The sequence below is a fragment of the Pistacia vera genome, unplaced genomic scaffold (genome assembly GCF_008641045.1).
Source record: "Pistacia vera cultivar Batoury unplaced genomic scaffold, PisVer_v2 Contig579, whole genome shotgun sequence".
In the NCBI taxonomy this organism is placed as follows: domain Eukaryota; kingdom Viridiplantae; phylum Streptophyta; class Magnoliopsida; order Sapindales; family Anacardiaceae; genus Pistacia; species Pistacia vera.
In genome coordinates, this window is record NW_022196422.1 from 183241 (window position 1) to 255329 (window position 72089).

General features: G+C 34.2%; 5 protein-coding genes across 5 annotated transcripts in view; 2 read left to right on the top strand and 3 right to left on the bottom strand.

The window, feature by feature from the left end:
• The window catches only part of LOC116109403, a 12022-nt gene extending 2341 nt beyond the window's left edge, over positions 1-9681 (bottom strand). Inside the window, 7 exon segments of the mRNA XM_031395624.1 lie at positions 6152-6197; positions 6200-6226; positions 6229-6331; positions 6334-6447; positions 6988-7189; positions 7467-7968; positions 9204-9681. Of these exon segments, the coding sequence (XP_031251484.1) occupies positions 6152-6197; positions 6200-6226; positions 6229-6331; positions 6334-6447; positions 6988-7189; positions 7467-7968; positions 9204-9591 (1382 nt within the window). The 5' untranslated portion in view covers positions 9592-9681.
• An 18239-nt stretch (positions 9682-27920) lies between these two features.
• Positions 27921-29838, bottom strand: LOC116109379 (probable cysteine desulfurase). Its single transcript, XM_031395604.1, has 4 exons — positions 29576-29838; positions 28735-29236; positions 28472-28648; positions 27921-28044 (listed from the first exon to the last, which is right to left on the bottom strand). The coding sequence occupies exons 1-4, from the start codon at positions 29763-29765 to the stop codon at positions 28020-28022; spliced, it is 894 nt and encodes a 297-aa protein (XP_031251464.1). The 5' UTR covers positions 29766-29838; the 3' UTR covers positions 27921-28019.
• A 6426-nt stretch (positions 29839-36264) lies between these two features.
• LOC116109387 (transcription termination factor MTERF5, chloroplastic-like) lies at positions 36265-39157 on the bottom strand. Its single transcript, XM_031395608.1, has 3 exons — positions 38983-39157; positions 37928-38083; positions 36265-37824 (listed from the first exon to the last, which is right to left on the bottom strand). Exons 1-3 carry the CDS (start codon positions 39155-39157, stop codon positions 36551-36553), a joined length of 1605 nt encoding a protein of 534 aa, XP_031251468.1. The 3' UTR covers positions 36265-36550.
• A 1681-nt stretch (positions 39158-40838) lies between these two features.
• Positions 40839-41879, top strand: LOC116109388 (phosphatidylinositol N-acetylglucosaminyltransferase subunit P-like). Its single transcript, XM_031395610.1, has 4 exons — positions 40839-40875; positions 41184-41256; positions 41455-41570; positions 41755-41879. Exons 1-4 carry the CDS (start codon positions 40839-40841, stop codon positions 41877-41879), a joined length of 351 nt encoding a protein of 116 aa, XP_031251470.1.
• A 9424-nt stretch (positions 41880-51303) lies between these two features.
• On the top strand, positions 51304-52011 carry LOC116109404 (cell wall / vacuolar inhibitor of fructosidase 2-like). The gene has a single exon (XM_031395625.1). It carries the CDS (start codon positions 51442-51444, stop codon positions 51961-51963), a length of 522 nt encoding a protein of 173 aa, XP_031251485.1. The 5' UTR covers positions 51304-51441; the 3' UTR covers positions 51964-52011.
• Positions 52012-72089: the final 20078 nt, after the last annotated feature.

Sequence of the window (72089 nt, forward strand, 5' to 3'; positions counted from 1 at the left end):
AATTTTAATATTACTAAAATATGAATTGAAATCCTAATATTGTACTACTAAAACATGAATTATAAAATAAGAAATAAAAAAAAAATTTGTAACTACATTGTAACGCCCAACATGGAGGTACATAATTTAAATTATGTTTTATAGCCCTTAGTTAATTTTTGCTAGAATTATTTTAAGAGAATATGAAGAAAATGCCTTAAACTTATATTAAGGGTAAAATAGTCTTTTCACTCAAAATTGGTTAAAATTGTGGGGAGTGAAAAGAGATAGAATTTCATAGAGAATACAATAAAAATGAGGGCATTATGGTAATTGACTAAGGGACAAGGATGAAATTTCTAAAAAAGTATAAGGGCAAAATGGGAAAGCATGTTTACAAAATAAGATGATAAGGGTTTGTAACCCTTATTTCCTTCATTCCACTGCCACACTTCAAATTTTCATTCACTTCTCCAAGGAATTTGAGGGCTTTTAAGTAGATTTTCATAGAGTTTTGATTCTAAGCATCAGAAGGTAAGAATTCATGCTCTTTATCTATGATTTATTTATGTAAGAGTTGAGTTCTTATGAAGTTTATGCTTAGGGTTAAGAGAAGATTTGAATCCAACAAGAGTAGAGAGCTTCGGAGAGATTACTCAAGCATAAGGTAAGTAAATTCCACTCAACAACCAACCCATTTACAGTGTTATAGAAAATCAAGTGAGTAGATTTCCTTAAATATATATGTTATGATTATTGAGAAATTGAGATGAGATGGATGTTATTATCTTGTTTTGGATATATTGAATGAGGAGTGTATGTGATGGTTTGATGTGGGTTAAATTGGAAGAATAGAGAAATCTTTTGGAGTGTTTGTGCCGTGTAGGTATGGTGATGATATAAGAGAGTTTTTCTCTCAATTTGGGTGGTTTAAGAAACCAATAGAATGATAATTAAATTAGGGTTTTTTCATGCACAATTATTGTTTGATGAATGCCTAAGTGAAGTATGAGTTGGGTAGAAACCTTAATTTTATGAATATTGCATATGGCATTTCATAAGTGCATTTAGTAAGAAATTTTAAGCATGAGCCATCCATATGCTATAATTGTGTTGTGTAGAAACTTAAGAAAGAATAAAGAATAAAGAATGAAGAATAAAGAATAAGAAGAAAGAATAAAACACTCTAAGATAAGAGAAGAAGAATAAGTCATTAAAGAATTAGAGTGTTAAAAAGAGAAAAGAATGGTTGTTGTGATGGGAACCTGATGTTAAGAAAATTCCCACTACAACCACTTAATTGAGTGACATAAGAAGAAGAAGATTGTCACCGTAAGAGTGTATGTGGATGAGAGTTTACCAAAAAGAATTTATACATGCACGCCACCTTAATTGAGTGCCTAGAGAAAAAAAAAGAAGAATTCGTACGGTCCGCAAGAGTGCATGTAGCTGGACTGTACTCACTCACACGGCCAAGGTTCCAAATCCATACATCACCGAGTTGATCGGCAAAGAATAAGAAAAGAAAGAAGAACAAGAACAAGATAAAAAGAATGAGAAGGCTTGAAAAGCCAAGAAAAAGAAAAAAGAAAAAAAAGAAAGAAGAAAGAAAAGAAAAGAAAGAAGAATAGAACAAGAAATAAAATAAAAAAAAAGCATTTTATGCATTATTGCATATGCATTTTATTCATGCATATTGCCATGAATTTCATCATGGTTAGGAAGAATAGAAAATAGGAAGAAAGAGCAAGAGGAGTAGAAAGAAAGAAAAGAACAGTGAGAGTTGAACAAGAAGAAAGAGAAGGATTAAAAGGAAAGAACCTAGAAGGAAAAGAGTTAAGGGTTTTACTTACTGAGCATTTTTATGCTCACCCCGTTGTTTTTTCATATTTTTGCAGGAAATAGGTGAGCAGGGTCGGAAGGACTCGACAAGCGAGGAGGATTGCCATTACTGTCCACTGTCGCTAAGTTTTTTACTTGTTATTTTGATATATGTAAAGAATTATGTTTTTTAAGTAAAGAAAAATTTGGGCCCAACTATTTTCATATACTAATATGTATGTTTTAATTGTATATGTTCTAAAGTATACTAGTAAAGCAGTTATTACATACACCTCCATTAAGTTATAACCTCTTATAGTAATAAAATTAGTAATCCCAACATTATGACTATAGAGAAGGTTCTCTATATATATATTATGCTTGGTTTGCAACTGGGAGTGTTAAATATAAATAAAAATGGGAAATTGTCAGTTTTGAAATCTTGACTCGCAGTTAGGGAGTTGATTGTAAGGATTTAGAAATACAGAGGTTGACAAAGGTATATATATATATATATATATATTCGTTGGTTTGCAACTGGGGTGTTAAATATAATAAAAATGGGAAAAATTGTCAGTTTTGAAATCCTGACTCGCAGTTAAGGGGGTTGACTGTAAGGATTTAGAAATACAGAGGGTTGACAAAGGATTTGAAAAGACAGGAATTTGACTGTAAGGATTTAAAGAGTTTAGCGGGTTGACTGTAAAAATTTAAAAGTTTAGCATGTTGAGTAAAGATTTAGACTTCAAGAATTCAAACGTTTGGGGGTTGATTAGAACTTTAAAGTCTGGGACTAAATTGAAAAGAATGAAAAATATAAGGATAAACAAGATTTTACATCTATTTATTATGATGTTTCAAGCATTGCACTTTATTTTGCATGCCCGTTTTAACGGAACATGTTTATATGAATTATTATAAATATATGCATGAAGGCATACATAATTCATTATGTGTTTGGATATTAGTCTAATATGTGTGTGGATGCATTTTATCCTTCGAATTGAGACCACTTTTTTATACCTATCCCCCTCAGACATCACTAGAGATTATACTTAGCTTCATGTGTAGATTGAGGGTCGTACTATTGAGCAATTTAGATATCCTATTGGGATAGGACGATGCTACTGACTTCAGGGGGATTTACACCCAGCAGACATTTTGGAATTATGTTTACACTGGCGAGTATTGGCCTAGGTGGGATTGACTTTCAAGCAGGTATTAGCCTGAGATTGATCATTAGGTGAGTATTGGCTTGAGATGGTTTCACTAGGTGGGTATTGGCCTAGATGAGTTCTAGCACTTGTCTGTGTTAGGGACCTTTTATAGAGGTATGACATAGTTCCTGGGGTCTGATGTGGTACAGATTCAGTAGTGGTATTATGATTGTTTGAGCTTTATATAGTTGCTATTACATCCTAAAATGCATTTATGTTTCAAACAAAAATTATTTTTGTATAAATGTATATTCTGCTCACTAAGCTCCCCAGCTCACTGTTTTATGTTTCCCCTCTCTGTAAGACCACAATTGACCTAATCCTCTCTTAAGACCATCCTAAATTTCCTAGACTTTTCTTCTCTCTCCTCGTGATACTTGGAGCAATTTAGAAAGCTCCACAAATTGTTCTATACTCCTCTATAGTCATATTCCCTCAGTCAACATCGAAAATTCTCTCTCTTATTTTTTTATAACCCTGGGCTAGTAACGATTTAGGAACTTTTGTCTAAAATCATATGAGGAGTAACAATCTATACTTCCTTTGGTGGACTGCCACCAACAATCAGTCCCTCTTGTCAAAAGAAACTACACAAACCTCAGTTTTTCCTCTATGAATAATCCATTACCCTAACACTTTCTTGGTATCCCTAACCATCTCTTTGCTACCATGGGGTCACCCTCTCCACTGAACTTCTCTACCCTAATTTCTTGCCCTTTCTAATGTATTTCTGTTCCTCAACTCCCCTATGTTTGGCTACCATGGCGTGGGTAAACAATCGGGTCAATTTCCAATGGCTCTCTCCATCTTAGATTCACTCTCCAGGAATGAATCTCCTACTCAATATCTTGTTCCCCCTCCAACCCTTCCATGTGAGTCCTTGGACGGCTGTAAGCCTCCCCTAATTCTCTCATCTATGTCCCCTTTGACCATGATGCCTATTATTTCTCTTACTGGTCAGTTTCGGTCGGCCTCATTAACGCATGATGATATCTAGTAAAAAAACCCACTTGTACTAGTCTCAAAATATGTTTGCTGCTTATGCTAATGCACTCAAATCAAAACCTAGACTCTGATACCAATTTGTCATGACCCCTTCGTGGTATTCCTATCCCCTCATCTGGGTGCTCCAGGAGACTCAGGATTCCAAGAAGAGGGTGAATATTCGAAACATTTCATAATAATCCTTTATAAATATAATGAAAATTAGTACAATTGCATATTTCAAATGAAAGTTCTAAGGTGGAAATATATAAGTAAAAGTTTGAAACAAAAGTTATAGAAATCTTATCACAAATCATAGTATCAAAGTGCACTCAATTTTAAAAATATGCTGATGATCATGCGTCAATGGCCAACCTAGAGCACAAAGTGTGCTCCAGGAACCCCTCTACAATCCTCCCATAAAACTATGAGTGGGGAAGCCCAACAAACTATACATTTGGTAAGAAATTTTTTTTTTTCTTTGAAACATGAATGCATTTTAGAATGCAATAGCAACTCATTAAAGCTCAAACACATCATGACACTGCCAAAACGAATCCATACTACTATCGAATTGTACCACATCAGTACCCAGACCTATGTCATAACTCTCATAAAAAGGTCCCTGAAATGGACAAGTAGCTAAGTACTCATCAGCCAATACCCGCCTAGTGAAACCATCTCAGCCCAATACCGTCTGATAATCAATCTCAGCCAATACCCATCTGAAAGTCAATCCCATCTAGGCCAATACCTGCCTGTATAACATAATCCCCCCAAGCCAATACCCTTGGGACATGATGGACACTTGACGAGCTCCAACCGGGATTTACACCGAGCGGGTTTGGCTTGGGTGGGATTGACTTTCAATGTATTGGGCTGAGGTTGATTATAAAATAATAATAACATACATTTATACTTATGGTGGTGGTTGTTAATGAAGGAAAAAATTAACCCTTACTATATATATATATATAAAACAAGGTTTAATCGAATGGTCTCATCACTTAACATATTGAGTGGTTAGACCTAAAGAACAAGATAGGATCTATGTCTTCCGTAAACTTTGCGGAGGGGGACTTGGGAAGAAGACTAGCAACTTTTTAGCAGCATCAATAAGATGAATAAGTATAAATCTTCCAAGATGTTTGACATCAGCATATGTAAATACTCTTAGTGCATCCCAATTTCTTGATGGCCTTAGCCAGTGCTTGAAATGAGTTTTGTTTTTGTTTCCCTTGCCAATTATCAAGTTCTTATGTGCCTCATGAAGCACCAGTTACCAGATTTCAAATTGAACGATATAATGGAAGAAATCTTTGACCATATAAGCATAACTCAAATGCAGCTAGAATGAACTCAATTCCTCGTTCGACATGTAGAAAGGGAAGCTAATCTCGTCCATCCTGGTTTGAGTCCGACGTAACCCTGCAATAAGTTGAATTTAAGCATCAAACGGTATCGGAAGTAACTTACTCCATTTAATGTTAACCCTAAATCATGGAAAAACTAAAGGGTCAAGGGGGCAATTGCCCCCCTTCTTAAAAAATATTCATATATATACCAAATTTTTATCCCCTATTATGTTTAAATTAAATTCTTCACATTCAAAATTCACAGCTTCCAACTCCTTTTTCCTATTTCTTTTTCTTATCAATACAAAGTCTTAAAAGTTCTTAGTAAATATAACATTCTCAATTGAATTATTAGCAAAAACAATTATTAGTACCTATTTTAATTTTATAAGTTTGCAACAATGATAATTAATTTTTTGGTATAACGACAAGTTATATATCATATGTTTTTAAATACGAAACTTTATCAAAAACAACCAAAATCATTAATTAGAAATTATATATGTATATAAATTTTTTTTACAGTTCCATAATTGCCCCTCCTAAATCATATATCTGGCTACATCTATGACCTGATTATAAAATATGTTCCCATTTGCGATTTTACTATTGAAAATTAACACATGACAAAATATGCGAAGAATACACATACCTTTTGTATGATGGAATGAATTTTAAGTGATTCGTTTTGTCGAAATTAAGCAGAATATGACCATAAGGACTGGCGCAATCACACCCGCCGCGAGCTTGGATGCCAAACAAGTCATTTAAGGAGTTGCAACAAAAGATCCATGAAGAGGCTTACCTCTCTTGTTTTTCATTTCCTCTTCTTGGGAAGATATGAAGTGGAATATATTAAGAAGGAAATAAAGCTTGTCTTTTGGCACTTGTATTTCCTAAAACCTTTATGTTTTGATTTGGGAGAAGCCTCTCTAGGGCTCTTTGGAGGTAAATGTCTTCTTGTGCCTGATACAACACTCATAGCCAATGTATTCTTTTACCCAAAAGGCTAATGCTGCTCTAACGGTTTGAATAAATGGAGGAGTTCCAGCATTTTCTCTTCCTTCTATATCTTCCAAATATATAGTGTCCTACAATTGATAATAATTAAACTAACATAAGTTAACATAGTGACACAATTAGTAAATGAAATCCAATAAAACTAAATCCTAACCAAGGAACTATATATTCTTGTAGGCATATATTAAAAAGTTGTTTAGTTAAAAATAGGAAAAAATATGATTTTACTTTTAGTCGAGTAGGGTCAGTTTGAAAAACAAATTTTACAAAATTTAGAAAAAAGATACACAAATACATAAAGAAATATGTATATATATCCACTCACCTCTTCTTGGGTCCATCCATGGCCATAATGAGATGAGCGTGAATTATATATGGAAAATGTGTCAATGATACTAAATTTTGTATTTCCATATTGCAAATACTGAAATTTCGCAGGTGTACATGTTCAAATTCACTCAAAGATAAAATATCAACCAAATTTTTATATCATGAATCTGCAAACATTGTTTGTTGATGGATTCCTCGTATTAAGAATAATATTGGTTCGGATTTTAAGAAAATAAGAACGATCGCAAAAGAAAATGAATATTGCAAATAGTATGAGGTACCTTTTCATTGAAGCCATTGACATAATTAACAGTTCCACCTCCACAAGTTGATGGAGGATAAGAACTCAACTGATAAAGGGCTTTGCTCATCAGAAGGATGCCAGGGGATCCTGGACCTCCAAGAAATTTATGGCCACTCAGGAAAACAGCATCATAGCCATCAATCTCCCCTGATCTCATGTCTATCTCCACATAAGGACCACTATATCATCATACAAATTAATTACAATTAATTAGCACCTAATTGATTTTACAATGATCAACACACACAAATATATATATATCTCACTAAGGACCACTTATATATTTATTATATACCCGATCTCATACTTTTTTCTATCTATATTAGTTATTATCCTCTTAAATGCAATTTCCTAATAAATTTGTTTAATTTTAGTCACCCTCGTTCATTAAACATTACATTTTAACCCCCTCATGGCTCAAACATAGTTTTCTGATTCCGTCACTGAAATATGTACCTTGTAGCGAAGTCAAAGCATGCAAAGCCTCCATATTGATGAAGAAGTCTAGCAATCGATCTTGTATCCGAACAAATGCCTGTGACATTACTGCAAGCAGAGAAAGAACATAAAATGGGTCGATTGGAATTTTTATATAACTCAAGTTGTAGCTTCAGCTCTTCCATATTAATCAATCCATCATCATCAACACCAATCTCCACAACTTGAGCCAAACTCTGCCGCCATGAAAGAATATTTGAGTGGTGCTCATGAGGCCCTATAAAAACCACCCATCTTTCTTTATCACTTAGGCATTTTATGAGCCTTTCTCTCATGATCGGTGTCACTGCAATGCCTATAACCTCTTGAAGCTTTTTAATGGCGGCCGTCGCGCCTGACCCGCAAAATAATATTGCATCTTCTCTTCCCCCTCCTAAGCATTTTTTTGTGTAACGAGATGCTTCTTGTAGCATTTTGGTTGTTCGTTGTCCCGCATAGCTGTCCCGGCTGTGAGTGTTGCCTGTTCACAAAAGGGATGTTAATAGTAGCGAAGCCAGGATTTTGTTTCAGTGAAGCCAATTTACAAGAAAAGAATTGGAGTATAAAAAATTTTAGATTAAAAATACAGAATAGTAACCTTATAGATTGAACACAAGAGACATAGATTAATCTTTATTTATTTATTTATTTTTATTTTTTTCTTACTTTGAATGATGAAGACAATGCATTGAAAAGAAAGGGGAAGAAAACAAAACTTGGAATTATTAAAAATATTGGTTGTTTCGTTAATGTATTATATATTCAATATATAAGACACCAAAAAAAGAGCAAGCTTAAAATATATTCAGGGTTTAAGGAAAAAAATAAATAAAAAGATGATGCCAATATTGATTGATACTATTTCCATAAAATAAAATAAAATAAAGGGTGTTTATTGTTGAAATAAAAACATAGAAGGGATTAAATGAATTTTACAGAGTAAGTGGGGCCATGAGCCCCCACTCACTCCTTAGTGGCTCCATCCCTGCCCCTGGGGATGCATGTGTAAAATTTGTAAAGATGACGATGATAAATGAAAAATTGTGACGTTGAACACCTTGAATTAAGTGGAAAGTTGTTTGACACTGTGGAGTTTTCAAAAGAAATTCAAGGCGTATGTGTATGAGTTGATGAGGAATTCGACCAACAATTCGTTAACTTTAATTCTATACTTAATATGAATGTTTAAAATTAAGGTATTCTTATGGAAATAAATCCATACTTTATTTAAGAAATTCAAGTCAAATAAAACTGCTTTTGAGATTATTATATTTGTTTCTCAATAGATAGATTTATATATTTTCTCTCTCATTTTAATTTGATTTGTTTTATATTGATCATTTTTAGCTGTATAAGTACTTATCTAGAGACTGAACCCTTTATATATTCATGTTGACTGATTAAACTAAAAATACTGCAATTTTTGAAGAAGCAAAATATATATTTATGAGGAGGACGACCGACAATTCTTTTAACTTTTTTATACTTAATTTGAATGGTTAAAATTACATTTTTCTTACAAAAATAAATACAGACTTGATTTAAGAATTATATACGTATAAATACATATGTATATTAAATAAAATATCAAGAAATACTCAAAGCGCATCTTATGTTCTTAAATTTATTTTAACAAAAAAATGTACCTAATTTATATGCAAGCATAAGATATTATAACATCAATATATAGTAAAATAAAAAATCAAATTAGCTTACCATTGAATGGAAGAACATTGTTGATGATATAATCTTCAATATATCGAAGAGATCGACCAGACGCAACGTGATCGGCGTTGGTGAGTCTTCGTTTTCCGAAAGGAGAATCAAATTCAGCATCACCTCCAACTATCTGAGACTGCAGCCAAGCTACTCTTTCCTCCAATGACTCATTTCCCTTTGGCACTTCCATTTCATAAAAATCGTTTTTCTTTTGTGAAAAAGATGATGATGACGAAGATGAAGAACTAGCTTTTGTAGAAGTCTTGTTGTGCTTTCTGCTTCTAGCTTTGCCGAGACAACGCAGCCAAGATCGTTTAGCTTTTCCATTTTCATGGCTTTTGGCAACAGGGTTGTCTCCCAAATTTAGTTGCTCAAGTTTCATCATATGCTTAGAGAAGAAACCCTAATAAGTGTAGATAAATTTTCTTCTTTCTTGGCTTGGTGGCTTCTGAATCCATCCTTCGTTCAAGTTGTATATAAGTGTTGGGTAGCGGGCCAATACCGGACCATGACAATGACTAGGGGGCTGAATCATCTCGAGTCAGGGTTGATGGTTTAAGCGAATGCAATTGCTATACTAAAAGTTATAGTGCATGATCATGGCAATGAGTCAGCTAGAATTATTTCTAGTGGGCCTTGCCTAATAGATGAAAGATTAAATTATGTTTTCATATTTTTATATGTTTCTTTCTTATTTAATTTAATTCTTTTCCATTTTGGACGGAAATAAATTCTAATTCTTTAATAATTTGATTAAATTAATAATGTAACATACACAAACTGCATATGAGTAGGTATCAATATCAATTGATCGGATCTTATAAAGATCTTGGAGATCAAATTTTGCTTGCATCCAACATGATGACTACAAAAAATTTTTAGACAGATTCTTTTATATTGCTTGACGTGTTTTAAAATAATTTTGGTGATTTTAAATAAAATATAAAGTAAATTAGTTAAAAGAAGATTACATGTCAAACACATAGATTTGATTCATGCTACATATTTCAATACCGACATTAATTTGTTTTTTTCATCGGGAAAGATCTATTACGATGACCTATATATGACAACTTATCAATGCATCATTTTGCATCATTGTATGAGTAGCATAATGTGATTTGATGACATAATTTTTGCCTTGGAATATAGCAAATTTCTTCTAGTGTTTGTTTGTATGAAATAATTTGTATCAATAGTTTTTATATGTTCGGTGAGGGATTTTGAACTTATTTAATTTTTAATAGTATGAGTATATAATAATACAAGTATTAATAATATATAAACAAATTAAAGCAGAGTATTTCCTTTTTTTCTTTTTTTTTCTTTTTTAAAAGCACAACTTAGAAAAACCTAACCAGAATTCTTTCTCTTCTCTTCTTAATTTAGATTAGAAAAGAAAATATAATTATTTAATAGTTCGACCATAATCCCATATAACTATCTATATTTTATAATAAAAAGAACAGAAAAAATAATATGGGAGTAAATTGAGTGAAATTTAGAAGGAAAAAGTGATCCTAAGTTTTGGCTTTCCATAAATATCTATTTTATTGAAAAGAAAAGCGAAAAGAAGAATAAATTATAAAATATATTGCATTATTTTCAAAGTATCTTTATGATATGAAATTCATATTTGCTTTTTGATATATCATATTCTTATCATTAACCACGTTATTGTCCTTTTTAATGATTTTAATGAATAAAATGTTTTCCATTAACACTGCTTTTAAGCCACACTTTAATATTATCTTATAATAAACTAATAAATTATTTTAATTTCTCAAAATTTTTTGACCTTAATCTAATTTTACTTTAAAGATATATCATATTCTTATCATTAACCACGTTATTGTCCTTTTTAATGATTTGAATGAATAAAATGTTTTTAGTTAACATTATCTTATAATAAACTAACAAATTATTTTAATTTATCAAAATACGAGCTTTCTTGACCTTAATCTAATGTTACTTTAAAGCATAATTAGGACACTATAATCTAAAAGGGACCAAGCTATTACAACAAATATATATATATATATATTGACCAAAACTATTCTTAATAAAATAAAACGAGAAATTGTCATCTTGTCGCACTATTATGATGTTAAATTTTGAATTTTTTGAACTCACATCTATATTCTTACCTTTGTTAGTGCCTACAAAAATTTAAGACGTTTGTATTTAAAATTTATTTTATATATAATAAATTATTTTTAATTAAATTATTTCAAAAAATAAACATTTTTAATGAGAATGTCCTCCTCTTGATTTTTGTTTTTGCATAATTTTGTAGTAATGAATGGGGGTTGCACAATTTACAAGATTCATATATCAAATCATGCATGAGAGAGGATCCAAAAAATTAACTTCATGATTTCATCCAATAACTATTTAGTCTTTCAAAAAATGTAACATTTTAGACTATGTGGATTTGCCTATAATTAGGAAGAAAGCATTTTTGTCAACAAAAATCCCCATGCATTAAAACTGTCTTCATTTTCCACATTTTATTTTAGATTATTGTGTTTGCTCTGTAAAGTGTAAACACGAAACATTATTGATGGGGTTCACAAGAGGACTGCATTAATACACTCAATGATTGTACACTAATGCTTATCTAAAACAGTACTATATGAATAAATAATATCTAAATATTAATAAAAAAAGACTCCAATTTTATTGTTTTTATAAAAGAAATTTGGTCCAAAATAATCGGGGAAAAACTTAGGGGTAGTGGTGTGCAAAATTATCTGAAATCTAATCCTGATCCGATCTGAAAAACTTGGATATCCAAAAATCTGGATCGGATTCAGATAGTAAAAATAGAGAAATATGAATATTCTAATTGGATATAGATCGGCTGTTTCAAACAATCGGATATTTGTATCCAATCCGAATTTCATCAAAATGTTTTTACAAATCCCCCTTAAAACTTAACATTTAACACTTAACAATGAACACTTAAAATTTTTAATTAAAATCTATAAATAAAAATCTAAAACCTAAAACTAAAATCTAAAACTAAAAACTTAATCCTAAAACTAAATTCTCTCAAATCTCAATCTCGCTCTCTCGTCTGAGTCGTCTCTCCATCTCTGATCTCTCAACTCAACACCACCACGCAATACCCTCTTGAGAAAGTGAGCAATCTCTAAATCTCACCCTCTCGTCTCTCTATCTCTGATCTCTCAAGACCCACCACCCAATACCCCTTTGAGAAAGTGAGCAATCTCTCAATCTCACTCTTGATAGAGACCACATATTCAAACTTCGTGTAGCCAACAGTTTGTTAGGCTTGCATTGCATAAGAGAACTTCACGTAATGAAGCAGCCGGTGAGCTTCTTGCTGTAAAAAAACAAAGAGAAATGATGGGTTTGTTGACGGAAACAGGGGAAAAAAAAAAAAACAAAGAGTAGATGAGAAAGAAAGCGAGAAAAATAAGGCAAAAGAAAAAGAAAGGAGACTTGATGAATCAACATCTAATAGGAAAAGAATGAAAGAATAGGAATTGGGGAGGAAAAGAATAAAATTTGGATCAACTTTGGATATCCAGTTATCCAATCCAGATAATCGGATATCTGAAAAACCGAATATCCACATAATTCAGATCGAATCAGATATCCTGATTTGCACAACCCTAGTTAGGGGCATGACAAAATGGGATGTCGTATTAGGATTTGTATCACTTCCTGTAGAGGAGTAACAAAATTTTAGTTAGTCTTCCATGGTCCTAAGGATTAGACAAACTCCAATATAAGTCTGAATACCTCAATTACCTAAAAAATGGAAATTTAGTTAGTTTGAATATTATATTATTATTAGAAGGGTAACATGAATAGTATCCTCTAGAAACGTCTGTAGCCCTAGTATTGTTATGAAGAAAGGGTCAGACAATACGGTAAAGCTATCATAGTGTTGAATGACCTTATCAAAAGGCAGTGACTGATTTCACTTATCAAGGTTGTTTGGTGACAACTTGGTGCAACATATGGGTGCTTGCTGTAGGCAAGTTCACTGGACTGACCTACCAGAGGATTCCATATGGATGTTAACCCCAATGTCTATAGAACAAATCTTTTAATGAATGGTGGTGCGTGTGATCCTTAGACTTGAGATCACTTGAGTGCCTCCGATTGGTGCAGTTTGACACTAGCCCAACACAGTTCTATTCAGAGCTGTCAAGACGATAGTGATTGGCTACATCAAGGAGTGTGTCAAGACTATAGTGGATCGACAAAGGATTCATCACTCCAGAGTATGAGAGAAGTTATCTCACAGCGCCATTCAGTAAATGACAATGACAGTAAAACTGTGGCCATAGTGGGATTGAGTTATTACTCTATCCAGTTTATAATTCAGGTCATTGGTCTAGTAACTGAATACATAATATTGAGAGTAACCGAGGTTGACACTATTTCTATGCCTCGGTCTCGTCGAGATAACGAATGATGAAATGATTGAATTGTACGGTAACCATATCGTCGACAAGTAGCTGCTACGTTGAATCCGAATATATCGGGTGGCCATGATGCCTTGCTAGGACCCAATCTTGGTCTGTGCGTAGTGAAACAATTAATTGGTATTAATCACGATACTACACACTGTCGGTATGATAAGGAGCCTATGGGTCACGCACAGAAGATAATTTAAGAACCAGTTTGTAAGAAGGGCATTTTCGTCCTTTTAGGTGAAATGGTATTTTGGTAATTTCACAATGCAATTAAATTTGCTGAGGTCGTAGCCTTTGTTTAATTTGTTAATTAAATTAAATAAGTGAAATTATATTTAAATATGTGTTCACATATATTTAAATAAATTATTGTTATTGTTAAATGTTAATATATGAAATATATATATTAATTGAAATAACAATAATAATTAAAATTAGAATATCTTAAAGGGCCTGTTTGGATACAAGGGGTGTTTGGGTTGGAGCCCAAGCCTATTTCATGATGGAATAGGGCAAAGTGTGCACTATATATGTGCAACACTTTGTGAGAAATAATTAATTCTTTCTTTCAATCATTTAGACTAAAAGTTCCAGCCCTTTTCTTCTCTCTCACACCAGTTTGCATTTTTGCTTGAAATCAAATTTCATTTGATTTTCTTCTTGGTTCTTAAAGGCTAAAGAGGATCTAACAAATCTCTCTTTAGTTCTTTGAGTTTGTCTTCGTGTGGACAACATTGGTTTGATCTTACACTTGGGTCGGTAGCGAAACCCATTCCGAGATAAATTGGAGGAGCCTCCAAACGTGGGTATGGTTTCTTAAATGTTAAACTGATTTTTCTGCAGTTTGTATTATAATGTATAAGCTGTAATTTTTGTGCCTTGATCTTGGTTCTAAGGAATGATCTATAAGGTTTAAAATTTTTGTTTCCACTGCCATGTATGATCGTTTTATTAACAGTGGTATCAAAGCCTAGGGTACTAGATTTTACAGTTTTTGTGAATGGTTGATTACATGTATTTGATTGATAACATGTTACCTTGATGAATCTGCACAAAATCTGCCATGAAAGCATGTTATTTTGTTAAATCTGCAAAATCTAAAATCTACTGTTGAATGAATGATTCAATTAATAAATTGGTTTAATAATGTGTTGATGAATGTTATATTGGTTGGTTGGTATCCTGGTTGAATGTTTGTGCATTCGATTTGTTTCGGATTCGTATTATTACATGAAAAAACTGCAAAAACGCGAACTATGCATTTTGGGATTTCCAGACTTCTTATTAGAATTTTTAGCCGCAGCAAAATAAAAACTTCGCCGCGGCGATGATGCTGTTGTCCCAATTTTGTGTTTTTCTATGAAGGGACCAAACTACAATTTTTAATAACCTATAAAGCCAATAGTCATTCTGCACATATAAGAGGGTAATTAATAATTAACCCACTCGATTCAACAATGATTGTTTCTGAAATGTATGCTATGCACTTGTTTGTATATTGCATGGTGTCCGGTACATGACCCTTTTGACCTATGGTGAATGTTCTAAATTATTTTTGGGTATGTATGGTTGTAAATTTTAAAATAGGACTGCATGTCCTACCTTTTTCCCTTCTCCATGTACATTCTCTTCTCATCTCAATCCCCTCGAATGTAAATTGAGGTTTCTAAATTTGTTGATGTAAAATTAGTTTGAGATTAATTTTATTGTAAATTCAGTATGATGTTTTTGTAATGTACTTGAGACGGAGCAAGGGACGAGGCAATCGTACTTGAAGACTCAAGATATTTATTACAAAACCCCTAGGTGACCTACCGATTCCTCTAGACTCGAGGAAATCGGTTTTAGTTGGGCCATGTACTGGGACGTTTTAGTATTTTGTATAGAATGCATGCTAAGTTTGAATGTTTAATAACATGCCAAACAATGTCATTATAACAAAGATAATAATCTGGTGAGACATTAAATAATAAATCCTCAATTAAAGGATATTAAGTCACGTAAGCCTTCCATCACCATGGTTTTAATCAAACCACTATTCGTCGAAACCTTGTTCGCCAAAGCGAAAGGGTACACTATTACCAGTGGGAGGTTAAAATGCATTGGAGTTTTCCTTAATGGTGATTGGTCGACTTAAAAATGATGGTTTTGCTTGTTTGCCAAAGCGAATGTTGATAAATGCGTCATAGGCACAGTAGAGAAGTACACATATTGTGTGTATGTGGTGGCATGTAGTGTCCACTCTACTGATACTGAGAATCACACTTGAGGACGATGGTTGGGGCCATTGGATTGTGTGATTGGCTTGTTGGCTTTTTCACATTTGAGGTTGATAATAGGAGCTATCAACTGATGTGGATTAAGTTTGATGGCCTACCTAATCAACTCATTTTGGCTTGTTCGCCAAAGAGAAGGTTTGAAATGGGTCGGATGGGATCTTGGTCCACTAGGAAAGCCAATGAGCTTTCCCGAGTTAATAGTGAGGGCTATTGACTTGAGTAAAATAGTGGGAGGATTGTTTAATAAAAGACCATATTAAATAATAATGAACATGGTAATAACGGTTACTTATTCTATACTTGTAGATTCACTTAAAATTGAGGAAAATGATCCCAACATCACTGCGACAAATCATCGAACTAGGAGAGAAATGGAATGGTGAAAATTTCGTTGACTGGTATAGAAGTATAAACAATACAATAATACTATACTTACAAAGAAATCTTACAAAGATTTCCATACAAAGTGAGGTGGTAAAAATTGAATGGAAGAGTGAAATAAAAAGTCAAACTTATTAAATTCACTCTTCCATTCATTTTTTGACACATCACTTTGTATAGAGATCTTTGTAAAATTTCTTTGTAAGTGTAGTATTACTCTAAACAATATACTTCAGTTAAGCGATATATTATACACCATTGAGCAAGCTCTATCATCAGAGTCTGCTGATAGTTCTATCCATGAGACTGGGTATGTATGTGTGAAGCATACACATGATGCAAAAGCAAAAATAACTGGATACATTGTGCTTGCATCAATGGCACCATTATTGTGATAGTAGTTCCCGAAAATGGATTTAGCTTCTATTCTTCATTTTCTTCATAGAAATGAGAAGCATATGGTGTCTCGTTTGTTATTTAGATGTAGGATGTAAGATGGTACCAAAATTGGCGATCATATACTCAAGTTGACCGAGTATATGAACAAGCTTGAGATTTTGGGATGTGGATTTAATGAAGGCTTAACGATAAACCTAATATTACAGTCTTTGCTAGATTCTTATTCACAATTTGCCTATGACTTCATTGAGGAAGATAAGAAGAACACCCTTTCCGAGCTTCTGGATTTGTTGAAGGCTACTGAGTTAGGCATGAAAATGTCAAAAATATTGACGTTGGTTGAAGCCAGTTCAAGTGAAAAGCAAAGGGCTCAGAAGTCATTGGAAAGAACTATTGCATAAAGGAAAGACGGTTGTCCTCACTGTGCGAATCCCAACCACTGGAGGAAACATTGCAAGGCCTTTCTAGCAAGAGGGAAGAAGAATGTTACTTTTTCGTCAGGTACGTTTTTTAGATCAGCTTATCCCGTTAACATCTTGGATTATTAACACAAGATGTGGTTCTCACATTTGATTGATGTGTAGGGACTACAGCAGAGTAGATTGCTAGCCGAGGGAGAGGTGGACCTACCAGTTGGAAATGAAGCATGTGCTACTGCATTTGTTGTAGGATCTTATCGTCTGATTTAGCCGATGAGCTTATTTCTTAGAACTTGTGGATTATTATGATTTTTCTTCAGTTTCTAGAAATTATATTTCTGTGTCCACATAGGACAAATGAGAATATTAGTTTACTAATGGATTATTATCCTTAAGTGTAAATAATATTCTTTATGGAACTGTTTCATAATAATATGTTCTTAAGGAAGACAATAAGGATAATCTCAAAATGACAGCTATGCCAACTTTGGCAAGTTGAGCTAAACATACCTGAAGGAATGAGGATAGTATCACAACTCACCCCTCTTATACACCTTAACACAATGGAGTGTTTGAAAGGAGGAATAGGATCTTCCTTGATATGGTTAGCTCTATGATGAGTTTTAGTGATTTACCTATATTATTCTGGGGTTATGCCCTAGAGACTGCGACTCATGTTTTGAACCGTGTGCCGTCAAAGTCTATAGCTAAGACTCCATATAAGCTATGGAGTGGGCGAAAGCCTAGCTTGTCTTATATAAAGATTTGTGGTTGCGAAGCTTATGTTAAGAAATTGATTTCGAACAAGCTGGGCCCAAAATCTTGCAAATGTATATTTGTGAGGTATCCAAATGAGACCAAAGGATACTATTTCTACCACCCAGAAGCAAAATTTTTGTTGCTCGTTTTGGTGTCTTCCTTGAAAAAGAATTTTTTCTAAGAAGTACAAGTGGGTGAAAAGTAGAACTCGATGAAATTTTAGAACCACAAAATATACTAGACGAAGGACGGGATGAGGTGCCACAGAAGGTGGTTGAACATCAAGAGGAGGTTACTCCACAACTTGTGGATCAAAGTGAACCACCTCAAGTAGCACAAGAGCTACGTAGATCTAGAAGATTACTCTATGAGCCCGATAGATACGGTTATCTCGTGACTTAACATGGTGATGTACTAGTGTACCAAGACGATGAACCCAAAACCTACGAGGACGCTATATCGAATCCAGATTCCATTAAATGGCTTGAAGTCATGAAATCTGAGATAGACTCCATGTACCAAAACCAAGTATAGTCTCTGATGGAACCACCTGAAGGGGTAAAACCCATAGGGTGTAAATGAGTCTTCAAGAAGAAGACTTATATGGATGGCAAGGTGCATACTTATAAAGCATGACTGGTTACCAAATGTTTCAAACAAATTCATCGTATTGACTATAAATAAACTTTTTTGCCGGTTGCCATGAATAAATCCATCCGGATTATGCTTGCGATTGCTACATATCATGACTATGAGATTTGACAAATGGATATTAAAACAGCTTTCCTGAACGAAAATCTTGAGGAGGATGTGTATACGACACAACCCAATGGTTTCATTCTTGATGGGCAAGCTGATAAGGTATGCAAGTTGCAGAGATCCTTATATGGACTCAAGCAAGCTTCAAGGAGCTGGAGCATTTGTTTTGATGAAGTCGTAAAAGAATTCAATTTTATCAAGAACAAAGATAAGCCATGTGTTTACAAGAAAGTGAGTGGAAGTGCAGTGGCATTCCTAGTGTTGTATGTCGATGACATACTTTTGATAAGGAATGATATACCGAACTTGAAGTCGGTAAAGACTTGGTTATCCAAGTGCTTCTCTATGAAGTACTTAAGGGAAGTAACCTACATCATTGGAATAAAGATCTATCGTGATAAATCGCGTAGGTTGCTTGACCTAAGTCAGAGTGCATATATTGACAAAGTACTGAAAAGATTCAGTATGGAAGAATCCAAGAAGGGATTTCTTCTGATGTCACATGGTGTTTATCTCTCTAAGGAATTGTGTTCTAGAACACAAGATGAGAGAGATAAGATGAAAAGGATCTCATATGCATCAGCAATTGGATCCATCATGTATGTCATGCTATGTACTCGGATTGATGTCTCATGTGTTTTGAGCACTTGTAGTAGATATCAATCGGATCCAGGTAAGCGTCATTGGATGGCTGTCAAGAATATTCTTAAGTACCTGAAGAGGACTATGGATATGTTCTTGGTTTATAGGGGGAAAGATGACTTCACCATAAAAGGATACAGTGATGCTAGTTTCCAAACGGACAAAGATGATTATCGATCGCAATTAGGGATTGAATATTTTGTTTTAATATAGCTGCAGTGAGCTATAAGAGCTCAAATCGATGTGCTGCAGTGAATTCTATAATTGACGCTAAGCATGTTGCATTGTTTAATGCAGCCGTGTAGGCGGTTTGGATTAAGAAGTTCATTACTGAACTTGATGTGGTTCCAAGCATTGCTGATCCAGTATGGTTCTACTGCAATAACAATGGAGTCATAGTTGTGGCTGAGGAATCACAGTCTCACCAGTAATTCAAGCAAATAGTTAGTTGATTCAATCTGATCTAAGAGATCGATCAAAAAGGGAATATGCAGATTTGCAGAATACCTACTAACCCATTATTGAAGTTTCTATTATAGCAGAAGCATGATGGGCACTTGGGTCATTCAATGTTGAGTGCATGAATGATTGGCTATAGTGCAAGTAGGAGATTGTTTAAGTATGTGCCCTAGACCCAATCAATTATTGTAGAATTGAATCTTTGTAATAGTGTTCATTGATCAATAAAAGGCATTTTATTCTATATCGCGTAAATAATCATTGTATGTATTGATATATGTCCTTAGAATGGTAGAACCGTGACAAGGGTATCAAGTGTTTCAAATCTTGATAGTGAGAACCCTATGAGCACATATGGTGGCCATTCTAGAAACGCCTGTAGTCTTAGTATTGTTATGAAGAAAGGGCACAGACAATATAGTAAGGCTATCATAGTGTTGAACGATCCTGTCAAAAGGCAGTGACTGATCTCACTTGTCAAGGTTGTTTGGTGACAACCTGGTACAACACATAGGTGCTTACTGTAGACAAGTTCACTGGACTGACCCACTAGAGGATTCTATATGGATGGTAACCCCAGTGTCTATGGAATAAATTCTCTAACGAATGGTGGTGCGTGTGATTCTTAGACTTGAGATCACCGAAGTGCCTTATGCACCGATTGATGCAGTTTGACACTAGCCCAATGCAGTTCTATTCAGAGTTGTCAATACAGTAGTGATTTGCTGCATCAAGGAGTGTATCAAGACTATGGTAGATCGACAAAGGATTCATCACTCCCGGATACGAGAGGAGTTATCTCACAGCGTAATTCAGTAAATGGCAATAACACTAAAATTGTGGTCACAGTGGGATTGAGTTGTTGCTCTATCCAATTTATAATTCAAGTCATTGGACAGTAACTGAATACATAATATCAAGAGTAACCGAGGTTGACACTATTTCTATGCCTCGGTCTCGTCGAGATAACGAATGATGAAAGGATTGGATTGTACGGTAACCATATCATTGACAGGTAGCTGCTTCGCTGAATCTGAATCTATCGGGTGGCCATGATGCCTTGCTAGGGCCCAATCTTGGTCTGTATGTAGTGAGACGATTAATTGGTGTTAATCGCGATACTACACACTGCCGGTATGATAAGGAACCTACAGGTCACACACATAGAAAATAATTTAAGAACCAGTTTGTAAGAAGGGTATTTTCGTCTTTTTAGGCGAAATGGTATTTTGGTAATTTAACAGTACAATTAAATTTGCTGAGGTTGTAGCCTTTGTTTAATTTGTTAATAAAATTAAATAAGTGAAATTATATTTAAATATGTGTTCGCATATATTTCAATGAATTATTATTATTGTTAAATGTTAATATATGAAATATATATATTAATTGAAATAACAATAATAATTAAAATTAAAATATCTTAAAGGGCTTGTTTGGATACAAGGGGTGTTTGGGTTGGAGCCCAAGCCTATTCCATGATGGAATAGGGCAAATTGTGCACTATATAAGTGCAACACTTTGTGAGAAATAATTAATTCTTTCTTTCAATCATTTAGACTAAAAGTTCCAGCCCCTTTCTTCTCTCTCACGCCAGTTTGCATTTTTGCTTGAAATCAAATTTCATTTTATTTTCTTCTTGGTTCTTAAAGGCTAAAGAGGATCTAGCAAATCCCTCTTTAGTTCCTTGAGGTTGTCTTCGTGTGGAGTACATTGGTTCGATCCTACACTTGGGTCGGTAGCAAAACCTATTTCGAGACAAATTGGAGGAGCCTCCAAATGTGGGTATGGTTTCTTAAATGTTAAACTAATTTTTCTGCAGTTTCTATTAAAACGTATAAGCTGTAATTTTTGTGCCCTGATCTTGGTTCTAAGGAACGATCTATAAGGTTTAAAATTTTTGTTTCCGCTGCTATGTACAATCGTTTTACTAACACTATGGCCTCGAGGCTGATCCCTGTCCATATATACAGAAATATGATCAAGCGAATGCAGAATAGGGGAGTCTTGGTTTCTTTCAGGAAGACTATAAGCTTCTCTCGGATGTTAGGGCTGAGTTGGGCTCCTACTTGGGTCTTTCTATCTGGGTGACAAGATGTTTTGGACTTCATCAACTCCTCCATAACTGGTTGGTCTAGCTTAGCTCCTATATCTGAGTGGGACGATAGTTGCTACATAGTCCCTCGCTTGGTCTTAAAGGCATCTTGATAGCAGTCCCTAAAACCTTTACTGTCTCTACGGATTCTTTAATTCTCCACTTAGTAGGAAATCGAACAGTCTGTAGAAGGTTGAAGGGATGGATCGCATGCCATGGATCCACGACTGACAAGAATCACATTTAGGGAGATGGGGATCCAGTATCATAAAGGTGGTTTGGAGGTTGACTCCCTGGCGAAGATTGGCAGAGCTATCTCCCATATTGTATTTCTATCCAAACTGAAACGACTAGTAAAGTAGACGATGGATGATGTTTGATAATCTATCTCATTACCTTGAGTGCTTCAAGGAACAAGATGTTCACGAAAGAGCCATGGTCACGAGGATGTTGGCTATTTGGAAGGTGATGACTAGAGCATTATAGTGGAGATTAGGAGGTCACTGCTTCATTGTCAATAAACTCGATGGTCAGATCGATTGCCTTGTACGAGGGTTGCCTAGAAGATTGGACCTAGGGGTTTGTTGTGGCTCTGGCGTGACATTTGCGGAGAAGTAGCTTACACCGCTTACTTTGATTTGCCTGAGATGACATTGCAAACCCGTCTACGAGGTGCTGCTGGTGGAGGTGTAATCTAGCGATCCTTGTTTGCCAAGGTGTTTTTCCTTTGTCCGTTAGGAAGTTGCGGGGTAGCCTCTCTTCGTAGCTCTATACCTCGAGACCATGAGCATACAATTGATGGTGACATGGTCGTGGTCCCATGATATTGCACCACTTGGTGGTATCTCGCTTGGCCTCAATGTGTGATAACTTTGTGGGCCATCTCACAACTTTCCCCACTCTCTCACTATAGTCACTACTTTCGCAGGTTCAATTTTTAGGTTGTAGTCAGGCATCTTGTACTAGTGGGTGGGATTTTGTGTCTTTCGTTGTGTCGAGCCGGATGGTGTCCATTAGGCGTGTGTTGCTGGTTAGGGCTCTCCTTGGTTGGTGGTACGGTTCCACAGGGTAGTTTTCTTAGTGTCGTTTGACTTTTGGAACGACGATCTTCGTAGGCAAGTGGTGACACCTTTCACTTCATCCTTTTCCCACCTTATTTCTCCCAAAGCGAGCCAAGCATCATTCATGTAGAGCAGTTGAATTGGTGAGTTCTTTATATAACTCCCTGTCGAGGAGGAGCCCCTTCCTGAAGGCGTTAATGGGTGTCTCTGATTGTAATATGGAATGGAGATTTTTTCCTTGTTGAAGCAACCCATGTAGTCTGCAATGTTTCTCGTAGTGTGATTGTACTCTATAAAGGTCACTAGAGAGCTTATCAAGTCTCTTGCTATGGCGAGACTGCTTGGCGAGGTATCGTGGGGGAGCAAAGGAGTCAATAGAGTGTTGGGTATTTGGTATACCATTGGAGGGCTGGTCCCCTGACGCTAGAGTTGAAGCTCTTGCATGATGCGCGTGGAGATCATGCAGGATGGCGATGGCAAACATCCTTTGTTTGTAGGTGCTATGTCGTCATCAAGGTCGGTGGTCCCGTCGTAGAGGCATCTCTATGGGGCTATGAAATCCATGAAGGGTGAGTTGGCATAGCTTTGGGGTTGGCTTTTCTTAAGAGGTATAGGCATATGGGAATGCATTAGATCATTGCTTCCAGTCAGATAGCCGCTTGGCTAAAGCTTGTTCAAGGGGGTTGCCATGGGGGTGTACAAGCTTGTGTTTTGTAGATGAGGAAACACATGGGTGTTAATATGTATGGCCGAGTGAACGGGAAAGGTTGGGGAGAGTGCCAGCCACCAAATGTGAAGGTTGGTAAGTGTATAGTGGGTACTATTGTAACGGGGTTGTTTAGGTGAGAGCTTTGGCGACCAAAAGGATTATGGGTATGGAGTGGTCTCATTTGGGTCGGCTTAATTGGGAGCATAGTTGTGGTGGAGCCAAATGGAGGTGGGATTGTTTTGTTAGGATTCCATGATCCAGCGTGGTGAATAGCTATCTAGGGTGACCTGGGACTGGGAGACGAGAGGAGGATGCATGTTGGTTCAAAGACCAGTCTAAAGAGTAAAATTGGGTTACCTTATCCTAAAGGCTTGATTCTCCACACAGATGGTCGTGTTTTGTGTTTCAAGAGGTTGTATTGTGGTTGCTCTCTTACACAGGTGTGAGAGCCGCAATTGAGCCTCAACGTCATGAGTGGAGTTTTGGTGTTCCAGTTGTGATGGTTGAATCAGATGAAAAGAGCAAAATAAGGGCGTTTGAGTGAATAGTGTCAAGGTCCCATAGTGGGCACCAAACTATAGACGGTAAAATCTACTATTGATTCAGAAGGGACAGATCTTATGAAAGTAGAGCCACGAAGAACTTGATGGACCTGCACAGAGAAGAGAAGAGAATGTAAAGGCTAAATAAACACCGGTGTAGTGTTTGTCATAGACACTCTGACGGTCAAGTCAACGAGGTTGAGGGTATTTAGTAAGGGCTGACAACGGGAAAGATTACGGAATAATGCGGTGGTTCTCGGGAGCAAGAACTTTGAGAGCTAGGTGCTGTAGGTTATTTCTGAATGAATATTTGAGAGGGTTTGCCTGTGTTTATATAATGAACCCAAAGGGTTAAAATCCTAGGAGGACTCTGAGTCCTACTTGGTAGATGAGTTCCACTTCTTGCCTTTATCGATTCAAGGGTATTAATTCATATAAGATACTGGATCTTGAATGAATTAGGAAGGTGATAGGATTCTTGTTCCTATTTATGGACTACTATGGAGTAATGGGCTGGAATCCAGTTTAGCTTAACTTGTAAGATAGTCCAACTCATAGAATGGACAGTTCATAAGGTGAATCTAAGCATGGGTCCAACCGGAGTTGGGCTGAGGCACTGAGCCATAACGTATTTGTTTCGTTATTGGGCCTCGTCAGGCCCAATACGATTTTGGGTCCATACACGAGTTATAAACGAATAATCGTGTAATAAATAGATTACACAACTCATTATTTAATTAATTGTATCGTTAAATGGATTCACAACTTGAGACCCTTCAACCTAAGCAAAACACGTGTAATAAATAGATTGAGTTTGTCAAGATGAATACAATTAAGATTAAACCTAATCTACTTAAATTGTATCAAATTCATTTTATGTTACTGTATCGTGTCAAAAATTGCAAATCCTAATTTATTATAAGAAGTATTATAATAAAAATGACAATTAAAATAAAAATACTGAGGGAATGTCGAGATTGTTCTAAAAATATGAAGAAAGGAGGTTAGCTGCAGAGCATTTATGAAGAACTTTTATGCCAGAAAGATGCAGAAATGAAGTAATTATAGAACAATCAATGAATGGAGTTATATTGAATACAATGGGATTGAGATGGTGCTATCTTTATGTTTGATTGATATCGAGGAGACAGCGTTAAAGGTCAATTTGTAAATACATCAATAAATCTTCTACAGTAGCATTGTCACAACTGTGAGTGATATTTCAAAGATTTATTATAGATTTGAAATCAACAGTGAACATCTTTAATCAAGATTTTCATGAATTTGAATGAAGAGATTTGATGTTTGGTTGGAGAGAGAATGAATGAAAATTCAGAAAACACAATGAGAGAAAATAACTTCTCCTTCTTCTTTGTCAAAGTATGTTATATATCTCTAAATTTACATGTACCTCAAGGGGTTGGTCAATCAGTCAAAGAAGTTTACTCTTTTTTATTGAGTTCTTGGATTCAAATCTTAAAGTCACCTATCACTTTGTAACTTATCTAATCCTTTAAGCTTGTAGGGTGTTCAATGAACTCGGGTTTTAAGTGTGTATATTACTTGTAGAGTGTTCAATGGACATAGGGTTTGAAGTGGGTATATTGCAAATCTAAAGGGGGGTATTTGACGGTTATTGTAATAGTTGGTGGTAGTTTAGGATTTTCTGAAACCTTTGGGGAATTAGTACATAACAGGTCTATTTTAAATACAAACGTAATTTCTCAAACGTATTAAGTCACTATTTTTTTTTTTTTTTTTTTTTTTTTCTGTGAGACAAGTAAACATTAAAGTTGCTAATTTGACAATTAGAATTAGTTCACAAGTAACTATCATAAACTATGAGCAAAAAACAACTAAGTGTTCAAGTAATTATTTTCCCACAGATTTAATTGATGATAAATATTAAATGATAATGGAGTCACTAAGTAACAAGACGATTTAATTACAATCTTTCAAACTTTATTTAATATTAAACCACATATAAAAAGGTGGAGAATAGTTAAATATGTGCTGATTTTAATGCTAAAAACATGATAATCACTAAAAAATGTGATAATATAATACCTAAGAGAAAGTCAAGAACCACATTGGGTGACCTAATGGTTTAAAAGCAAAATGAGATTTCATTAGTTCTTAAGTTCGAGTCTCCCCAGACACAATAGGAGTACCATTGGGGCTTTTACCGGTCGACAGTTTAGAGTCTAAGACATTAATAGAGATGCGCGGAAACAAACCCGGACACCCCCGGTAATAAAAGAAAAAAGTGATACCTATTGCCAACAAATTTTTAGATTTTTTTTAAAGATACATAGTTTTATCCTTTAAATTTCATATATTTTTACCCTTCACCCCTTATTGATTAAACTTTCCCTGATTCCTTTAAATTAAATGCAATTCCCAATATATACTTTATCTTTTAGTATCCTTAATCATTAAACATTAAATTTGCCCTAAATATAGTTCTATATCCATCACAATTATTTTTAGCGTCTTCTTCAAATTTTAGTAAATTTCAACAAGAAATTTAAATAAACGAAATAATTGAAAATATTTTATGAAATTAATCAAAAACTTTCAACATTAATTAAGATAAAAGTCAAAAAGATATCGACCTTTTTCTATATAATCAATTGAATTAAACAATCTTAACAACATTTAATGTAATTGATTTAGAACATAAAAAATAAAAGAAAACTTACCTAGATCCTGAAGTGCAAGATACTTGGATCAATCTCTCTCGGCAGACTTCTTTCAGGAGGAAACTTGGGAAGAAGACTGGCAACAAGTCTAGCATTCTCCAATAAGAAGTATACTTGAAAATCATTCCCAAATGTTGTGCATCAGCTTTATTATATTGTACCCTTTATCCAAACTTATATTTCCTGAATGGAATTATTGAAGCGGCTTCAAATTAATATTTTGATTGGCTCCTACTGATGAAGTTCTTTAGGGATTATAGCACCAGCTTCCTGTTCTATATTGAAATGGTACAAGCTCAGAAATCTCTGGCCATAAATCGCCAAAAACTCCATGCAGCAAGAATGAACTCGAATCCTCGTTCAACATATAGTACGGGAAGCTAATTCTGTCCCTCCGGTTTGACTGGGTATAGCCCTACAGGTTGAATTTAATCATTAAACCGAACTAGTTTATGAAAATATTTTTGAAAAATTGGGCCTGTTTAGTATAGAATTTAAAGACAATTCAAAAAAAAAAAAAAAAAAAAAAAAAAAAACAAGGGATAAAACAAATCTTATATAAATGTATTTGGTAGAAGTGAGTCAAAATGTTTTTCGAAAACAGTTTTTCAATCCAATCCTAAAATTTTTAACGGTATATAAAACATATTAAGATGCAACTCAAAATTTTGAATTATATTTTAGTTTTTGAAAATTATTTTTAAATCACAAATTAATTGTATGAACAAGTTATAATTTACCTTTTGTATGGCAGAACGAATTTTAAGCGATCGAGTGTCATCGAAATTAAGCAGGCTGTGACCGTAGGGTGCGGCACAGGCGCAGCCTCCGCGAGCTTGGATGCCGAACAAGTCATTGAAGAGTGTTGTTACAAAGGCTCCATTGAGAGGCTTTCCCCTCTCCATTTTGACGTTTCCGAGGGAGGAATTTGTAGTGGAATGTATGAGGAACGATAATATAGCCTGTCTCTTGTTGGTAATGTTTCCTAAAACCTCAATGTTTCGGTTTGGGAGAAGCCTCTCTAGAGCTCTTTCGATGTAGATATCTTCTTGCTTTTCGATCACTTCATAGCCAATGTATTCTTTCACCCAAAAGGCCAATGCAGCTCTGATGGTTTGAATTATTTGAGGAGTTCCACCGTTTTCTCGCTCTTCTATTTCATCCAAATATAATGTGTCCTACAAAAATTGATCATGAAATGTTTTAGTAATACTACTAGAAAACGTGAATACTCCGACGTCGAGAACTACCGTCGGAGTTCTTACACTATGCCCACACGATTGCATGTAGGCGATAAAATGATCAGACCCTGATGCACCGGGGCATGGGTCAAGCTCAAGGCCGGTGTAAGCTCGCGTCAGAGCAAAGATTTGTACACCAACGCGTGGGCTGGCGTCAGGAGTCAGGACACATTGTCTCCGACAATAATACCCTCTCCCGCAACGGAGGTCTGTCTCGACGCACAAGTTTTTTATTTTTTGGATGTCAATTCTGCGTCGAGACAGGCCTTATTTCCAGATGTGTAGGTTAAGTTAAATGTATGAGCATTAGAATAAGCAAAAACAATAAGAGGTACGTACTGCCTCATTGAAGCCATTGACATACTCAACAGTTCCACCTCCACAGGTTGATGGAGGAGAAGATCCAAGCCGGTAAAGAGCCTTGCTCATCAGAAGAATGCCGGGAGATCCCGGACCGCCAAGAAACTTGTGTGGACTCAAGAACACAGCATCATAGCCATCAATCTCCCCTGACCTCATGTCAATCTCCACATAAGGACCACTGCATATCATGATAAAATATATTGAAATTAAGATCTTCTTCGATTCAAGATTTTTTGAATTTTTAAAGATCTCATGACACCTTACCTCGCAGCAAAATCAAAGCATGCAAACCCGCCGTGTTGATGAACAAGTCTAGAAATCGATCTTGTATCAGAATAAATTCCAGTGACATTACTGCAAGCAGAGAAAGAACCCAAAATTGGGCGGCCGGAATCCTTATACAACTCAAGCTGCAGTCTCAGCTCTTCAATATTTATTAAGCCAGTATCGTCAAGACCAATCTCTATTACTTCAGCCAAACTCTGTCGCCATGAAAGGATATTTGAGTGGTGTTCATAAGGCCCTACAAGAACCACCCATCTTTCTTCAGTACTTAGACATTTTATGAGCCTTTCTCTCATGATTGGTGTCACTGCAATCCCCATAACCTCTTGAAGCCTCTTAATGGCAGCTGTTGTGCCTGATCCGCAAAATATTATTGCATCATCTCGCCCGCCGCCTAAGCATCGTTTGATGTAATGGGACGCTTCATGCAGCATTTTCGTCGTCCGGTCGCCCACGAAACTGTCGCCGGTGTGGGTGTTACCTATACACACAAGAGAATTTTCGTAAAATTGTGAAGAAGAGAAATATTTTACGGTGATTGCGCTATTAAAGCTTAGTTTTTTTGACATTTTGAAGTTTGCAGGTAACAGATTTCACAACATTCATCGTATTTAGGGCGTGAAACTACTTAAATATATGAGAATTCTCAAATACGAAGCGTTGACGGTTTTTGTAAACATTCAGAGATAAAGTTTAACGTTTTCAATACGACAAAATTTGAACAGATTTATATTTTTAATGTACGATGACTTAAAATATGGACGTATGCAGGAGAGACGACTAATTAAATATATGCTTATTATGAAAATAATTAACTTACCATAGAAGGGAAGAACATTGTCGATGATATGATCTTCGATATAGTGAAGGCACCGGCCGGAGGCAGTGTGATCTGCATAGGTGAGCCTACGTTTTCCGAAAGGAGAATCGAATTCTACATCGCCTCCAATAATCTGAGAGCGCAGCCAGGACAGTTTCTTCTCCGAAGAGTCGCTTATTGGCACGCCCATCTCTGGAATCCTGAACGATTTAGAGTGATGGCATAGATCATTTTCTGACTGAGAGCTTGTTTTTGTAGAAGAAATGGAGCTTCTACTACTTGTAGCTTTGCCATTTTGATGGCTTATCTTTTGGCCACCAGGAGCCTCTTCTAACATAACAACTTGCTCAGCCTTCATACTTAGAAAAAAAAATGAAATAAAAGAATCGAGAAAACTTGTAAGAATTAATTAATGCTTTGAGATGGACTAATTGGGATTGTTTATATAGAAAGAGAGATTTACAATGGGCAAGAATCAAGGGCAAACATGAAGCTGTTGTTGTTGATATTTTAATTCAGGTAGCTTTAATTCTTTAACTTTGAAGACGTTGATAAGAATGGTGGAATATGACCTGAAAATGAAGACCAAGTGGGAATAAAATACACATTGTGGAGCTTGAATTTATAATCGTTGTTCTTGCATTTGTTGGTTTTGATTTTCTATGTGTTGACTAATTAATTAAGAGTAAATTGAGGTCATATACTATGGCCTCTCAGGAGTCTACTGTATTTTTTTTCTAATGGGCTTTAGTCATTGCCAGCTTTTTGGTTTCTTACTATTTGCGTGTGGTGTTATAAAATAAGAATATAATAGAGAAAGAAATCTGAACCGTTAATTAGTGAAAATACACACGTCATTACATAATTAAACGCAGAGGATCCTAATCTCGTTTGGATCTTTTTGCATCTAATAACTTTCTAGATCTTTAAATTTTTAAATCTTTGGTATTACAAAACATTCAATCCTCTTGGCTGTTGAAGTGTTACTACGGTCTACGAGTTCAAACTCATTACACAAACTAATCCTTATGGATTCTTGTGGTTACCAGGCATGCTTGTCATTCATACCCTTTAGTTTATTTTAATTATATTTAATATTAAATCATCAAATCTTATAATGAGTATACGGGGTTTGCATGAGTTAATTTGCACAAAGAGTTTATATATGTAGAATAATGTTTTAGATCTTAGGCTCTGTTCGGTTATATATATAATTATATATATAGCCAATCTGTTTGCCTTGGAGAATAAGGATCTTATGAGAAATTAATACTGAAATCTATTAACGGTTAAACTTATTATATTTTTAATTCTTTCTAATATTTTTAGGAATAATCTTTGGTAATTGCAAAAATCCATGCCTTTGAAAAGGGTCTGACTTGCCCTTTTGACTAGGCTAATCTTTTACAAAAAGTTTTCATAACCAAACAACGTGGCGGCTGTAATGGGAGTAGAGCTGGCGTGCCAACACAGCCCACCTTAAAAAAAGCATGACACCAGTCACACGACAAGGCACATAATCCTGTGGGCCGTGTCTTGGGCTTTGAAAAGGGCAAGGGACGACACTGTTAGAGGTGGCGGTGGATCGTACCGTATTAAACTAAAATTTTTACGATCGACCGTGTTATGCCGTGCCAGACAACTAAAACTGAAGGCCCACGGCATGGCCCATGGGCTGATGGACTGTGTTGTGTTGTGCCTTCATGGGCCGACATAGGCTTTACTCAAAACATTTAAAATTTTTTATTTTTTTTTAATTTGTGAGTCGTGTCGTGCCGGTCTACATGCTAAATCCTAAGCCAATGGCACAACCCAAGGGCCATGGCATGGCACAAAAATTTGATGTCGTGCCAAAAAAATTGTGGGCTATGCGTACCCACGTGCCAACATGGCCCATTGCCACCTCTAGGCATGGCACGACCTGCTAAAAAAATTTAAAAAAAAAACTAATAGTCGTTACCCCCCTGCAATGGGGGGTATTGACTATTTCACACTTTTTAAATTTTTTTTTATTTTTCTTATAAATACCCCATTATTTCTCTTGTTTTTTCACATCCAATTTCAATCTTCATTCTCTTCTCTCTCATTTTGTATTTGTATTAATTAAAAAAATATATATAATCACCATGAAATATAATAAAAGAATGAGACATTAAAATATTAATTGAATTTCAATACTTTTTATTACTTACAATTATAAATTACAAATACAAACTTAGAAATTAGGATTAAGAATTAAAATTAACAATTACATCTTTATTAGAAATATAAGTATACAAATACAATACAAATATCTCAACTTTGATTTTAGTTTACAAATATTCAAAGAAATTAATGAAATGAAGATATATGATATTTTTTTTAATCAATTATTCACTTTGAATATTTGTAAACTAGAATCAAAGTTGAGATAGTTGTATTGTATTTGTATACTTGTATTTCTAATGGAGATATAATTGTTAGGTTGCGTTCGGTTTCGGGAATGTTGGATTACTAGAAAGTTATATTACCTTAAAGATTACTGGAAATCTTTAGAAAAATGTGTTTGGTTAGTTGAAATAAATTAATAGGTATGTTATATTAATATGTTTGGTTAGAATGAATAAATTGGTTGGTATGTTATTTAAATTACTAAATTGCCTTCTTTTAAATATTAATATAATATTATTTTTATTATTATTTTTCATTAATTCTTTGAACCCCCAACATTTCAAATTTAGCTAAAACAACCCTGCTTATATAAAACTTTAATTTATAACAAAATCACCCCCACCACCCTAAGCCACTGCTTGCCAACACCGTCCGTCATCGAAAGTCACATGGAGTCATCGTGAGTAGCCGAGAGACATTGGGAGGCTCCAATATGGCCGTTTCTGGCCAAAAATGCCATATCATAGTAGATTTTGCCAGAAAGGCCATATCTATTCTGGCCATTTCCGCTCATATCGATGGATCTAGCCTTTTTCGGCCAGATCGATGGCCTTTGATGACCATATCTAAATGAGATATGGCTATTAATGACTATAGATCTAGTCGTTAACGACCATATCTATTCCGGCTAGAATAGATCTAGTCAATAAAGGTCATGGATCTGGTCGGAAATGGCCACCGAAAACAACCATATCTGAGCCTCTCAATGACGGTGGGCTACTCACGGTGATTTCCAGCTTCTTTCGATGACTTTCGATGGCGGCCGATGGTGGTTTGGTTGGCGGCTGGTGGGTGGGAGTGGTGGTTATGATAGGTTGCAATTTGTTTTGAATTCAAGGGTAATTTTGTCCAAANCACGGCATGGCCCATGGGCTGATGGACTGTGTTGTGTTGTGCCTTCATGGGCCGACATAGGCTTTACTCAAAACATTTAAAATTTTTTATTTTTTTTTAATTTGTGAGTCGTGTCGTGCCGGTCTACATGCTAAATCCTAAGCCAATGGCACAACCCAAGGGCCATGGCATGGCAGAAAAATTTGATGTCGTGCCAAAAAAAATTGTGGGCTATGCCTACCCACGTGCCAACATGGCCCATTGCCACCTCTAGGCACGGCACGGCCTACTAAAAAAATTTAAAAAAAAAATTAATAGTCGTTACCCCCCTGCATAGGGGGTATTGAGTATTTCACACTTTTTAAATTTTTTTTTATTTTTCTTATAATACCCCATTATTTCTCTTGTTTTTTCACATCCAATTTCAATCTTCATTCTCTTTTCTCTCTCATTTTGTATTTGTATACTTATATTTCTAATGGAGATATAATTGTTAGGTTGCGTTCGATTTTGGGAATGTTGGATTACTAAAAAGTTATATTACCTTGAAGATTACTGGAAATCTTTAGAAAAATGTGTTTGGTTAGTTGAAATAAATTAATGGGTATGTTATATTAATATGTTTGGTAATGGTTAGAATGAATAAATTGGTTGGTATGTTATTTAAATTACTAAATTGTCTTCTTTTAAATATTAATATAATATTATTTTTATTATTAATTTTTCATTAATTCTTTGAACCCCCAACATTTCAAATTTAGCTAAAACCATGCTTATATAAAACTTTAATTTATAACAAAATCACCCCCACCACCCTAAGCCACTGCTTGCCAACACCATCCGTCGTCGAAAGTCACATGGAGTCGTCGTGAGTAGCCGAGAGACATTGTGAGGCTCCAATATGGCCGTTTCTGGCCAAAAATGCCATATCAGAGTAGATTTTGCCAGAAAGGCCATATCTATTTTGGTCATTTCCGCTCATATCGATGGATCTGGCCTTTTTCGACTAGATCGATGGCCTTTGACGACCATATCTAAGTGAGATATGGCTATTAATTACTATGGATTTGGTCGTTAACGACCATATCTATTCCGGCTAGAATAAATCTAGTCAATAAAGGTTGTGGATCTGGTCAGAAATGGCCACCGAAAACAACCATATCTGAGCCTCTCAATGACGATGGGCTACTCACGGTGATTTTCAGCTTCTTTCGATGACTTTCGATGGCGGCCGATGGTGGTTTGGCTGGCGGTAGGTGGGTGGGAGTGGTGGTTATGATAGGTTGCAATTTGTTTTGAATTCAAGGGTAATTTTGTCCAAAAAGTTAATTAATTGAGATGAAATAGTAAAAGCCAAATTCATGTAAATTAATTTTAAAATAAGAGTATTATTGTTCTAAAATTTTATTAATAAATGATAGAACTGTAATAAAAATAAGGTTACCTTGATAATCATACAATATCTAAGAAAATAGAGGTTATCAGATTACCTCCAATATTACCAATAGTAACTTTGATTGGTATTAGAAAATTACCAGAATTTTATATTACTTAAAAACCAAATGTGATAATCAAGTAATATAAAATGACATAACCTCAGTAATCTTATATAACCTCAACCAAACGCCTCCTTAATATTAATTTTTAATCCTAATTTTTAAGTTTATATTGTAATTTATAATTATAACTTATAAGTAATAAAAAATGTTGAAATTCAATTAATATTTCAATGTCTCATTATTTTATTATATTTTATAGTGATTATATTTTTTTTAATTAATACAAATACAAAATGTCATTAAATATAACATACAAAATATTTTTATAATAATTATTAATAATAAATGAAAGTTATTTTAATTTATGAATATTAAATATAAAATATTAAAAAATTGTAGCCGGCCCATAAAGCATGCAAGCCGGCCCGTGTGCTAGGCCCATGACATGACACGTACAACAAGCAGTGACGTGGGCTTTCAGAGTGGCAGATCACAAAAAGATATGGCACGATTTTGAAAACTTAACATACACGGTCTCACGAGAGATAGACTTTGAATTTTAGGTACAACATGACCACACCAGGAGAAATGGGATTGTGTTGAGATCATTAATATAGGGGAACGACTGTTCCACCAAGCTTGACGAAACAAACTTCTCACTATCAAACTTTCAAAATGACACTTTTCCACCATTGGTTAAGTTCTGTTATTTTTCTGTTAATATTTTACTGAAAATATAAAATAACTTAAATATTTTACTTTATAAATTTTTTATTATTTTTTTATTAGCCAAAAGTCAATATTAAAATTCAAAAAAAGAAAAATAGTTAATCCCACCTAAAAAGTTAGGATAATAGTATAAAAGTTTTAAAGTTAAGTAATCAATATTTATTTAATGTTTTTATTTTTTTTTTTTTTCATTTTACTAATAACATAAAAATCAATATTCTAATTAATAAATAAACAAAAAAAAAATGTATCTTTATAATAAATTAATAAATAATCGAATAAAGACTTTAAATTATAATTTTAATTATAATAAAAATAATTAAGAAATAAAATTTTAAGAGTATATTTATCTTTAATCACAATATTAACAGAAAAATATTATCAAAACCTAACGAAAAGTGAAAAGTGTATTTTAAAACTTGATGGGTGAAAAGTATCGTTTCATCAAATTTGGTGGAAAATGTCGTTATCCTAATTATATATTCAAATGTTGTTTATAGAAAAGATAGAATGAGGAAAGAAATGATTGCCAGATTCGATTATATAATAATCATTAATTGTCAATTAGTTATTCGTGTAGTGACACATGATATGTTTATAATATTTGTTAAAAAAAAACCAATAATATTACAAGTTTTAAAAGGTTTTCAAATTTCTCGTCTTTGTGAATCTTTGTGGGGATGAAATATAAACAATTTGGTGATTGGTAAATGATACGACAATATTAAATACAAAAAATTGAAGCATCTAACCCCAATTTAATGGATGAGGACCAAAATACACTTTTTAACACAAGGGGGTAAGTAGAAGTATTTATTATATGTCTCGATTATACATCACGATGAAATCAATTTTGTTTTTAGAGATATATATCATCAAAATGTGTTGCGTTGATTAGATTTACAAAAAACAAAAAAAATGAAATGAGGTTTTTTTTTTTTCATTCATTTTTTTTTAATAAAATGCGATTATTCTGTATTTTTTTGGTAAATATACCTCCTTTCCATTCTGTAGAGAAAGGAAAATTGCTTTACATACTTATACTAAACAATAAACAATATGTATAACAGTATAAGTCCTCCAATATAATTTTTTTTTTTCTAAATAAAAATTAAGTTATTAAATCATTCCAATTCCTATCTAAGTATGATTTTATCTCGAAAGCCCTCTTACATTTGGAATGCGAAATAGGGTTTTTCAAATTATATATAGAAAAGTTAATGACAAAATTATACCATTTTGCTTAGGTATAAAACCCTTACATTTCAAAGAAAAAAGGGATCAAGGGTTCTTTCGCAAACCCTTACAATTTTATACAATCTAAGACTTTTTTGGCATTAGATAAATTGTCCATTAACAATTGTACCACTAGAAAGTTCTGCATCAAATATCTTAACTTGATAGTTTCTCAGATGTCAGTTTGGTGATGTGGTAAGACCGTCGAGTTTAAGAGAGGATATGGTGAGCCTGTCTTATGTGAGTTTTACTCATGCCGAGGAGTCGTGGTGGTAACCATTTTCAGTATTTTCATCTTCAAAACTTTCTCAAAATCACAGTCTGATACACATAGCATCTTGGACAACGGCATTTTGACTCCTGACTCCTTTACAAGCACATATCTTGGCCTTATTCTCTGCTCCAAACTGTAACCAAAATATGTAGGGAACTTAACCAGCTCAGATTTTTCGTATCCCATGGTCAAAAAGAACTCCCATTTTGGTATCAAGTTCTCTGTCAAGCTAAGAGTATATAGAGGCGCATATCTCAAAATTATGATCCGAACTTCTTCCATGCTATACCCCTTTGCCAAGAAGAACTCGGTCACAGGCTTCAGATTGCCTTCAATACTATGACCAAGAGTCCCTGGTGATTTTTTAAGAAGCATGGAGATGTCAACCCCTAATGAACGAAAGTACTCAACTGTTGGTCGTAGATTCTCCTCCACGCTGCAACTAACGATAGTTGGCCATCGAGTTAAGATTTTACCTATACTCTCGGATGAGAGGCCCAACTCGTAGAGGAAATCAACGATTGCCTGAACCTTCTGCCTGCTATAAGTGAGGAGTCCTGGGAAGCGGTATATAACTTTCGCCCATTGGTCCTTGTCCACACCCATATCTTCTAAGTATAACATCATGGGTATTATTTTACCAGATATACTAAGTCTGCATAAATTAGGCACTTGGACAAGAATTTTTTTAGGAATGTCTGATTTAGATACCCCAAGATCAAGAAGAAACTCAATTAGTGGTTTGATTTTCCCCTCCAGGCTGCAGTAGGCAAAATTCGGATATCTGAATGTAATTGCCTTAATCTGCTCAAAATCCATGCCAAGCTCTAAGAGGTAGAGGAATTGAGGGCATAAATCACCAACGGTGCCAACCTCAATCATTCGAGAGACAGCTTTTGGCTTCTTAGAGTCAAGAGCATAACCAGATTGAGAAACTGATGTGGCTGGCTTTTCTTCACTAGGTCCATTAGAGAACACCTTTGGATTGTTGGACTCAAGGGGAGCAGAAAAGGATTGAGAAACTGACACAGCTGCCTTTTCTTTGAGAGGTGCATTAAAGGCCCCTTTTGGCTTGTCAGAGTCAGGGGTGGAATGGTGTTGAGAGACTGACGCAGCTGGCTTGTCTTTGACAGGTGTATTAGGAAAGTTCTCCACTAAATTTGCGACATTGTTTCCATGCTCTACAAGAAGAGATTCAATATAAGGAATAAGAGTGTCCCTGATCTCAAGAGTTGTGAGCTCTCTTCCTGTATGGCAAGCAAATTTTGATTAGTGGGAAAAATAAGAATTTGAAACAGAAGCACTTAGAAAACAGTAGCCAAAAATAACCAGTACATATTGCAATCGAACCTACAAGATACCGAGATTTATGAACAGAATGAAGCCTTGAGACAAGGTGATCGATGAGAAGATCTGATTTAGTGATGGTTTTTGCAGCAACTACCTTGCTCAGACCTTGTTTCTTCAAGAACAAGGATAACACAGATTTGGCTTCTTCTTTTTCAGCTGCTAACAGGGTTGGTCGATCTCTACCAGGTTAGACGACACGTACTATTCTTTGAACGATCCATTTCCAAATAAAAGCTGCTTTTTATATCACACATGTGTTATACTAAAGGTACAAGAACACGTAATATGGATTGGACGTTTGCGTTTATATGATGTTATAGTACTAGAAGAACGTCATGCTACCAAGCTTTTTGCTTGGCACCGATTAGTTTTCAGGAAAAGTAAGTTGAGTCTACAAAGTTAAAAGCGTCATGCTCAAGCTAAGAAAAATAACACCGAAGTACATCTCGGTCATTAAAGAAAAAAGGGTGATTTCACCATATATAGCACAGAATAAGCAATTTCCCTTCTATGACCAAAACTTAAGCAAGAGGTTACATGAAGCTTCTTTGTAGGTCTAATTTACCATTCCAATCCTAAAGATTGTATGATTCCCTTGTCTCTTTGCTTTTTCCTCTATATACATAAATGGGGGCCCCACAACTTAGTTGGAAATTTTAACATAGTACGACCCATGTTTTTCATTCACAACCCAAAAACATAAATCAAAAAAACAACAGAAACAAAGGATTTCTGCTTGTTTTGTAACATAATTTCAACGTAAGGACAAAACGGACAGTTTAAAGGGAAAAAAAACTCTACCTCGGATCACAGAGTGCCTCTAAAGAGAGGATGAAAAAATCAGTACAACGGCTTGCCACAGGGCTTCATTTCCTCTTCAAGAGGACACCGAACTTTTATCAAACAAGACCAGGTGTACCAAATACAACTTATTTGACTATTCCAATGAGAATCCCATTTACCTCTGTTAATTCGAAACAGAACGACAAATATATTGAATATCTGGGAGTAGATCAATTAAGAGCATTCAATGAGCATCCTTTATTTCTAGAAACCTGGGGGAATATCAACCATATTTAAACTCCACCAACTATTCCCACACCACTCAAACATATCTATAACAGAATAGATATCACCAGCGACACCAATCATCACAACTGTAACCTGAATAATCGCTTTAACTGTGCAAAATTCACCAAATTGTACAAGATCAAATAAATTTGTACACATCTATCATTCAGTACACCATTGCATGCTCATAAACCGTACGTTTATCAACTTCTCACATTGCTAAATAGTAGTATCACTCTCAACCCATTAAAAGTCATCTTACATTCTTAGTCAGAAAATAATTTGAAAAAACACGACACCAATATAAAATTTTCCTTCCAGTTAAATTCAGAGGAAGAAAAATAAATAACTCTTTGATCAAGAGATGTCCTGAAAATTTACAGAAAAAACAAGCCACAGTATACAGATAGCAGTACCAATTAAGTTAACGAAAGGGAACTGAAAATATTTAGCTCAACTCAAACTCAAGTCATTTGCATATTATAGTTATTTAATTATTTTTTTTTCAAGTTGAAGATGAAATAAAGAATTGCATATCTTACCACTTGACAATATGATCTAATGCTTCAGCGCGAAGCCCCTTCACTTCACTCTTTCCCAGTTTCTTCTTACTGGTGGGTATTAAAATTGTTTGGTGTTAAGATTATATTTTATCCGGTTGTCGAAGTTACTGAGGGGACTTATGTATTTTACTTAATTTGGTATGACTATCGAATGAAAATCTACAACACCGCTTATAGTTATAAATCTATCTGTGACCTCCTTTGAAGATTATTTAGATGGGCCGAAACGACATCTTTCCATTCCACCACGAAGTTTTGCCCTAAGAAACCTTTCGTACCAAAACGTTTGCCCTAAATTTTCCCATTTTCGATCAATACTTATCGCATTATAATTATCTTGAATTTTGAATCCGGGCCCGCACAACTCTGCGCTTCCACTCTTTAATTTTAGACCCTCATCGTTCTTCATTAAAAACGCGCGTAAAGGAAGCCTTTTCCTGTTCTTTAAATCTTGTTCGTTATTGTTTGCTATTTTTTCATCTTGCCAGTTGGTTTGCTGAGAAATAAACCCATTTTTTACTAAGCAATATTTGTTGATCCTCCATTGGCGGTCTCTCTTGTGGTCTTCATTGTTTTTTGGTATCTGCATTAACAATTTTTATCTATTCTAAGCTCAACTACGGGTAACTTATTGTAAAGTATCAGCAAGGGCCCTGTGGTTGAATTATCAATTTTTTCTGGGGGTTTTTTTTTAAGGTTTAATTTTTTGTTTCGTTGTTTGAGATTGTGGTGTTAGTAATTGGTTTGCGATGTGTCTTTTGCTATTTCCCATGGATTTTTAGACTTCCGAGCATTTCCGAAGGGGAAATCGCATGTAATTGAAATTTAATACAAATAATATTAGAGCTTAAGTTGTATATCACACTTAATACTTAGCTAAAGATTTAGTGGAATTAGTATAATATCATGCAAGAGATTCTTCTCAAATAGTTTGGATAAGTAGGCTACTTTGTTTTGCTTTTGCTCATTTGAATTTTCTGTTGTTTTTAATCTCTTACAAGGTAAAATCATTTTACTGAATTAAGAAAAAAAAGTGAATCTTTATATATAAACACTTGAAAAGGCAAAAAGTGACACGTTTTTACTATTCCTTTCGTGGGTATTACTCTTAATACTGAAGTTTTGTATTTTATTTTTTCTGAGGATTAGATTGTTAATCATGTTCCAAGACTTGCTTTTGTTCGAATAGAAGTTGAAGTTTAGGAGGAAGGTGAGGAGGATCAACATGGGTTTAGTCCAGAAGAATATTAAGTTTTCAAAGAGAAGTAGAGAACAACATGTCACGTTTTACTCACGTAGTACAAGCTTATTCTGGTTTGTCCCTAAGCGTCTGAAGTTATGGCTGTTGTTGGTCCAATTACACATCGTTCACTGAGGCGGTCTTTGTATTTCTTTATTTGGATTGTTGTGTTTACTTATGAATCATTTAGTTATGTAGACTTTGCTACTGAAACATTTTAAGGAAATCAAAAAGATCTGAATTTGACTGCTTATGATATATTGAAATGTGAAGAAGATCCTTTACTAGTTATTTCTGATGAGGTTTTATGAAGAAATTCTTATGAGGTTTTATTTGGAGCTCCTTACATTTCTGACACACTTTGATCATTCTTTGTAAACAGTTCTTTTCTTGGTATGGACATATGTTCCTCAACGCTGGTTACATGCACTTGGGATTTTTTACTACCCTAGCAGGTCACTTGAATATTGAATCAAATCATGACATAGATTAAATTTGCAAACTCCCAAATGAATAAACCTTTAAACCTGTCCAGTACATGAACCGAAACTTGTGGAAGTAACTCATTTTCTTCTTGTGAAATCTTCATGGACTTAACTTGTAAGTGTTATTGATATGGTAATATTGACTATATCGGTGATTTTGTTTTTCAGGTATTGGGCGTTGGCAGTGCCAGCTTACACTATGGTGACTATAGTCTTATCATTATCTTTTTACATCGGCCTCAATTTCATGTCGACTACATCAACTTCCTTAAATACAATGTTTGGTAAGTTGTGACCTCTGACCCCGCATCTCTAGCAAGTAGCAATTTATTTTATCACTGCATCTACTTGCTTGTACAGATTTCAAAGTCATGAAGATAGATATAAACATTGTTTCAAACTATTTTAGCCATCGTTCATGACGGAAATAGTACATTTTATGTAATCTTATGCTCTATTAATCTACAGATGAATTCAGCAGAGAACCTTCAAATCCTGTTTCTTTAGCGGAGGGAGGTGAGCAGCCAATTGAACCCATCTCTGATATTGGCATCCACAAAACTAATGTTCTCATGTTTAATAATGGAAAATGACCATTGTAAATGCCTATTTGTTCTGTGAATTTATGAATATGATCTGGTTGGTTATTTAATCGATTTTGAGAACGTTTTGAAAGTAAATATAGAAAAAGAATTAACTTCACAAGCTCATAGCTTCAATACTTTGTGTACATGATCAAATTACAAATACTTGAAAGCATTAATAAAACTAGTACTTTTTGTGTAAATCATGATCAAATACTTGAAAGCATTAATAAAACTAAAGACAAAGTGAAACAGCTAAATCACCAAATTTTGATGGAAAGCTGGAAGTATTTCTCGAGTCATTTTATACAACCATCATTCATGAAATAGGATTCCGGACTAAACCCTTTTCTCATTCTAATGCATAATATTACAATAAGAAGGTAAGAATTTGATCAACTCTTGCAAACTAACTCCGTGTACACGGCGAGGGTCAATGTCAATGCACTTGCACGGTGAATCTCCACCTTCTAGTGAAGTCAAGGAAGCTGCAACGATGGATAAAGTTTCAGTAAAAATATAAGAGATACAAGAGAAATGAGTAGCTGAAAAAGGGCTGGGCAGGCAACGATCGATAAATTGTCATTCCTCCAGCATACAACATTCTGCAGAAGTATATTTCTTCTACTGGTTAAAGTTGAGCATAAAAAATGACATGCCCATCGCTGCAACCACAACCATTTTCCATAAATTCTCTGCTTAGATGTTGTATGGCTCAATATCAGGTTTAAGAATCATCCCTTGCCATTACTATCAGTTGAACCCTCTTCATTTTCTTATTCAGGGTTTTATCAAAGTCGCGGCTTGATGGCGATAAAACCTTTGATAGCGATANCTACAGGTAACTTTATTGTAAAGTATCAAAGCAAGAGGCCCTGTGTTGAATTATCCACATTTTTTTCTGGGTTAGGTTTAATTTTTGTTTCAGTTGTTTGAGATTTGGTGTTAATTAATTTGGTTTGCTATGTTCTTTTGCTATTTCCATGCATGAGATTTTAGACTTCAGAGCATTTCTGAAATTCAATTGTAATTGAAAATTATAATAAAAATAATATTAGAGCTTAAATGTTGTTATTCAGCACTTAATTATTAGCTAAAGATTTAGTGATTTGTAACTAGTATAATATCAATGCAAGAGATTCTTCTAAAATTTTGGATAATTAGGCTACGTTTGTTTATGCTTTTGTCTTTGAATTTTCTGTTTTTTAATCTCTTAAAATGTAAAATCATCTTTACTGAATTAAGAAAAAAAATGAATTTTATATATTACACTTGAAAAGGCAAAAATGTGAACAGTTTTTATACATTTTCTCTGGTATTCTCTTATAATAAGTTTTTATTTTTATTTTTTCTGAGGATTAGATTGTTATCAATTTATAAAGATCTGTTTTTGGTTCCAGGAATAGAAGTTGAAGTTTTAAGAGGAAGGTGATGGAGGATCAACATTCGGTTAATAGTCCAGGAAGAATATTAAGTTTTTCAAAGAGAAGGAGAGCAACCATGTCATTTTTAGCTCATGATGACAAGGCTTATTCTGGGTTTGGTCCTAAGACTTCTGAAGTTTATGGCTTTGTTGGATCCATTACCACAGTCGTCACTGCAGGTCTTTGTAGTTCTTTCTATTGATTGTTGTGTTTACTTATGAATCTTTAGTTATGTTAGACTGTGCTACATGAAAACATTTTAAGGAAATCAAGAACAGTAAAACTCTTGAAAAGATCTGAATTTGACTGCTTATGATATATTGAAATGTGAAGAAGATCCTTTACTAGTTATTTCTGATGAGGTTTTATGAAGAAATTCTTATGAGGTTTTATTTGGATCTCCTTACATTTCTGACACACTTTGATCATTCTTTGTAAACAGTTCTTTTCTTGGTATGGACATATGTTCCTCAACGCTGGTTACNTTTTAAACAATTTATTTTTTAAATTTTTTCTTTTTTTCCTACGTAAACTTTAAATTATTAAATCCTTGTAATTCTTATATAAGTACAGAGATAGGCATTTGACCCGTTTAGGCGGATGCATGTCTCGCTTCAAACAAGCCGGGGAATCTCCGAAAGAGTCGGGGATCGGGACTGGGCCAGGGCTAAAATAATTCCTCGACCCTAGGGACAGAGTTTGGCTTCACCCCACCCTATATATATATATATATATATATATTGCATGAACAAAACATAATATCATATCATTTAAAAAATTTAATATATCAATATTCAATGAATCTTGTTAATCTTATATTAATTTGAATAGTTAAAAATTAATTAATGAAGTAAACTAAATTAATTAATTAGAAGAAGGAAGAGGAACTTTACTTGGTTTCATTAAATTATTATCACACTCTATTTAAAAAAAAAAAAAAATTCACCTTATTTTTAATGATGTGCTTTCCTTGCAAATTGTAATGACGATGAATTCATGCTTTTTGGTATTAGATTTGAAATGTGTTATTTCTATACTATTGATGATGAAATAATTTTATTATTATTATTATCATATTGCATTAAAATAACATAATATCATTTCATAAAAAAAATTAATATAAGATATTTTCTATGCAATCTTATCAATATTCAATAAATCTTGCTAATTTTATATTAATTTAAATGGTTGAAAATTAATCAAACTAAACAAATTAATTGGAAGAAATAAGATGATCTTTATACAATAATAAATTAAAATCGTTGTAAATTAAAATAACCAATTAAATAGAAGAAGGAAGAGAAACTTTATGTGTATTATAAAGATGGAAAGACATAATAAATTGTATCACATAAGTCTAATATCTAATTGTAGACTATAATATTTTCTAAATTCTAATATCTAATTTTACTACATATCTAACAAGTTACTAATGTTATATCTAACCAGTTTTATTACATATTATAATTGATCATAGATTATATCTAACAAGTCTTACTACATATTATAATTAATTTGTGACATTTCATTTAAATAATATTCGTAATTAATTTTCCCAGTAATTACGCTTGAAGTTTCCTATTCATTTTCTTTTCTAAAAAAATCACATTTGTCAAGAAATTACCACTTTAATAATTATTATTTTCACACTATTAATTGATCAAATGTGATTATAATTGTGGGAATATTGAGTGAAATCATATATAAATGGGTAATAATAGATGTTTTTGTATTCAAATAAAAGCTAAATATTCAAATAAAAACCCTTGTATTTCTAAAAATTGGATACAAATGTCAATGTAGTTTTAAAAAATAGAAAGCCTAAAGCTTTAAAGCCTATTAAAATCCTAACCCAGCCCATGGTCAATAATCCTAAAGCTCATCAAAGCCCTAACCTACCCTACAGTCAAGAATCCTAAAGCCCATCACAACCGTCGACCCCACAAAGACCCAATTGACGCCGACGAGATTGGGGGTCAACCCAATCCCTGCAGGCCAGGCCTAGATCCCCCTTCATCCTCGACCCCGAGGACTGGTCGGGCCTGGGGAATCCCCTAGGGGTTAGGGACGGAGTTGAGGAATGGGATCCCCGGCCCATGCCCATCCCTAGGATTGAGTAACTTTATCAACTGTTTGGTGGTAATATTCTATTTTATTTCTAAGGTTGACATTGAAATGATCTAAATTCTGAAAGACTCTATTGTGTCTTATTCTATTTTTGGATGATTTTGGTAGTTATAAAAATATCTAAGACCTCCTTTTAAGATAAGGGTGAATGGGTATGGGTACTTGGCCCAAATCTTGAGAACCAAAACTGAACCCGCACAATACTAATTCCTGGAATTTAGGAACCGGAACCAAAACCAGTATTATGTGGTTCCTAAATCCTTGGAATCGCACCTGACACTGTTCACAAAAATAAAAATACACCCCTTTTGTTCACAGAAAATTACAAGTAGACCCTACACGGTTTACAAAAAGTACAAACATACCTTGTATTGTTCACAAAAATTACAAAATATAAATATACCATGTACTGCCCAAATTAAAATTACATAATATTTTAAATAACAAGAGATTGTCTAACTAAGATTCAAAGTTGATAGTATAACATAAATTCGGATCGCACAAACATACATTGCAATAATATTTTGCCCAAACACACCACCAAACTTCAATTCTTTCTCAACACAATCACTGCAACATACAACAATCATCAATCAAGAAAAATCATATCAAAAAAGCAATCAAACAATCAAGTCTTCTCTTAGCCAACTCGGCTTCTCAATTTGGCCGGCAAATGAAGCTACTTGGTCGGACAGGTCAAGCCGACATGTGGCTCTTACGTTGCGTCTTTGATCAATGCAAGGGCCTCAAGTGCCAGCTAGATCTGACCAGCAGCAGCCATTGCCAGAGAGAGGAAAGATAAGAAGAGAAGAAAAGGAAAGGAAAGAGAGAAAAAGGAAGAAAAGAAAGGAGAAGGGGAAGTGAAGAAAGAAAAAAGTTTGTTACATTATTTCTAGGAGAATTCCACCCAAGGTTTGGCAAAACGACATTTTCCCACCCATTAAGTTTCAAAATGATACTTTCTCACCCATCGTTAAGATTTATTAATGAAATATGTTATTTGACAAGAATAAAATTATAAAAATACTATAATACCCTTATTATTTGAGTTTATAATTTTATAAAATTTGCTATAATTAAAAAATATTGTAAATCTTTTTTCTTTTAAAAACCCAATTCACTATCATCTTTATGCAAGAGCATCTCTCTCACCCACCGCCTAACCGACTCCATCGCTCCCTCTTGTTCATGGCAAGCCAGCAACAGTGTCACCAACCGTGTCATATTTGTTTTAGCGCCACTCCCTCTTGCCCAAAAAATTTTTCTTTGTCAAATCAAAGGGCCTCGGGTGGCAACCTCCCTCTCTCCTCTAACAAGCCCACCACAATTACTCACCAACCCAGCCACCAGTGTTGGCAGCCTTGCTTTATAATTTATGTCACACAGCCAATGTCAAAAGGATTTATTTTTGTATTTATTTTCATGGATTTTATGGGTTTGATTTAGTATCTTCTTCTTTTGTTTTGTTTATTATGAATTTATGTTCATGGAGTTGAGGTGGAGGAATTTTTGATGGAATTAGAAGTTAATATTTCTGTAAACCAAATTCTGGGTTGTTTGGAAGATGTATGTGAACCAAATTTTGGGTTGAAAATTTGTGAAGGCAGAATCCTTTGCTCTTTTTCCTTCTCTGTTTCAATTCTCTCCCTCTACTTTATTTGATTGTTGTTGTGTGTAACTACCTAGTCGCCGACGATTCCCTATCATTTACAACCTTCCCACAGCCAATTCACCCACCATCTATTAGACGAAATTCCTCACCCAAACTAAATTCTGTTTTTTTAGAGCAGTTCTGTTAAGCAAAATATGGATTGTATGAAAGGCTTATGTGAAGTAATTTCTTAGTTGTATTGAAGAATTATGAAAAGCAAATTTGGTCTTACAGAAGAATTATGTATAATCTTTTTATATGGAAGATTTCTGTATATGGAAGAATTATGTAAAATTTTATTGTATGGAAGATTTAAGTTTAATTTTTGATTCATAATATTCATATGATATTAATTTATTTATTATATTTGTAGATTTATTAATTAACAGATGTGTCACTGGCAAAAATACCCTTTTTACTGTTAAAATTAACATTTGAATTTAACAATGGGTAGAAAAGTGTTGTTTTGAAACTTGGCGGGTGGGCAAATGTCGTTTCGCTAAATCCTCCCATTATTTCTAAGGATATATCTTCTGTGCTCTGTTTCTTTTTAGTGGGATCATTTTTGTCAGATTGCAAAACCCCCTTCTCCTATTTAATGGGCTTCTTATTTGGGTTTTATTTGAGAAACCCCCTAACTTTACCTAATTTGGCCCAATTAACAATAGACCCAGCTTCCTTATTAAATTCTCTTATAACCATATCGAACTATGGGAATTCGATTCTTTTTTATTTATAAAAAAAGAAAAATATATATTATTACGAACCATTGGATTTAAATTCCAGGACCAGCAATAACATTGCTGATACTTACTAGTCAATATTTCCATAAGAATAATACTACACATACATCATTTTCATATAACATTATGTGACAATATATGATTGGGTGAAAGTTTAATTTAAACTTTAAATTAGTCCATCATATATTGCCACATAATGTTGTATGAAAATGATGTATATATAGTATTATTCTTTCATAAAGTAAATATCAAAGCATTTTTTTAAGTTTATTTTCCCCCTACAGTATCACGAAATAACAAACTCCCCCTCAAGTATTTGAAATAATAATTTACCTTTTATAGTCACCTTTTCATTAGTGTTTTAAGTCTGATACATTTTATACTTAATTGGTAAAATACAATCATTAAACAGTAAAACCCTACTAGAATACTCACGACAATGTTTAAGCTGTTAGTTATGATACTTTAGGGGTGATTTTGAAACTTTTTTTTTTTGGGGTTATATGTGATTTGTGAAGCCGCGTAATGCAGTTTGAAAAGTTCAAGCAAAACATTTGGACTGAAGTGATTTTTAAGAAGACAAACATTCTTGGCTCCGTTTGGTTCTCAATTTTGTGTTTTTGGGAAAAGTTTTTTAAAAAAAGTTAAAAAAAAAGTTGAATTGGGCGGGTATTACGATGTAGGATTTATAAATTATAAAATACCCCCTATTTTTTTTTTACAAAATACCCCCTATAATAAAACATTAAAAGTTAACAAAAACACCCTCAACCCACCCTCAAATACGGACAGCCGGCCACCACCGCCGGAGGGTGGCCGGAGTCGCCGTATCGAAGCATTACCGGCTGGATCTTGCCAGTTGTGCGTCGATATGACCTTTTTCGATCAGATCCATTGTGGAATTGGTCGGCAAAGGCTAGATCGGGCTAGATCTGGCCATATTTTCTATTCAACGACAGCCAACAAACGGTCGTCGTTGATGGTCAACGACGACAGTTTGTTAGTCGTCGTTACCGATTGGTTACGGCCAAAGATCTGGCCGTCAACGGCCAGATCTTTGGCCTTAGATCTTGTCTTTTCAGGCTAGATCCACCGTGGATCTGGCTGGAAAATGCTAGATCGCTGCACTACCAGTCAGATTCAGCCGGTAGTGCACCATCTTACTAGATTCCGGCCATTTTCCGACAATGGTGGCCGGAATCTGGTAAATGTGGATTGTTGGGGTGTTTTTGCAATTTTTTAAAAAATATTTAGGGATATTTAATTAAATTAACAAATTTAGGGAGTTTAAAAAAAATTGAATAATATTGTGAGTTTTTGGGTATTTTACTATTTAACTTTTTTGAAAATACTAAAAATAGTATTCCCAAAATGCAACCAAAGGAAGCCCTTATTTTTTTCGTGTCGGTTTAACTCTGGTTAGGCTTTTGGTTATTAAATTATTCAGAAGCTGGGTTTGAGAGCATCAACATCAAGATTTTTCAACGACAAGTCACATTTTACACAGCCATTGATCTGTAAAGTTTCCCCATTATTAGTTTGAGATAATTAATTAAACATGGACAGCTTGCATTAAATTAATAAATTGATTTCATAAATATTGGAGTCAAATTTATCAATATGGGTGCAGGATTTAGAAGTAAATTAAGAAGCATAAAATATAAGATTGATTGGGGGAATAAAATATTTTCTTATTAGCTAGATTAGTTATTCTCAAGTGAAAACGTCTATGTATTTTATTTTCTTCTTGTGAGATCCATTAATGATAAATTTAACCGTGATTTTCAAAAAAATATCAATTATTTCTCTTGCCTTTTTGATACTTCTATAAAGTTTTATTTATTTATTTATTTATTTATTTTTTATTTTTTATTAAGAACAATGTAAGGGTTTTCAATAATTCAGGTATATAGTAACTTTTAATAATCATAGGTATTTTTAATACTAGTCGGGTAAAGAAGTTAATTCGAATCTTAAAGATATACAAGTAGTTCATGGTAAACCTTTATATTTTAAATATCAAGATTGGCCATAGGTTTACTTTTGCTTCATTTGTACTTCAAGTCCGTATTATAGATTCGTACCTGAAAATTTTCGTTGGTCTAGTAAGTTCTAGTTTTAAACCTAGTAATATAGTCCAAATCTAAGAATCGATTGATAACATTATCTGATTGGTACATCAAATTTCAACTAGATTGAATGACAAAAGAAAAACACATGATCACTTTTATCAATCTTCTATTTATAACAATTACATCGATCGAACAAATAAAGTTATTGTGCCCCATAAGAAAATATTTGTGGTAGAGATCTCAAGAGCCTGACAGGGTGCAATAATTGGTGGTCCAGATCATGTGTTTGATGCAAAATTGTCCGGATTTGGTGATTTCGTGAATGAAAACAAGACAATTCAGAGATCAAAATAAACATTGAAGTGAGGAGCTTTTGTGTTGTTATGTGTAAGTGTAACCCGTGAACATTAGCTATGGCAGCTTCCAAACTGCCAAAACAAGGCCTTTATCAACACCCTATATACTACTTGCCAAACAACTCCTTCCATTCAACCAACCATACGATATATACGAACATAATTTATGTAATTTATCATAGTATTCATAATATTATTAGATCAATCAATTAATAATATAAGATTTATATCAAGTTATATGTTATAATATGGTTATGCGAAAATCATAAAATGCGGGCGTCCATATTGTTTTAAAAACAGGTTTTTTGTTTACCAACATTAGTAAATATAATTAATGTTACTCATGAAAGGTTAAACAAGTCTATATATGTTTAACTGTCACAAGGTTTCGGATTCGAGGTTCATGTCTCCTCATGTGTACCTACATGGCTAGAAGCTATTATTCTTTGTTCTCCAAAGATTGTAACTTGTAAGGTTCGGTGAACACGCTCACAAACTCGTGTTCACAAAACAATATAGGGGATTTTTGCATTATATATATGTATAAGGGATTTCTACGTTATAAAAAAGAAAATATTGTGAACAAATGAGAATTAATAACTTTATGTATATACAGTATATAGCAATGAATTTTATAAAGAGTTGTAAGGTTTAGCCAGGCTCACAAACTCGGGATCACAGAACAATAAATATATATTGAAGATTTTTGCATTACATTGAAAGAAAAAAAAAAAAAAAATTAGTAAATGAGTAAGAATAACTTTATATATATAGCACTGAATTTATAAACGATTGTCTTAATTTGTACTTTAAGAGTACACATGTACACGTTAAGACTATTATAAAGAAAAAAATTTGCTTATTTTGATATATATTACATTAACATATTAATTTTTTTCATATTTTTATGATACTAGGGTGATAACCCTTTTATAAAAAAGATTTATAATGATCAAATTTCCTACCAATCTTCGAAACCAATAATATTGTTTTTAGAAAAATCAAAGTTTAATTAAGACCATAAAAACCACTATATCTTAAAGTAAAATATAAACCTACGCTTTTTCTTAGCTTCACCTAATCAGAGGAAACTCGTTCACATTTACTCAACTTCTCTCTCTCTTCTTCAACAACTGAACCAACACATTTATATGTATATCAATCACCAAAACAACTTGTGTTCTTCACTCTCTCTCCAATGGCTTCCACCATTCTCATCTTCCTCCTCTCCCTCCTCATATCTGCCTCCGCAGACTCAAACTTCATCCAAAAAACCTGCAAACTTACCAAGCACTACGACCTTTGCCTCTCCTCTCTCAAATCCAACTCAACCAGCGCCAATGTGGACGCCAAAGGCCTGGCACTCATCATGATAGGTGTCGGAACCGCCAACGCCACCGCGACGTCCACATACTTGTCGTCGCAGTCGCTCAGCAGCGCGTCCAACGACACCGTCCTGAAGAGGGTTCTCAAAGAATGCGCAGACAAATACTCGTTTGCCGCCGATGCTTTGCAGGATTCGGCTCAATACTTGGCCTCGGAGAATTATGATTACGTCGCAGTAGACGTCACCGCGGCGGCGGATTATCCGAACGCGTGTCACAATGCGTTTAAGAGGTTTCCGGGGCTGGTTTACCCGCCGGAGATTGCTCGGAGAGAGCGGGGTTTGAAGGAGATTTGTGATGTGATTCTGGGAATTCTTGAACATATTGCCTGGTGAAGACATGAAAATGTATGTTTTCTGAATTTTTTTGTTTTTGTTTTAGGTTTTTGGGTCAATGGCTTTATATATATATATATATATATTTTACTTAATGAAAACAAAGTTCATGTCTATTTGAGAAGATTTAGTGGGATCTAAAAGTAAAGCAAGATCTTTGAGTCTTGAAATCTTCCACTAGTAACAGTGTTTGATCTTTTTTTTTTTCACTTTTCTTATGACCTTGCATTAGGAATTGTATATTTGTTTGGTCTTAAAATTGTATTTTAATATACTAAAGGGTATGTATATATTATATTATATATATAAGGATAGAGTTCATTTTCTAATGATGATCTCTCCCTGGGAAAACTCATTAACTACGCTTGAAGTTTCGGAAATTGTCAATTAGATGGTAAGTTTGGGGTTATTAATCAATCTCCCCCTAACGCATAAAGAAATTAGTCATAAACTGGCGCCCTTACTATGATATCCCATTAATTAGTTTTATTTGGTGAATAAAATGGGTATGAAAAGGGGTTGATCCCATACCCAAAACGGAACATTGCGCCATCTTACCCCACAAACATTTAGAGGTACTCCCGCTGCACCTATGTTAGGGCCAAGCCGAAGCTAGGGGTACCTTTGCCGGTGGCAAACTTAGGATTTTTGCTTAGGGGGCATATGCGGTTCCATCATTGTTTGACAATCAACTAGTGAAAACTTTTAAAAAACCACCAAACCTATTTAATGTGAAGAGAGCAAAAAACTATAAACCTAAACTCTAAACCCTACGGTTCCATCATTGTTTGCCAATCAACGAGTGAAAACTTTTAAAAAACCACTAAACCTCTTTAATGTGAAGAGAGCAAAAAACCATAAACCTAAACTCTAAATCCTAAATCTTGACCTAATTTGCTTTCAATTCAAATTCTTCTCTTACCAATTGATGTCTTATGAAAATTTGTAATGAAATTGGAAGGGAAGAAGCAAGGGCAAAATAGAAAAATGAGTTGAGTTATAGCACTTTTATAATAATGTTTTATATGATTAAGTTCTTTAAAAAATTAAATAGTAAACAATTCTGCTTACTCTTAACACTAGATTGTCATAGTTAAAATTCAATAAATGATTCAAATTGAATTATAATATGATTATTTTTTTTAATTATGTCACATCACTATCATTAATTAGAGGATAGATTTGTAAAAAGAGTATAACATAATCATTTAAAATTTATTAAAACAGGAAAAAATAATGTTAATTATTAAGTAGATTATTAGTTTATAATTATATAAATTATTAATTTTTATTTCTATTAAAAAGAGAAGTAATTTACAACATAAAATCTTTTATTAGTAGAGGACATTGATGTTTGTTAAGTAATTAATTAGGTAGATGGATAAAATACAAAAAAGTAAGTACAATTGAAACGACAATGAGGTTAGGTCATAGAATAAAAATTATAATTAATAATGATTTATGTGATATATTATATAGACTAAATTAGGAGAAAGGAGGAGGACAAAAAGATCATATTAATAAAGACATATAGAATCCTAAAGGAGAGATTCTAAAAAACGACTTTTACCCAAAAAAAAAAAAAAAACCCAGAAGTCGGGCCTACCCTCAAAGAGGCTAGGTCCTCCCTTGACCTTCGTGCGTGGAGCATGAGACATAAATATACCACTACACTAAAGACTAGTAGCAAAGACTCAAACCTAGGACATTGTTTGGAGGCTGAATGAGCTCCTTATCATATTAATGGACGGTTGGTAAACAGTTAAAAATACAGAAAAAGTCTATTTATACCCCTACTAACATCTCAATTTTCTCTTTCTATTACAAGTAATGTTGCTTTTACAAAGTTGTCGATGATGTGATACATTATATTAATCGTAGGATGATGTGATAAACGATATTGCATCTTTATAATTAATGTTATCTTAACACATTAAATTCTACGATACATAAAGATATAGATGTATTAAATTATTAATAATCATATGATACGTGTATATTTATTCACAATGTATTTACGACATAAAAACTTTAATTTAGAGAATGTTGTTGGTTTAGATAATCCATGTAGCATTCATTGTAAGTAATTTCTTAAAGATTGTAAACATAAACAATCAAATAAACATAGATCTTAGAACTCCATGATTTTCACAAACAAAATAATTAAACAATTATTGGGAGAAAACATACTTGATCTTGAAGCCGTGATATAGGGGTGTGATAATCTGGTTAACCGAACCGGTTTATCCAAACCAAAAACTGGACCGGTTTCGGTTAAAAACCGAATGTAAACCGAACCGAAATTTGGTTTGGTTACCGGTTAACCGGTTTTGAAATTATCCTTTAATCCTTAAAATTCTTCAATATTTCATTTAAGTCCCTAAATTCAAACATTTATTATTTTATATATAATAATTTTTTTGCTTTTATATTTAGGGTAAAACCGGTTTGAAATTTTTTTCAAACCGAACCGGTTTATAAAAAAACCTAATTTTCTGTTCGGTTACCGGTTCGGTTCGGTTTTCGGGTTATTTATCCCACCCCTACCGTGATAATAAAACTTTGAGTTAAAAAATGATTTCTCATCTTTAACCCTTTTACATATAACATTAAAATTGATGGGAAAAATAAGTTAACTCTTATGGGTAGATGGAGGACCAGTTTATATATAGAGAATAACAATTAATCTGATACGTCCATCAAGTATCCATCCAATAGCTAAGCTCCATTATTCAATAACCACATGTAACAGTCAAATTTATTTGCACATGTAACTAATAAAAAAATTATTGCACATGTAACAAACAAATTTAAAACAACTAGTAACTACCAATATATTAAATTCAAATTAGTGGACAATTGATGAGTCACTTCCAACAGTCTCCCACTTGGCTCATCTGATAAACCAACATAAGTGGTTAATGATATAACATCAAACATGCAATAATAATGAAATCTTTCTTTACTCCCATCACAATCACCTTAGCATAACAAACTACTAAATGTGAGGCATGGCGGTTGTATGTTGTTTATGTAACATATTTCCTTCCACCACTACAAATAGTCATTCATCATACTCAGTCTATAAGTTATATAAACATATTGGTCCACGATTATGTCTTAAAAGACTATCCTATTTTCTTTGTCAATTATGTATACATCAATACAAGATCAATATATATATATACACTATCTCGTCACTTTGGCTCAAGGTTTTTCCCCACGCGTCAGACACGTCCAAGGTATTGTCCGCTATGGGTCCTTTTGGCCACTCCTCCTTCGGACCCTTATGGCTTTGTTTCACTTTGTGGTCTTTTTTTCACTTTGCGAACGCCTCCCCTATGACTTGAACCTTGGACTTATACCTTGGCCAAGTAACATGAGTGCCATTGGGCTAGGTATATATCAGAAACACAAATTATTGAGCTCTGAGTGTCAATGCATCAATTATTATAACCAAGACTCATTCTATCTACATGTTCTTTTGGTTGCAATCCTTTAGTTAAGGGATATGCAATCATGAGATATGTCCTAATATGTTCGATAGATACTCGTTGTTTCTGAACCTCCTCCTTAATGACAAAATACTTTAATTCCATATGTTTAGCACCTTGAGTGTTTGTCGTTCTTGAAGAAGAAAACTGCTGCAGAATTATCACAGTAAATTTTCAGCGGCTTGATAATGGTGTCGACAACCTCAAGTCATGAAATAANTATATATACACTATCTCGCCACTTTGGGTCAAGGGCTTTCCCCACATGCTGGACACGTCCAAGGTATTGTCCTCTATGGGTCCTTCTGGGCATGCCTCTTCGGACCCTCACGGCTTTGTTTCGCTTTGTAGTCTTTTTTTCACTTTGCGAACTCCTCCCCCATGACTTGAACCTTGGACTTATACCTTAGTCAAGTAACATGAGTACTATTGGGCTAAGTATATATCAGAAACACAAATTATTGAGCTCTGAGTATCAATGCATCAATTATTATAACCAAGACTCATTCTATCTACATGTTCTTTTGGTTGCAATCCTTTAGTTAAGGGATCTACAATCATGAGATCTGTCCTAATATGTTCAATAGACACTCGTTGTTTATGAACCTCCTCCTTAACGACAAAATACTTTAATTCCATATGTTTAGCACCTCTTGAGTATTTGTCGTTCTTGAAGAAGAAAACTGCTGCAGAATTATCACAGTAAATTTTCAGCGGCTTGATAATGGTGTCGACAACCTCAAGTCATGAAATAAAGTTACGCAGTCATAATGAATGAATTGTAGCCTCAAAACATGCCACAAACTCTGCTTCCATAGTTGATGAAGCAATGACAGTCTGCTTAGCACTTTTCTATGAGACTACTCCTCTAGCTAATAGGAACAAATAACCAAAAGTAGATTTTCTGCTGTCAAGGCATCCAACAAAATCTGAATCTGAATATCCGATTATTTCTAAATGATCAGATCTTCTATATGTGAGCATATAATCCTTCGTTCCTTGCATGTATCTCAAAACTTTCTTCGCAGCTTTCCAATGATCAATTCCTGGATTACTTTGATATTTGCCTAACATACTGACAGCAAAGCTGATGTCTAGTCTAGTACAAGTTTGTGCATACATCAAACTGCCAACAACCGAAGCATATAGAATTGATTCCATTTTCTTTCGTTCTATATTGTTCTTTGGGCATTGCATGAGACTGAATTTTTTCCCTTTTTGTATAGGGACAATGCTTGCTGAACATGATTCCATGTGAAACCTCTCTAAAATTCTCTAAATATATTCTTTTTGAGACAACCCCAACAATCCTTGTGATCTATCTTGGAATATTTCAATTCTAATTATCACATAGAATGCCTCTCCCATGTCTTTCATTTCAAAATTCTTTGAGAGAAAATTTTTGGTTTCATATAATATGCCCAAATCATTCTTAGCGAGCAAAATATTGTCAACATATAAGACTAAAAATACAAACTTGCTCCCACTGATCTTTTGGTATATACACCGACCAATAGTGTTTTCCTTAAATCCAAAAGATGTTTGGTATCGTTAAACTTAAGATACCATTGTCGAGAAACTTATTTAAGTCCATATATTGACTTCTTAAGTTTACACACCATGTGACATTTTCCTTCAAGTGAGAAGCCCTTAGGTTGGTCCATATATAACATCTTTTGGATTTAACGAAAACACTGTTGATCAGTGTATATACCAAAAGATCAGTGGGAGCAAGTTTAAGTCCATATATTGACTTCTTAAGCTTACACACCATATGACATTTTCGTTCAACTAAGAAGCTGTCACGCCCCCTCCCGAGTGTCCCTATCCCACCGGATCTGGACGCTCCAGGAGACTCAAGATCCTGAAAGGAAGGTGAATACTCTTAAAAAAAAAAACATTCATAAAAATAATTTCGTCTATAGACGAAAGTGAAAAGTAGTGCATTTGCATGTTTAAGGTTTAGAAAGTGGAAATACACAAATAATTATTCTAAAAACAGGAACTGAAATCCAGTTACAAAAGAAACATAGTATCAGAGTCCACTAAAGTTTGTAAAAGATGCAAATCATCATGCGTCAAGGCCAACCTAGAGTGTAGAATATGCTCCACACGAACCCGATCTACGATCCTGGGGGAGGAAACATAAAACAGTGAGCTGGGAAGCCCAGTGAGCGGATAATATAATTTATACGAAAATAATTTTAACTTTGAAAACACGTATGAATAATTGTATGCCACACAACACTAGTGCACTTACATGATAAGGCAACAACAGTATATATATATTATTCTCGGATGCCATGAAATCACACACCACTATCATATAAAATAAATCAATTATCACCACCCTACTAGCACTTAGGGGCCAAGATCATAACTATCTGAACCAGTCCCTAACTCAGACATGAAGCTACACCACCCACAGTCTACCCTCGGGGTGGCACCATCCGCAGTCTACCCTCGGGATGGTACGAACATCATTGGATAACCATGCTCAACCCACAGTCTACCCTCGGGGTGTCATGATATGGTATCAAATATAATCTCGCCCACAGTCTACCCTCGGGGCGTCCAAAATCCCACACCGGCCAATAACCGCCTGGTGTAATCCCGCCTGGAGCTCGTCAGGCGTCCGTCTTGTTCTAGTAGGATATACCAATGGTTCGGTAGGACGGACCATCTCAATGCGCGCATGAGGATAAATATCAAATACTAGCTGATGTCTAGAGGGGGACGGTTACGGTTTCCAATCCGGGGAGTCAAACATAATAATAATCATGCATATATGACATAACATTCAAAAATCACATCCAAGGGTGAAATTGAAAATTTCCAAACATGTTTTAAAACTGACAATTTAACCCAGATTAAAAATTACTTCCACATCACATGATCTTAGCATATAACCGATACAAATCATAAGCAAATATCACTTTTAAAAGTCAAAACTCATATAACACGTTATAATGATAATTAAACCCGAGAGCAATAATAATAACAATAATAATAATAAAATTTCATATAAGGATAAATCATGCCAACATATGAGATTTCATGGAAAATAGGGGGGTAAAATGCAAGTTTTTAAAACATACTTTCAAAACTGACGAAAAGCACCCCATTTCCCCTTTTTACCGAGAAGATTTTTGTACCACATCCTGTATATAAATAAAACCTCACATGCATAACTCAGCACACCATCCAATTAATCAGATCTGTAAGTTTCCAATTTCAACATCACATTAATTCTATATAATATAACACAAGTGCTAACCATTATCCACCCAAATTGACATGTGGTTTTTCAGAGAACACCTATTCTTTCTTTTGTTAACTGGCATGCACTTAAAACCATCATATAAGCAGAATACATGAAACTTAGGAGTATAGGTTGCACGGGTACTTTCAAAGTAAAAAGAAATTTCGGACATTTCAAGTTGTTCCCTCAAACTAAACTTCCTTCAACAACTCAAACTATCTCCACCCATGAAACCAAAAATTCCAGCACTCAACCACAATCAAACAATTCTCCATAAGGCTCAACGAAGCATGGAAAAAGCAATGTTTAGTAAACTTTGCAATTAACTCAGAACTTACATCAAACAATAAAATGGAAAACACAACTTACACATGCAGACATGAATTCAAGCATTTGGATGCAATGTATCTCCATGCATGTAAAATCTTTCATATCTTAGAAACAAAACTCAACAAATCACACATGCACGCTTGAAATATGGAGAAAAGGGTTTGATTTTTGCCACTCAAAACATTATAATAGAAATAAATAACTTGACATGCAAACAGGAATTAAGTTTTTAAAACACTTTTTGGTTAATCCACTCACTCTTCTAATCCTATAATTGGCTGCCTATTACAGTGCTTGGATTTCGATCTCCACCGTTCAGAATGTAGAGCTGTGTTTCATGAACAACATATCCAAAAATCAGAACGATCGGACGGCAAACAAGCTGCAGATCACGATTTGATGATGCACTGTTCACAGACTCAAAATTCAAAAACTAATATATCCTCTCCCTTTCTCTCCTCTCTTCTTCTCTCTCACTCTGCCATTTTCAGCCGCACTCATTCCCCTCTCTTCTCCTTTTTCTTCTTTCCTTGTTCTTCTTCTCTTTTTTTTTTTTTTTTTGCTCTGTTTTTACTCTCCCTCAGCTCACGTCTTCTCCTTCTTCCTTTGGGCGAGCTGCCCAGTTTCTTCTTTTAAACAAAAAAAACAGCTTTCTGAAATTATTTCTGCCCCCCAATTTCTCTGAATTTCATTTAACCCCGCCACATAAGCTTTCCCTAGCAAAAATGTCCAAATTTTTCCCTCTTGATACATGCAAACCCATCAGGATTTATTTCTTCGATTTCACCCCCTTAACACAGCTTTAAAAACTGACAGAAATACCCCTATCTTACCACAATACCAAAAATCAAATTAAAAAAAAAGAATTAATTAACTAAATACAATTCATGATCTAACTAAAATCAGGAATGGGGTTTTACAGAAGCCCTCAGGTTGGTCCATATAAACTTCGTCCTTTTTAGAAACTGGGGAAAAAGTCTCTTTATAATCAATGCCTTCTTTATAAGTATAACCCTTGGCAACAAGTCTGACTTTATATCGTTCTATGTTGCCATTTGAATCGTGTTCGGTCTTAAAAACCCATTTACAACCAACTCTTTTGGAACCTTTAGGCAACTCAAAGAGATCCCAAACTTTATTTTGTTACATGGATTTCAACCCTTCATTCATAGCACCAATCCACTTATCAGACTATTTACAATTTATGGCTTGTGAAAATGAAACCGAATCCTTATTAATTCCAATGTCAAATTCTGACTGTTGCAAGTAAATCACATAATCATCTGAAATTGCAGGTCTTCTTTGTTTTTGAGACCTTCTTAATGATGATTCTGGTGATACTTCTTCGTTAGACCTTAATGGATTAGGTTCTTCATTGAATGATTATTGATTTAATTGTTGTTCATTATTATTGAAATGTTCTACAATAGGAACAACATCCGGAGTAGATTTAGGTAAGGAAGTGCCCACCCTTATCTCTTTGATATCTATCTTCCGTTTTTCATCACTCCCACTAATCTCATCATTTTCAAGAAATTTTGCATTACTAGTTTCCACAACTCTGCAACTATTATTAGGACAGTAAAACCTATACCCTTTCGATTTTTCTAGATAACCAATAAAGTAACCACTGATTGTTCGAGGATCTAATTTCTTTTCATGTGGGTTATAGATTCTTACTTCCGCCGGACAACCCCAAACATGCAAGTGCCTTAAACTAGGTTTCCTTTCAGTCCATAACTCAAAAGGAGTTTTGGGAACTGCTTTACTAGGAACCCTATTCAATAAGTACACGGCGATTTTTAGAGCATGCATCCACAATGATAAGGGTAATAAGGAGTTACTCATTATACTTCTAACCATATCCATTAGTGTTCTATTATGCCCTTCTACTACACTATTTTGTTGAGGTGTATTTGGCATATTGTCTTATGCACATATGCCCCGCTTTTCAAGAAATCTTGCAAATGGACTTGGACATTGTCTTGATTCATTATACTTCCCGTAGTATTCACACATCTATCAGAACGTACGATTTTCACCTTTCTATCTTGTTGCCTTTCAACCTCATTAATATATATCTCAAGGGCATTAACTGCTTGAGACTTTTCATGCAACAAGTACAAATAACCATAACGTGAAAAATCATCAATAAATATGATGAAATATTTTTCTCCAATAAAGGTTGGAGCTTCAAAAGGTCCGCATATATCGGTGTGTATAATTTCAAGAAGCTGTGAACTTCTTGTGGCTCCTTTCTTATTGTGTCTGGTTTCCTTTCCCTTAATGCAATCCACACACGTTCCAAGATTAGTAAAATCTAGATTTGGAAGAATCTCATTCTTCACTAACCTTTCTATTTGTTCTTTGGATATGTGACCCAAACGTCGATGCCATAAGAAAGATGAATTTTCGTTTAATCTATCACGCTTAATTCCATCATTACGATGTACTGTAAGTAGGGATTAAGTAAAAATATGATCAAGATTTAGTTTGTATAAACCATTACTAAGAATACCAGATCCAATAAAAATAGTATTCTTATACAAACTAAAACAACGTTCTCCAAACCTAACAATAAAACCAGAAATGTCCAATTTTGAAAGAGAAATAATTGCAAGAAATAGAAGGAACATAAAGGGTTTCTGTGAAACCCCGTTTTTAACCTAATACATATTAAATATTGTTGATTTTATTTTATGGAAGGGGATTCTGTTAGTTTTTAAAAGTTTTATTGGAATGAAATTGCAAGAAAAGGAAGCTGCTGGGTTTGCATGTAATAAGGAGCAAAATCTGGAGGTTTATTTGAAAGAAAAGTGATGTGGTAGGGGTTTAGCAGGATTACCTGTAATCTAGGGGCAGAAGCATAAATTAGAAAGATTAAAAATATAAAAAAGAAAAAGAAAAGGGTTGTTCGCCCAAAGGAAGAAGAAGAATATGAGAGTTGAGGGAGGAAAGCGAAAACAGAGCAGAAAAGAGAAAAAACAAAAAAAAAGGGAGAAAAGAGAAAACGAAAGGAGAAAGAGAGAAAAGATAAAAGAGAGGATAGAAAGAAAGAAGAAGAAAAGAAGAAAAAGGAGAAGTGAGGGAATGGGTTCGGTGAAAAAGGTAGAGTGAGAGAGAAATGAGGAGATGAAATGAAAAATATGGAAGGAGAAAAGAAGAGCAAACTAGTTGTAACCCATGTTTTGGGTTCATGCATGCAGCTTGGGAGGATCAGAAGAGAGAGTGGAGGAGAGTGCAAGGAGCTCGGGAGTTAGAATAGTGAGTGGATCTAAACTATTTTCCTTAAAAACTTAAGCTTATGCCCTTGCATGTTGATTTCCTTTACTCCGTCCATTTTTGCTTGCGAAAATCCTTACAAGCATGTGTTTGTAAGTGGAATAGTAGAACTTTGCATAAAATCATGTTTTTAGTGAAATGATTTCTATGTTTGTGCATAAAGCCTTACCCAAATTTGTTAAGCTTTGATATGGTTATATTCATCTTCTGTAAACTATTCTTTGGCATGCATGTGAATGATTTTATATATATGAAATTTGGAAGTAAGTGTGGACATGCATGTATAAATAATTATGCTATACCAGATGTTGTTGAATGGAAAGCAGAATTGTGTTTCCGCCTGTTTGATTGGTTGATGATTGAGAATTCCAGCTAATTTTGGTAGGGCTGTGTTTGTTGGAAATTAATTGTGGCAGTAATGGTTGGAATGAAGGGTATGGAAATTATGGATTTCAAATTGATTAATTTCACAAGCATATGTGCATTTTATGCATATTCACAATGTTTGTGATAGAACAGAAATTATGGAAGCAGTATGTTGGATATGGTGGCTGAATTGTGTTGACTGAAATTGGAGATTTATGCAATAGGTTTTATATGGGTAGAGCATATATGTTGATCCTAAAGAACCAGGAGTTATTAAAGTATGTTTTTGGTTATAAAAAGTTATGCTGTGAAATTCTGACAGTCCGAACTTCTGAAAATTTTATATATGTTTCGGGTTTGCAAATGAAGCTAAATTTCAGGTATTGTTTTAGACTTATTAGAGATTGGTGAAAATTGATTTCACCCCAAAATTCGAAGTATTGGATTATTAATGAATTTTGAATTCTGCTATGAAATTCTGGAATTTATGTTTTCTGTAGAGCATGCATTTTTCAGAACTGAAATAATACACTTATACTTATCCAAATTGAGTGATTTTTAATTCTGTGACTCTATATGTGTCTAGTTCATTCTGGAGAGTTTCATGAGGTTTAGATTAAGGGCTGAATTGTATGAATTTTACAAGTCAGTAACCTCAATTCTGGAAACAGTTGGCAATTTAAATGAGTTTGAAAGAAAATTGTGTTTTAAATAGTTATTGATTCTGAGTGACTTGAAAATATTACTGGATCAACTTATATTTGTCTTGTGCCCCATTGAAATATAGCTTGATTTGGTGAGTGGATTAAACCAAATCTTCTTCCAAAAGCTTAAATCCATGTTGCATGTTAACTTATGATTATTTTAAATGTTTTGATGAAGTTTGGTATATAGAATTATATGTATTCAGCTATATGAATAAATTTGAGAGTAGAGAATTGGTTGAATTGTATACGGGTTCAGGTTTGTGATCTTGGTAGATGGTTTCTTGTAAAAAGAAAAAAGAGAGGGGTGCATTCTGTCAGTTTTTGAAAGTATGTTTTAAAACTTGCATTCTACCCCCATTTTGCATGGAATTTCATACGATTTGGCATGATTTACTTTTATATGAAATGTGGTATATATCTTATGATTAGTGATGGACATATGCTATGGAAATGTGATGTTGAAAGTAATTTTTAATCTGGGTTAAACTGTCAGTTTTAAAACATGTTTGGAAATTTCAGTTTCAACCCTGGATGTGATTTTGAATATATGTCATATATGCATGATTTATAAGCACATATGTGGTATGTTCTTGACTATATATGTTACTTGAGATTAACATGAGATGCATGATTAAATGAGAGTTTAGTGATTTGATAAATATGCTAAATGAGAAACGAAAAGGGTGATTTGTCAGTTTTGGGGATGTTCATAAATTTATATTTTCCCCCCCTGGCATAAATATCATATTTTCAAGCAAACTATGCATTTTTCATGAAGGAAGCATGTTAGACTATATATAAGAGTAAAAGGGTTTTCAAACCACCATACGAAGTACCCATCCCCCAGAGATACAGATTATTGGCTCTGCCCGAGCGATGCGGATTCCGCCGGTATGACAGTTTCAGATTTTTGCTCTGCGCATGTTTGACAGATTTATTGGCTCTGCCTGGGCGTTGAGTGGTCGCCAGGTAAGACAGTTCAGTGGCTCTGCCCGTGCGATGATAGATCTTGCCGGGTATGACAGATTTTATTGGCCTGCCTGGGCGTTGAGTGGTCCGCCAGGTATGACAGTTTCAGTGGCTCTGCCCGTGCGGTGATGATCTTGCCGGGTATGACAAGATTTTATTGGCTCTGCCTGGGCGTTGAGTGGTCCGCCAGGTATGACAGTTTCATGGCTCTGCCCGTGCGATGATAGATCTGCCGGGTATGACAGATTTTATTGGCTCTGCCTGGGCTTTGAGTGGTCCGCCAGGTATGACAGTTTCAGTGGCTCTGCCCGGGCGATGACAGATCTTGCCGGGTATGACAGGTACATCCCTTGCTCTGCCTGTGTGTGGGACGCCCACCAGGTAAGACAGATTTCCCCAGGGTACTAGTTGCGGTGAGGGTTTTTCTGTTATTGATATCATAATCAGTTTTAGAATGTTCAAAATCACATTCAGTTTTGAGTATCAGTTATGAGCGATAGTCTCAATATGAGTTTTCAAAATTAAGAGAGCCTTCAGATTAGCCCCGGTTTCGAAATAAGATATTAGCTATAGTTTTCAGTAACAGTAAAAGCTACAGTATCAGTTTACTGTTTCGAAACAGGATATCGGTTTAAAGTTTTCAGATACCAGCCTCAGTTTTTAGTATAAGTTATAGTTTCAGTTTTCATTATGATGGATAGTTTGCATTAGTTAATGAAACATTTGATGTTTGTAGCATGATTTTAGAAAACATTGTCTTTAGAAGATGAGCTTTACAGCTATTCTTTAAGTTCTCATAAAAGAGTTTCAATATTTAATGATGAGCTATAATTCAGAATTTGTTTTCAGCTTAAATGATGAGATTACAGTACTTAGAACAACTTTAGAAAACGGTATACATGATACAGGATGATTAGCTACCACCACATCATGTTCATAGAATCATGTTGTTTCAGGATTTCATAAGACTATTGATGCCATGACTATTGTTGAGAATGTTTTGCAAACTCTCCCCAATCCCCCATCACTGAGTATTTCAGCTCACCCCTTTTTAGACCCTTTCCCAGGTTCACAGGAAGAGTTGCGCTGAGGAGTGATTCCTCCGAGGTTGGGCCCTTACGTCATCGATCATCATGTGTGTAAAATGTCATGCTTGTTACCGCTACCGAATTATGTTTTATCCTTATGTTTATCTCCTGTGTTGATTATAAAAGATATGAATATCTGATGCCATCCGTTTTTGGATTTATGAACGTACAAGTTAGCTTTCAGATTTTAAATGTATACAATAAAATCTTATGTGTTTATGCTTTCAAAACGAGTCCAAGCAAATGTTTTTATGAAAAACTTATTTAGAATACAGGTTTTTAGATTCCCACACGGCACGTCTCGGCCGCCCGAGTCTCATAGGTGCGCCAGGAGCTTATGAGGTAGGGAGGGTCGAGGCGGGTCGTGTCAGTTTCTAATAGATCTAGGTGATGAACGGTATCCAAGATCAATTGATAAGTCCCTATTCCTTCTACCAAAGCCTTCACTCGATTCCCCATAAACACAAAGTTTTCATTTGGACTTGTGGTCCGGATCGTAAGGAATCCCTGCTTTGTATTACGAATATGAGGGGTAGCACTAGAATCAAGCCACCAATTATTATAAGGAACTTCAGTCAAATTTGATTAGAAGCATACTAAAGCACTTGGCTTACCTTTCTTTTCGAACCAAGCCCCGCATTTATGGCAATCTTTTTGATAGTGCTCAGGTTTCTTGCAAAAATGGCATCTATCGGCCTTGCGTTCCTCCTTTTGATTTTTAGAATCATCCTTAAACTCATCTTTTTTCAATCCTTTATTCTTGATTCTTTTTGTCTTCTTTTTACCAGCTTCATGCTTCACAAGGTTAAGTGAATGACCTCCTTGATTCTTCAACCTTAATTCTTCCTGTACTAACTTACTAGACAATTCATTCAAACTCCATTATCTTTAGCAGTGTTGAAGTTTACTTGAAATGTCCCATACTTAGGAGGCAATGAGTGAAGAATAAAGTGAATTAAAAAATCATCATCAATGTTCTTACCTAACCTCCTTAATTTTGTCGCTATGTTCGTCATTTCAATAAGATGATCGTGCATACTTCAAGAGCTGTCATACTTCATGGCTGTCAAAGAAGACATCAGCATTGCAAACAAAGATTTATCTGCAGAACGAAATCTATCGTCCACAAAACTAAGATATTCTTTAGCATTGTCAGTTTGTGGAAGAGTGTCTTTAATGTTGCCAGCTATTGTCATCTGCATAAACATTAGACAGCGTTTATTTGCCTTATACCATGATTTGTGATATAATTTCTCTTCATAAATGCTGGTATCAATAATATCAGTAGGTTTCTGTTCACCGAGAGCCATGTCAGAATCTAAAACTCCGAAATTGAAATGAACTTGCTCCTTCCATTATGAGAAATTCAATCCGTTAAACATGACAACGGATGATGCTTGAGAATGTAAAGAAAGAGGAACTGAAACTGCAATTAAATACTTACCATTAGTTTAAATAAAAATATATCCAAGAAATATAATAGTAAGATATATCAAAGTTCTCCTTTGGGTAGATACAAGGATATATCATCATTCAACATGCCTATATTTCTTTATAGGTGATTACATATATTTTTAATTAATTATATTTACTGTCTTTGGATATGTAAATAAAATCAATGAAAAATAACAACTCATCTCTTTATATTCTTTATGCATAGAAACTGACTTACATTTGGGTATGTCTAAATTTCTTATGGATAAGGAATCTTAAAAATTCTAGGCATCAAAAGGACAACTTGAAAATTTTCATATTTCAAATTTAACAACGTACTAGTTTGGCCACTTTGGTGACTTACAAACTATCATAATATCAAACATATGCTTACATATATCAACCCTCGTAATTAGAATATTTACTTGAATAATTTATTAAACATTAGAATAAATTATCTGTAATATTCTATAGAGTTAAATAATTATTTATAAATCATCATTATTCTCTCATTCATGGTTGCGATAAAATATTAATAAGTATTTTATAACACCCATGAAACCAAAATAGAGAAAATTAAATTTATCCTTCATTGCAATATGAATTTGCATTATTATGCTTTAAATACATATAGGATTCTTTAGTAAAATTCTCTAGACCAAAGAGCATTTGAATTTAATAGAATATATGAATTCACCTGAAGATGTAATAAAGAAGTAAAATCTAAATTAAACCATTAAAGGCTAAAACCCGAGTTAAACCGTCAAAGGATAAAAGTGTCACGGGATCCATACTTCATGAATTCATTGCAAGTAAAATAATACAAGGAACATGCATTAATAAAAATAAATAAATAAATACCAAAGCAAGCATAACATGAGTAGAAAAACAACTAATCTGTGATATTGCATCTCAATTAGCCACGAATTCAAACGTAAGCCAGAACAATAAAATACAGAATTTTATTTCACAATAAAAATCTGCAACCAATTCGTCACTTTCCAAGTGCAACAAAAATAAAAAATGGCGGAAGCTAATTCTTTTAACAATAAGGCCACTAATAAAGCTAAAACATAATTCATAAATAATAATAATAATAATAATAATAATAATAATAATAATCTTCAAAGCAAACAATTCAAAATACCTTACGTAATACCCATTAATGACAGAAAATCTTTGATCTCGTAACTTATAATGTTCAAGGTTAAGCGCAGCGGAATATCAAAAACTTCAATTTTAAATTCTAGGGTGCATAAGAAATTCGTAGAAACAATAATCTTAAAGGAAAATCATTGGTTCCAAAACCATGCTTTGATACCACATGTAAGTAATTTCTTAAAGATTATAAACATAAACAATCAAATAAACATAGATATTAGAACTTCATGATTTTCACAAACAAAATAATTAAACAATTATTGGGAGAAAACATACCTGATCGTGAAGCCATGATAATAAACCTTTGAGATAAAAACTGATTTCTCCTCTCTTAACCCTTTTACATATAACGCTAAAATTGATGGGAAAAATACGTTAACTCTTATGGGTAGAGGGAGGACCAGTTTATATATAGAGAATAACAATTAGTCTATATGTCCATCAAGTATCGATCTAATGGCTAGGATTCATTATTCAATAACTACATGTAATAGTCAAATTTATTTGCACAGGTAACTGATAAAAAATTATTGCACATGTAACCGACAAATTTAAAACAACTAGTAACTGCCAATATTTGAATTGAATTCAAATTAGTGGACAACTAATGAGTCACTTCCAACATTCATAGCCATCTAAAACATTGCAATCCTCTCTAATGTTTGAAAGAATAATGACTAAATAGAAATTGTCCAAATGAGAGGATGACATAATAAATTTACAAAAGAGGGTAAAAAAGAAAAAGAAATTAAGGTTAATTATTTTAAAAATCATCGATATAATTAAGTACATAATTTTATTTGAAATTAATAACTTTCGTCCCTGAGGTTTGGAGAGTATCTTTAGTCCAACAAAATCTAAAAAGGTCATTATAGTCTTTTTTAGACTATTAAGCTAATTGTTGTTATGTCGTTCCAGTCACATGGTAGGTGGATTCCCAGAGGTATTGTCTACTTTGGGCCACATGTTGATTGTTGGTAGGCCCACACAGTTTGTCCTGAAAAGGTGCCTCTAAGTGGTGACGGTGTCCTTGTGCTACATAAGCGACCAAGGCCCTCGTTCCTAGCAATGTAGGATTTTGACATCAACACAACCCCCCAAGTGAGGGGCTTGGGAGGTTTGGCATGGGTACAAACTGGCACGCTTAGCCCAAGTAAACCCGAGCCCTCTTCTAGTGCCAACTGTTGTTTCATGCCATCTCAGTCACATGGAGTGATGGGTTTCTAAGGTATGTCTGCTTTGGGCCACAAGTGGATTGCTAGTAGGTCCGCACACTTTGTTTTGAAAAGGCGCATCTGTGTGGTGACGGTGTCCTTATGCTACATAAACGAACAAGGCCCTTGTCTCCTAGCGATGTGGGAGTTTGACATCAACACTAAGTTCTGAAACTGAAATATCTATGATACCCCCTTTTTTTAATTAGGAAGAATAAATAAAAAATAAAAATTAGGAATTCTGAGATTAATATATAATTACAATGAAATAAAAATTGAAATGTTTTTTTTTTGTGTGTTGGGGGGGGGGGGGGGGGGGGGGGGGGGGGGGTTGTTGGGATGGTTGCATTCTTCCTTGGGTGGATGCTTTGTTTTGGATGTTCTTGTTGGTTTGGCTTTTGGGGGTGGATGGTTGTATAGCCTCGGAGGTTACCATCCTTTGGTATGCAATGTATTGTGAAGAGTTGGGGAGGTTTTTGTTTTTTGGATACTAATGAACCTAACCTAAGGCATGTCTTGTGGTAAGTAGGTTTTCTTTGTATTCTTTAATCTCCGTCTGATTCCATTTTTTTTGATAAGAGAAATGAAAAAAAGAGAAGATTCAAAGTTGTCTTGATAGTATCATTCTTTTGCTCCTAACTCAGGGCTTGTCTTGAGGTAGGTTGGTCTCTTGTACATTCTTTCTCTCTTTTTATGAAAAGTTTACTTATCCAAAAAAAGAAAAAGAAAATAAAACTAATAGAATTTATAAAAATTTTAAAAAAATTAATAACTAAAATTAAAAATTAAAAATAAAAATCCCTACCTTCAAAAACCTAAAAAATTTATCATATCAAATTTTATTGTCCTTTATTGTTTATCTTTTTTAATTTTTAATTTTTTTAAATTAAAATGTTTCTTTTTTTAATTTCATTTTATTATTCTTAAAAAGCATAAAATGATAACCACACCTTTCCACTGTTTTATTTTTTCTAGCTGCAATAGTTTGATAGGAATTATAATGACTTTTTCAGATTTTATTGGGCCTACTTTCTCCAAACCTCAGTGATGAAAATGTTATTAATTCGTTTTATTTAATGCAGTAGATTTCATTTTCCTTTATAATTTATTCAAAAATGTGAACAGTAAAGAAACTGTAACATTTTATAGTTCACTAATAACTAGAGGTGATAGTGGGTCTGTCATGCCATGCCTAAAAATTTAAGGCACATCGTGCTGTGGGTTGTGCCGTGCCAAAGCCTGCAAAAATTTGTGCCCTGTCGTGCCGTGCCGGCCCACCAAATTTGAAGGCTCATGGCACGACCTACCATATATCATGCCGTGCCTTGGGTCGTTCATGGGCTGGCCCACATGCTTTATAAAAATATTTAATTTTAATATTTATAAATTATGATAATTTTGATTTATTATTAATAATTATTATAAAAATATTTTATATGTTATATTTAGTGACATTTTGTATTTATATTAATTAAAAAATATATAATCACTATGAAATATAATCAAATAATTATACATTGAAATATTAATTGAATTTTAGCATTTTTTTATTAATTATAAGTTCTAATTATAAATTACAAATACAAACTTAGAAATTGGGATTAAGAATTATTATACATCTTCATTTTCATTAATTTCTAAATTCTTATAAATTTATTTTTATATTTTTATATTTTTTAATTTTAATTTATTTTTTTTTTTGTGCTGTGCTATGCCAGTCCATATGCCTTTTTTAAGGCCCACAGCATGACACTCATATTTTCATGCTATGTCGTGCCGTGCCTTGTCGTGCCATGCTTTTTTCGTGTCGTGAACTGACACGGTCCACTGCCAGCTCTACTAATAACTATGTATTATTGGCCAAAAGTTTAAGGACAATAGTAATAATAATAAAATGCAACTGAAGGGGTAAAAATGACAGTAATAATAACCAGTATGTAGTTGTATGTTATTATGTAGGGTTGTTATTAAACGTTTTGGAAACTATGTAGGGATGTAAGATATTCCCCACGATGGCTTCCTTTGAACTTTGATCCCCAAAAAGTCAATCACATTTATAGGACAAGTCCTAATAACATAGTAATAGTCAAGGGCATAGAGGACATTTTGCAATACAACGGGTTCTCATTAACAAAATTCAACCGAATGTGGGCTAGTCAATCAATCGCATTGTGTTTCTAATCTGATCCAACCTCTTATGCAGCCACCCCACTTCCAGCTTCGCTGATTCAAGATCTTCAACCTCAGATCATGGCCTTCACCTCAACTTGTGTCAAGTCTTGTAACTTAGTTGCTTGCAACTTCTGGATTATGCCATAAAGAATCTCCAAAAGAGATGAACATTGCATAGAATGCAAAGGTTGTGTTGGCCACAATGTATCAATGCTTCGAAAAAATCAGCTTCAAGTATAGCCACAAGTTCTGCCTTTATCACATACTTAGAAATTAATGCTTGATTCGTAACCAAATCATTTGTCCATTCAGCTGTCTCATATAGTAATAGAAATTTGTCCTACACCTTCAGTTTTCTGATTAGAGTTATTGTCATTCTCTTGTTCTGCCGCGACTGAGGATCGTTCTTCTGATTCCTTTATAAATTGACAAGTAAAAGAATTTTGATAAATTTCTGGAAGAAATTTTAAAGTAGCTGCAACGAGAGATCTTAAAGTACCTTAGTTTCCATAAACTTGACCAAGTCCTCGAGAAAATTCTTGGAACTTTTGACTCTCATGAATTCACCAGCAACATCAGCAGGGGAAACTTTAACCTCACCAATGAGCTTCTAAATATGGGGAAAGAGTTCATCATTGAAAATCTCT

Coding starts and splice junctions, on each gene's coding strand:
- LOC116109388 (XM_031395610.1), top strand. CDS start 40,839: ATGTCACGTTTTACTCACGTAGTACAAGCTTATTCTG. Junction 40,876..41,183: donor CGTAGTACAAGCTTATTCTG/GTTTGTCCCTAA, acceptor CTTTGTAAACAG/TTCTTTTCTTGGTATGGACA. Junction 41,571..41,754: donor TTCCTTAAATACAATGTTTG/GTAAGTTGTGAC, acceptor ATTAATCTACAG/ATGAATTCAGCAGAGAACCT.
- LOC116109379 (XM_031395604.1), bottom strand. CDS start 29,765: ATGGGCGTGCCAATAAGCGACTCTTCGGAGAAGAAACTGTCCTGGCTG. Junction 29,237..29,575: donor CAATGTTCTTCCCTTCTATG/GTAAGTTAATTA, acceptor TTGTGTGTATAG/GTAACACCCACACCGGCGAC. Junction 28,045..28,471: donor TGTGGAGGTGGAACTGTTGA/GTATGTCAATGG, acceptor CAATTTTTGTAG/GACACATTATATTTGGATGA.
- LOC116109404 (XM_031395625.1), top strand. CDS start 51,442: ATGGCTTCCACCATTCTCATCTTCCTCCTCTCCCTCCTCATATCTGCC.
- LOC116109387 (XM_031395608.1), bottom strand. CDS start 39,157: ATGTGTACAAATTTATTTGATCTTGTACAATTTGGTGAATTTTGCACA. Junction 38,084..38,982: donor TATGGTTGATATTCCCCCAG/GTTTCTAGAAAT, acceptor CCCTGTTAGCAG/CTGAAAAAGAAGAAGCCAAA. Junction 37,825..37,927: donor TAAATCTCGGTATCTTGTAG/GTTCGATTGCAA, acceptor CTTGCCATACAG/GAAGAGAGCTCACAACTCTT.